General features: G+C 39.8%; 1 protein-coding gene and 1 pseudogene across 5 annotated transcripts in view; both read right to left on the bottom strand.

Annotated features, from left to right (window-relative positions):
- The window catches only part of FAM184A (family with sequence similarity 184 member A), a 119,460-nt gene extending 101,774 nt beyond the window's left edge, over positions 1 to 17,686 (bottom strand). For 3 of the 5 annotated variants that reach the window (XR_003428885.1, XM_027087688.1, XM_027087669.1), the window contains exon 1: positions 17,059 to 17,686. Coding sequence is in view for 4 of the 5 variants with exons in the window: in XM_027087688.1 (XP_026943489.1) it covers positions 17,059 to 17,226 (168 nt within the window). In the remaining variant the exon portion in view is untranslated. The remainder of the gene's footprint in view (positions 1 to 17,058) is intronic. The other 2 variants (XM_027087701.1, XM_027087680.1) reach the window with 2 other exon arrangements.
- Positions 17,687 to 42,610: 24,924 nt separating this feature from the next.
- On the bottom strand, positions 42,611 to 48,401 carry LOC113605937 (histone deacetylase complex subunit SAP18 pseudogene; annotated as a pseudogene).
- Positions 48,402 to 72,089: the final 23,688 nt, after the last annotated feature.

Genomic DNA, 72,089 nt, shown 5'->3' with positions numbered 1-72,089 from the left:
TTAGACATGTGAATGCAGAATGGCTGCAAATTAAATTCCAGTATCCATCCTCACTCCCTGGTTCCTTCACCCATCTCTGTCTCTCTCAGCCAAAGACACAGATTCTCTTCCAACAGAAGCTGGACTTTACATTGTACCTAATACATCATGGGGTCTGGAAGTGATGCGGGCCTTCACCTAGCTGCCTAATGCTGCTTTCTAAAAAGTCAGACAACCGAGGTTCAACTCCTACCTCTTCTAGCAGCAGGGCCCAGGGCAAGTCACTTAAACTCTCTAATGCTCAACTTCCTCATAAAGTCTAATAACCTCACAGGGTATGGTAAGAATTGAATTAAATATCATAAGAAAATAACACGAAATCGTTGCTTAAAAATGGTATTTACTGTTAACCATTCCAAATCATTATTCTTCCCCCATAATGAAAACAGCCTCTTGCTTTATTACTTAGCTTTATCACTCACTCCACCTGCCTCATCAGAGTAACAAACCAGGCTCCCAGTCACTGCCCACTTTAGAATAAATTTAGCCATGGGACTCGCAAATCCTCCTATCCCAACTCTGCCATTATCTTTGGAGATTTCAAAAATGCATGTAGAATCCAGAAGACCAGACTTAAAGTTCTTTGGGATTCCTAACTCTAAGAACCTCACTCACCCATAAACATTCTCAAGACTGTGCCCTGGATCTTGTTATAACTTAGTTCATTTTAGAAATCTTCATATAGCTCCCTCTCATGCTACAACTCCTTGTGTTATCCCTCAACCACTGGCCATTATCTACATTACACACCGATGGTCCTCTCAATTCCTAAATTTTCCTTTATCTATTAGCTCCATCCTAAACCTCACTTGCTTCCCCGTGCAGCACACCAGGGTAGATTAACTGAAGTATTCTCTATCAAAGCTCTTTAAGTCTCTTAAATCCCAGTTCTGCTACACCTCTCAGGCAAAACTCAGACTCTGGATTAATCCTTTAATAACATGCCTTTTCTCCTACATTTGGTGAACAATGGTCCTCTCCACAGTACGGCAGGACTTTGCAGAAAACTGCCCAGCATTCAAACCGATACCAAATATCACGTCTAAATTCCTCCTGGGACAACCACACATCTCACTGATCCTTTCACTTGAATCTGGTTAGCTGTTTTCTCCTCCTTCCCACTGCAGCTATTCTAAATGTTTTCTATTCTGCTTAAGGCCCCAGTCACTCATGATTTTAATAATCACCTATATGAGGGGAGATTACTACACTTCCTCTCATATTTAGTAATCTCTCCTCAACTCCCTCGCAACACCTGCTACAGAGAATCTCACTTGGTGAAGCACTGAAGTCCCACACTAGCAGCCACGAGTCAACTTGAAGCTGGAGCCTCCAGACCCAGTTAAGTCTTCAGAGTGACTGCAACCGCACGAGAAGCCCCGAGCCAGAGCCACCCAGCTAAGTGACACCTGGATTTCTGGACCTCAGAAACTGGGAGATAATAAACGTTTGTTGTCTTAAGACGCTAAATTTGGAGGTAATGTGTTACACAACAATAGATGTCCTTCCTATATTCCTATCTCAGTTGACATCAATCAATATCTATCTAGTTGCTCATTCATTCATTTAACCATTATTTGAGTACTTACTATGTGACGGAGACCTGTTATCCTCAATCTTCCCTACAATAAACTGTCATAAAATCTTTACAAGTTTATCTCCAAAACGTTTCTCCAATCTGCCCCTCATATTTGAGATTTCCCAAATCACCTCTTTCCCTCTCTCACCATAGTCCTAATTCAGGCCCTCACAATTCTCACCAATACTATATTACAATAGACTCCCAATTAGTTTCCTTGATTCTCATCTGTCCCTGTCAAGTGTGATCTATTTCAGACACAGAGAAACAGCACATACACAAGAGTTAAGGTGGCAGGACCAGGAGGAAGTTCTCTCAAGGATTAGATGACTCTGTAGTCTTTGTACACAAGTAACTTAGGCTTGATAGTCTTCATAGTTTTAGTAAAATAGAAAGTAGCTTACCTACTCAATGTGTATACAGAAAGAGGAGAGGATACAACTGTGGACAATTCAGAGACAGCCACATGGCACAGCGCAGCCATACTGAGTTACGTGATGTTGATTAGGTAACACTGGGTTACATGATGCTGTAGAGCAATAGAAGTCCATGCACTGGTTCCCTGTTGCTACTGTGACAATTTATAACAAAGTCAGTGACTTCGAGCAACACAAATTTATTAATCTTATAACTATGAAGGTCAGAAGTCTGAAAAGAGGCTCTTGGGGAGTATCTGTTTCCCTGCTGTTTCCAGCTTCTAGAGGTCACGCATTCCTGGGCTCGTGGTCCCCTTCCATCTTCAGCGCCAGCAATGGCTGTCAAGTCTTTCTCACACCCCATCACTCTCACACTGACTCTCCGGCCTCCCTCTTTTGCTCAGAAGAATCCTTGTGATTATACTGCCCCATCCAAATAACCAAGGATAATCTCCATTTCAAGATCCTCAACTTAATGATACCCGTAAATGTAATGTAACATATTCACAGGTCCCAGGGATTAGGACGGGGACGTCTTGGAGGTGGGGGGAGGATGGCAGTATTCTGCCATGGTCCAGTCCCAGAATCTGCTCTAGTGATGTTCCACAATCCAGAAATACAAACAGAGAAAACAAATAGCAGGTGTGACGCAGGACTGAAGGTTAAAAATATGTAGAGTCCTAAAGAGCAATATTAAAGCGACAGGCTTGGCTTCAGATCAAATTCTTCTTTTTTTCTACAGCAGTTAACTTTGCTAATTCCTTCATGACCACAGAGTAGTCTTATCTGGGCTCCTTTTTCACCAGTATTTTCTGATTATCACCAGGAGATTGGGACAAGAAAGCCTGTACCGATCTGAACATACCTTACAATTAACAACATTGAAAGTGCACATTCTTCTAGGTCATTTAAGGAAGATATATGTCGGAATAGAAACCAGTAAGACTAATTATCTGCCAAAGACATTCTATATTTGAATAAATAGTTTTTAAGAGCTTTCTGTATGTTGCATGAAGTCAACCCAGAAACATCCAACCAATTGTGCTGTAGTCTCAGTGAGTAAAAGATTTCTAGTTATCTTTAGGTGCCTAGACAAAGGCTTTTAACAAAACCAACTCCCACACTGACAGTTTGTGCTGGAAAGAAAGCAACTGTAACTGCAAACATTTTAAGCAAATGATGACTATAAAAAATAAGGCTTTGTTTTACTTAAGTCAACATTATATTTTTAAAGGGTTCACTCCATGCCATGAAATAATTTATACATTTCCTTTTTCTGACCTAGGGCAATATGGTAGATCCAAGTTCAGGTTATGCAGATTACAATTTACATACAAGGAGAGAATCTGATTGTAATTTTATCCCATGCTTATGATTGCAGGGTGGCTGCTAGGTGATTGGCAACTCACACAAAAGATGAGTATTCCCATCCCCACCATCCCTTCCAGCCCTCTCATCTAAGGGTATTTAGGGAAATATTAAGTCAAACTCACACTCACATGAGGGTGTTTAAGGTGTAATAAGAGTCATAGTCATACAGGCCCATGACAACATCTGACAAAGTAGGACTAAGTAAACAGCAGATGCAAAGTTCTACATCCATTTTTAGATAAACTAGATCCTCGTTATTCATGGATTCCATATTTCCAAATTCGGCTACTTGCTAAAATTTACATGGAACCTCAAAATCTAACACAATATGTTAGACAAGCTTTATTCAGGCATGAATGATAGTGCTGTTTGCTGTGAGTACTCTGTTAATGAATCACCAATATGTATTAAATAAAGTGTCATTAAACAGAAATACACGTAAAACAAGGTTATGTATTGATGGCTTGATGAAAATGTGACCACAGGGTGTTAGGATCATAACCCCGTATTTCCCCTATATAACTTCATAGAATATAACTACCTCAAATAATGAGAGTCAAATGTATTTTACTGTCCGTCCAACCTTTACTTTTGATAGCTGTGGTCCCTAATAATGTAGAATATATCCCCATCAGAGGAGAAAATATATACAAAAACAAATACGTTAGAGACAATGTCAGCAGAGGCTGAACCAAATGGGAGAGGCCTGGAGAGTGGGTACAAATCGACATTTATTGACCTCCTCTCCTACACAAATTACCTTATTTCATCTTTACAGTAATTCTATGAAATAAGCTTTGTTATTCTTATTTTACAGATGATGAAGCTGAGGCTCTGAGAAGTTAAAACACTTACTAAAGGTCACAGCCTAGTAAGTGGTGAAACAGAAATTCAAACTGGGGTCTGTCTAACCCACTGAACCGCACCTCTGACCCGTATGGCAGGCACTGCTGCCTTATTGGGCCAGTGGCTCTGGGAACATCATTCTCTGACCCACAACCTAGACACCAAAACCCAAAACATACCCATTAACTCCTGGGACTCAAAAAACCGAAATTTCCCTCATCCCCTTTACCCCTGGTCATTACAAAGGTTTGTAACCAGAGAATGTGTCAACCTTATTCTTTAAATTATTCTTAAAAGCCTTATTAAAGAAGAAGTTGAAAGGTATTAGCATAGTTTCTCTAAGAAAATTATATATATATATTCTACTCAAAACAAACCAAACAGAAAAAGCTGCCAATAATTAAACATTTAAAATTTGTCATATTAAACTAAGCTCTTGATTAAAATGTTCACCTACTTTATTCTGGTCACATTTTCTCAAAAGTCTATAGAAGTTAGATAGCCTCATCCAGCAGAGGGCAGACAGCAGAAGCAAGAAGAAATACAATCCTGCAGCCTGTGGAACAAAACCGACATTCACAGAAAGACAGACAAGATGAAAAGGCAGAGGGCTATGTACCAGAAGAAGGAACAAGATAAAACCCCCCAAAACAACTAAAGAAGTGCAGATAGGCAACCTTCCAGAAGAGAATTAAGAATAATGGTAGTGAAGATGATCCAGGATCTCAGAAAAAAAATGGAGGCAAAGATCGAGAAGATGCAAGAAATGTTTAACAAAGACCTAGAAGAATTATTTAAAGAACAAACAAACAGAGATGAGCAATACAATAACTGAAATGAAAACTACACTAGAAGGAATCAATAGTAGAATAACTGAGGCAGGAGAATGGATAAGTGACCTGGAAGACACAATGGTGGAATTCACTGCTGCGGACCAGAATAAAGAAAAAAGAATGAAAAGAAATGAAGACAGCCTAAGAGACCTCTGGGACAACATTACAGGCAACAACATATGCATTATAGGGGTCCCAGAAGGAGAAGAGAGAGAGAGAAAGGACCTGAGAAAATATTTGAAGAAATTAGACTGAAAAACTTCCCTAACATGGGAAAGGAAATAGCCACCCAAGTCCAGGAAGCACAGAGAGTCCCAGGCAGGATAAATCCAAGGAGAAACACACCGAGACATATAGTAATCAAATTGACAAAAATTAAAGACACAGAAAAATTATTAAAAGCAACAAGGGAAAAATGACAAATAACATACAAGGGAACTCCCATAAGGTTAACAGCCGATTTCTCAGCAGAAACTCTACAAGCTAGAAGGGAGTGGCATGATATACTTAAAGTGATGAAAGGGAAGAACCTACAACCAAGATTACTCTACCCTGCAAGGATCTCACTCAGATTTGATGGAGACATCAAAAGCTTTACAGACGAGCAAAAGCTAAGAGAATTCAGCACCACCAAACCAGCTCTACAACAAATGCTAAAGGAACATCTCTAAGTGGGAGGAAACACAAGAGAAGAAAAGGACCTACAAAAACAACCCAAAACAATTAAGAAAATGGTCACAGGAAATACATATCGACAATTACCTTAAATGTGAATGGATTAAATTCTCTAACCAAAAGACACAGGCTTTATGAATGGATACAAAAACAAGACCCATGTATATGCTGTCTACAAGAGACCCACTTCAGACCTAGGGACACATACAGACTGAAAGTGAGGGGATGGAAAAAGATATTTCATGCAAATGGAAATCAAAAGAAAGCTGGAGTAGCAATTCTCATATCAGACAAAATAGACTTTAAGATAAATAATGTGGGCTTCCCTGGTGGCGCAGTGGTTGGGAGTCCGCCTGCCAATGCAGGGGACACGGGTTCGTGCCCCGGTCCGGGAGAATCCTGCATGCCGCGGAGCGGTTGGGCCTGTGAGCCATGGCCGCTGAGCCTCCACATCCGGTGCATGTGCTCCGCAACGGGAGAGGCCACAGCAGTGAGAGGCCCGTGTACCAAAAAAAAAAAAAAAAAAAAAGATAAAATAAAGAATGTTACAAGAGACAGGGAAGGACACTACATAATGATCAAGGCATCAATCCAAGAAGAAGACATAACAATTATAAATATACACGCACCCAACAAAGGAGCACCTCAATACATAAAGCAACAGCTATAAAAGAGGCTAACAGCTATAAAAGAGGAAATCGACAGTAACACAATACTAGTGGGGGACTTCAACCCCTCACTTACACCAATGGACAGATCATCCAAACAGAAAATTAATAAGGAAACACAAGCTTTAAATGACACAACAGACTAGATAGATTTAATTGATATTTATAGGACATTCCATCCAAAAAACAGCAGATTACACTTTCTTCTCAAGTGCTCACGAAACATTCTCTGGGATAGATCACACCTTGGTTCACAAATCAAGTCCAAGTAAATTTAAGAAAACTGAAATCATATCAAGCATCTTTTCTGACCACAACACTATGAAATCAGTAATGAATTACAGGGGAAAAAAATGTAAAAAACACAAACACATGGAGGCTAAACAATACATTACTAAATAACCAAGAGATCACTGAAGAAATCAAAGAGGAAATCAAAAAATATCTAGAAACAAATAACAATGAAAACACGAGAATCCAAAACCTATGGGATGCCGCAAAAGCAGTTCTAAGAGGGAAGTTTATAGCTCTACAAGCCTACCTCAAGAAACAAGAAAAATCTCAAATAAACAATCTAAACTTACACCTACAGGAACTAGAGAAAGAAGAACAAACAAAACCCAAAGTTAGCAGAAGGAAAGAAATCATAAAAATCAGACCAGAAATAAATGAAATAGAAACAAAGAAAACAATAGCAAAGATCAATAAAACTAAAAGCTGGTTCTTTGAGAAGATAAACAAAATTGATAAACCATTAGCCAGACTCATCAAGCAGAAGAGGGAGAGGACTCAAATCAATAAAATTAGAAATGAAAAAGGAGAAGTTACAACAGACACCGCAGAAATACAGATCATCCTAAGAGACTACTACAAGCAACTCTATGCCAATAAAATGGACAACCTGGAAGAAATGGACAAATTCTTAGAAAGGTATAACTTTCCAAGACTGAACCAGGAAGAAATAGAAAATATGGATAGACCAATCACAGTAATGAAATTGAAACTGTGATTAAAAATCTTCCAACAGGGCTTCCCTGGTGGCACAGTGGTTGAGCGTCCGCCTGCCGATGCAGGGGACACGGGTTCATGCCCCGGTCCGGGAAGATCCCACATGCCACAGAGCAGCTATGCCCGTGAGCCATGGTTGCTAAGCCTGCGCATCCAGAGCCTGTGCTCCACAACGGGAGAGGCCACAACAGTGAGAGGCCCGCGTACTGCAAAAACCAAACCAAACCAAAACAAACAAACAAAAAATCTTCCAACAAACAGAAGTCCAGGACCAGATGGCTTCACAGGTGAATTCTATCAAACATTTAGACTAGAGCTAACAACCATCCTTCTCAAACTCTTCCAAAAAACTGCAGAGGAAGGAACACTCCCATACTCATTCTATGAGGCCACCATCACCCTGATACCAAAACCAGACAAAGACACTACAAAAAAGGAAAATTACAGACCAATATCACTGATAAAAATATAAATACAAAAATCCTCAACAAAATACTAGCAAACAGAATCCAAGAACACATTAAAAGGATCATATACCATGATCAAGTGGGATTTCTCCCAGGGATGCAAGGATTCCTCAATATACGCAAATCAATCAATGTGATACATCATATTAACAAATTGAAGAATAAAAGCCACATGATCATCTCAATCGATGCAGAAAAAGCTTTTGAGAAAATTCAACACCCATTTATGACAAAAACTCTCCAGAAAGTGGGCACAGAGGGAACCTACCTCAACATAATAAAGGCCATATATGACAAACCCACAGCAAACATCATTCTCAATGGTGAAAAACTGAAAGCATTTCCTCTAAGATCAGGAACAAGACAAGGATGTCCACTCTCTCCACTATTATTCAACATAGTTTTGGAAGTCCTAGCCACGGCAATCAGAGAAGAAAAAGAAATAAAAGGAATACAAACTGGAAAAGAAGTAAAACTGTCACTGTTTGCAGATGACATGATACTATACATAGAGAATCCTAAAGATGCCACCAGAAAACTACTAGAGCTAATCAATCAACTTGGTAAAGTTGCAGGATACAAAATTAATGCATAGAAATCTCTTGCATTCCTATATACTAATGATGAAAAATCTGAAAGAAAAATTAAGGAAACACTCCCATTTATGATTGCAACAAAAAGAATAAAATACCTAGGAATAAACCTACCTAGGGAGACAAAAGACCTGTATGCAGAAAACTATAAGACACTGACGAAAGAAATTAAAGATGATACCAAAAGATGGAGAGATATACCATGTTCTTGGATTGGAAGAATCAATATTGTGAAAATGACTATACTACCCATAGCAAACTACAGATTTAGTGCAATCCCTATCAAATTACCAATTGCATTTTTTACAGAACTAGAACAAAAAATCTTAAAATTTGTATAGAGACACAAAAGACCCCGAATAGCCAAAGCAGTCTTGAGGGAAAAAAGCGGAGCTGGAGGAATCAGACCCCCTGACTTCAGACTACACTACAAATCTACAGTAATCAAGACAATATGGTACTGGCACAAAAACAGAAATATAGATCAATGGAACAAGATAGAAAGCCCAGAGATAAACCCACGCACATATGGTCAATTAATCTATGACAAAGGAGGCAAGGATATACAATGAAGAAAAGACAGTCTCTTCAATATGTGGTGCTGGGAAAACTGGACAACTACATGTAAAACAATGAAATTAGAACACTCCCTAACACCATACACAAAAATAAAATCAAAATGGATTCGAGACCTAAATGTAAGACCGGACATTATAAAACTCTTAGAAGAAACTAGGAGGAAACCTCTTTGACATAAATCACAGCAAGATCTTTTTTGATCCACTTCCTAGAGTAATGGAAATAAAAACAAAAATTTTAAAATGAGACCTAATGAAACTTCACAGCTTTTGCACAGCAAAGGACACCATAAATAAGACAAAAAGATAACCCTCAGAATGGGCGAAAATATTTGCAAACGAATCAATGGACAAAGGATTAATCTCCAAAATATATTAACAGCTCATGCAGCTCAATATTAAAAAAACAAACAACCCAATCCAAAAATGGGGAGACGACCTAAACAGACATTTCTCCAAAGAAGACATACAGATGGCCAAGAGGCACATGAAAAGCTGCTCAACATCACTAATTATTAGACAAATGCAAATCAAAACTACAATGAGGTATCACCTCACACCAGTTAGAATGGGCATCATCAGAACATCTACAAACAACAAATGCTGGGAAGGGTGTGGAGAAAAGGGAACCCTCTTGCACTGTTGGTGGGAATGTAAATTGATACAGCCACTATGGAGAACAGTATGGAGGTTCCTTAAAAAACTAAAAATAGAATTACCATATGATCCAGCAATCCCACTACTGGGCATATAACCAGAGAAAACCATAATTCAGAAAGACACATGCACCCCAATGTTCATTGCAGCACTATTTACAATAGTCAGGTCATGGAAGCAACCTAAATGCTCATCGACAGATGAATGGATAAAGAAGATGTGGTACATATATACAATGGAATATTTCTCTGTCATAAAAAGGAATGAAATTGGGTCATTTGCTGAGATGTGGATGGATCTAGAGACTGTCATACAGAGTGACATAAATCAGAAAGAGAAAACCAAATATCGTATATTAACTCATATATGTGGAACCTAGAAAAATGGTACAGATGAACCGGTTTGCAGAGCAGAAACTGAGACACAGAAGTAGAGAAAATACGTATGGACAGCAAGGGGGGAAAGCTGTGGTCGGGTGGGGATGGTGGTGTGATGAATTGGGCGATTGGGATTGACATGTATACACTGATGTGTATAAAGTTGATGACTAATAAGAACGTGCTGTTAAAAAAAAGTCTATAGAAAAAAATGAGAAAAATATATAGGCTAAATATATAGGCTAAAAACGGTACTATAAATTGATAGTATTAATTAATAGTGCCCAGCACAGTACAGTCAACAAAAGTTTACCAACCTTTTAGATCTACATGCTCTATTTTAGTCATATTTAAGTATATCTTCTCTTGTTGCTCTGAGTAGATCATTATATTAAACATACACGAATACACAACTTCCTCTCAAAATTACTTGTATTTTGTCTACATAGTGCTTCACTAGGCAAAAGATATAAGAATAGACAGGGGGCAAGGGGGGAGGAGGGATAAATTGGGAGACTGGGATTGACATATACATAGTACTATATATAAAACTGATAACTAATAAGAACCTACTGAATAGCACAGGGAACTCTACTTGATACTCTGTAATGGCCTATAAAGGAAAAGAATCTAAAAAAGAGTGGCGATATATATATATATATATATATATATGTATAACAGATTCACTTTGCTGTACACCACACCTGAAACTAACACAACACTGTAAGTCAACTATACTCCAATAAAAATTTTAAAAAGAAAAAAAAAAAAATAGAATACTATTTAGTGTTTTGATTATGAAATGTTTTCTGAAAGAAATGAGATTCTGTTAAGACTGTGCTTAAGGAGAAACAGGATGCAAAATGCAAATACCTGTGAACACTCAGACACACATTTAGCAGAATAAACAAAATCTTTCCAACCGGAAAGCCCAATATCTAGAGTATGTAACTATCCAAACTCCGCACTTCATTTTATAAGGAAGAGAGACATGGCAAATAAAAAATGAAAGTAGGGCTTCCCTGGTGGCGCAGTGGTTGAGAGTCCGCCTGCCGATGCAGGGGACATGGGTTCGTGCCCTGGTCTGGGAAGATCCCACATGCCGCGGAGCGGCTGGGCCCGTGAGCCATGGCCGCTGAGCCTGCGCGTCCGGAGCCTGTGCTCCGCAACGGGAGAGGCCACAACAGTGAGAGGCCAGTGTACCGCAAAAAAAAAAGAAAATAACAATTTATTCACAAATAAAGTTTCAGCATTTGGCAAAGGACTGGTATATGTCTGGCCTAATCTGTAAATATACTGATCATCAACAAGGACCTGGGAGTGATAAAGGACTCTACATAATTTATGAATGGTATGACTTGAATGTAAGTATATTATTTTGGAAGGTAGAAAATCATTAATCCCTATGGTTAACTTCTTGTTAACTGAAATAATTCATTATCCAACAATTTTGAATAGGGATTTATCTTTATATTTTACTAAAATTAGCAATTTTATTGATAATTTAAATATTAGTAATGCACTTTATGAACCAACATTTTATTTTCAAACCTTCTTAAACCTCAAAACAGAGATGTACATATAAAGAAATACAGATTAGTAATTTTTAAAAGTCATTAAAATACTATCTCCCTTATAATAAATAAGGTGTTACCGCATAGCTGAGTCTATTATCCGAATCCCAAGTATTATGGTTAATCACTAAGTCTTGTTTTTCCATCCACTATAGGTCCTTTGGTAGTCTCAGCCTCCCTTTATATCTCAAAATGACAGTAATAAAAGATATAGAACAAAAATTTTTCACATATTCAACTTCACCACTTTTTATACATTCTTGTTAAAGTTTTGGTAGGAAAGAAAGATGTAATCATTAATGAAATAAGTTTGAGGCCTACAAATGACAGTACTCACTGCTGTGGTTTAATAGAAAGCTAAAAATAAAAGGTTTATTTTCTAAAATATTTGCTCTGGTCTCAAATGTTAAGTATACCAAACTTAACTGACAATAACTGGTGATCCTCAACCTGCAAAGATTGGTGTTTCCAAAATTCATTTCTATATATTAATTGATTGACAGTCAGAGACTATTTTCCAAAATATTTTAAAGGACCGTTAAGTTATGGAGTTAAAGTAAAAAAAAAAAAAAAAAAAAAAAAGAATTTCTATTATTCACATCAATCCCATTTTCATGGCATAATATTCAAGTTTATTTGCTCACAGATAAAAGAGGTTTTTAATCTCATAACATAAATTGAAAGGGCAGAATAACAGTACTTTACCACTCTTACCCCACCCCCATTACCTCCTATTGTCATTTGGAAGTTAACTGGCTTTACAGACCCAGGTTACTCCATTCTCATCTCAAATTTAAGATACGAAAATTTCAGAAATACTCATAATTTTAAGAAAGCATAGAAATTTACTTATTAATTAAAATAAATAAATTGTTTCAATCAAATTTTGCTGAACCATTATCCTTCATACTACTTTTTTAGAGGTTGACAATTTAGAAGACAGCACAAGATTTTCATAAACAAATAAGACAGAGAGGGGTCAGGGGGAGAAAAATTGGAAAACTTCCAACATACTGCCCTCAGAAATGGGACTTAAGCAACAATCCAATTAAGAAAGCAAGCAGTCAAAAGAAAAATAATTAAAATAACCACATAGTAGTAACTTGGACACCAAGTATGACAGTATCTAAATCAACCTAATTAAAGAATTTTTAAAGTCTGGAACGACTGAAGCTGTTAATAAAAACATGAAAATATTATGACATTTATCTGAGAATATAAAAAAAATAGCTGTTACAAATCTACCAAAGCCACAGTCACAAACTGTACAACCCACATATCCAGAAACTGTGCAGTGTATGGAAGAGGCAGGCGGGTTTCACTCTCATCAGGTCTGTGATTCAAATGGTAAGCAAAACAGTTCCAACATGGGGAAAAAACCCCGTGGCCTCTTAGGAGCTGAGTGGGTAATATTAGTTAGAAGGAAGGCATACACAGCAAAAAGACACCTGCTAGTATGGCTGCCCCTCTCCTAGACCATTCCAGAGACCTGGGTTCGAATCCAAGATCTGCCAGTGACAAGCTATATAGTCTTCAAATGACTTTACACCCTCAACTTCCATACCTGTAAAATGAGAGGGTTAGGCTGGTAAGAATCTATGGCTTCTTCCAGCTCTAAACCTTTTAACTCTAAAGGCAGTCGATTTATAAGTTTTTAGACAACTGATTAATAGCATATCATGCTTTTGTGCCCATTAGTAAAACACAGGAAATTAACTCAAACCACTCAGCTATGACCAAAAGATTACACCTACACCTAAGCTGCTGCATAATAGAATGACAAAGCTGCAATGTAACAAAGAAGGGAAAAAAAGATGCCACGTTTGGCATATGCCAAGCTGAAACAGTCCAAGTCATAACCAAAACTAAATATTATTATGAAACAGTATTTAGGTAATTCAAACAAACCAACTAGTGAGAACTCAGTTGAAGTTAACATAGAGAAAACAGAATTGTTTGAAAATTTCACTGGTTTTGGTATTATATAAACACATTCAGGTTTTGAATATAGTAAAAGCAGAGTTAATGTTAAATGATCAAAAGACTATTTTTGCATATTTGCTAAGAATCTGGCATATAAATTACCTTCCTTTTGAAATGATAAATAATATTTATATTTTAGACAAAATGCTTTATGTTTTTATTTTTGCATCAAAAATAATAAAATAATATATAGCTTTTTGAAGCAGTTTAAGGGGAAGCCAAATATTTAAATATTTAAGAGTAATTTAACTCAGCTGAAATGATCTAGCATTAATCCAGAAGAGTAGCAGATACAACTCCTCAAAAATATTTACTGACTTACTCTACTATATAACAAAATTACGTGGTACATCATTATCTTCAATAAATATTTATTAAGCTTTTAAAACACTACGTGCAAAACATTCATATTAAGGTTACATGAAATATATAGTCTCTACAGCTGAGGAACTTACAGCCAAATTAGAGAAACAAAGTATATTTATAAACACAATAAATAGTGTGCAAATGTGTATTATTAAGTATCAAATAAGAAGTACAGACAATAAATGTTACAGTAATTCAGAGTAAGGCAAACCCAAAAAGGCCCAGGTTGGTCAGGGCAGTTCTTGGGAGGAGACACATAAGTTTGGTATTAAAAGAAGACTTTTAAGAATGGTTTGATGCTAAGCACAGAGAACACAAAGCAACTGTTCCTGCTCTTTGCAACCTTATACCCAATCTTATACTAGTTACATCCGTAAGTGATAACTGGACTAAACTATATCAAAAGTGCAACAACTGGGGCTTCCCTAGTGGCGCAGTGGTTGAGAGTCTGCCTGCCGATGCAGGGGACACGGGTTCGTGCCCCGGTCCAGGAAGATCCCACATGCCGCGGAGCAGCTGGGCCCGTGAGCCATAGCCTCTGAGCCTGTGGGTCCGGAGCCTGTGCTCCGCAACGGGAGAGGCCACAACAGTGAGAGGCCTGCGTACAGCAAAAAAAAAAAAAAAAAAAAAAATGGTACAGCAGGAGTTTTAACTCAAGACAGTGTGTCAGATTCCCAAGCCATGCTAACAATAACATTGAAGAGGTGAGTTCTGCTGACTCATTTCCAAAAGAAATAAAATCTTATTTTAATGGTTACCTTTATAATGTCTAATTTTGAAATACAAGCTATTGCCAAGTTCCAAACATAGTTCTATTAACAAACCTCTACTGGTGTGAATTTATTAATAAACTCTTCATGAGTGAAAACTCTATAAAGCAGATAGCAGTAAAATTTCTATCAGTCAATGTATTACTCATGATATCATTCTTTGGTATTTCCCATAAGTATATGTGACTATAAAATTGACAGTTTCCAAGTTGGTACCTAAAGCAAGCAGGTCTTATTGTATGTTTCAGAAACTGAAGGGTGTTGGCTGAAACACAGCCCTATTATCAGACTGTTCCAGTCTCCTGCATTGTCTTAGTAACAGAGGTTAAGAGACGGGGTGGGATATTTCAGTGTTAATCAGCGGCTCTCCACCTGCCCGTCCCTCCCCTGGGAACATTTGGCAACATAAATTGGCCTGGAGACATGTGTATTGTCACTACTGTGTGTGCATGTGGGGACTACAAGTAGAAGCTGCTAGGTAGCACCAGGGATGGTGCTAAACATCCTATAGTGCACAGGGCAGCCCTGCCCACTCCCAACAAGGAATTATTCAGTCTAAAATGTCAGTAGTGTCGAGGCTGAGAAACTCTAGTGTGAGATTAAATGTCTGAGGCACTTAGCAGAGAGGGTGGCGTGAGTGTTTAGAGACTGTAACTATAAACACTAAATCAGAGTCCAGTAATACTCAGGAAAGATTAGATATAGCACTCAAGCCGTGATGAGAGCGCTGGCAAGAGGGCAGCCTCCTGCTTTGTTAGGTTTGAGGTGGGTAGTGTAAAGAAAGTGATTGCAACTTCTAGTAGTACTCCAACATTTCACAGTTGTGATTTTTTTTTCTGATAAAAGAACAGGAAATTGAAAAAGTATAAGTAAAAAGAAAAGTAGTTTGCTGGAGAAAAAAGAAACTTCATTTGTTAAACTGTACACAGTTCCACTACCAGCTTACTGAGTGTTTCTATGACTTACAGCAGGGCCCTAGAGGGTTACAACCTAAAACAAAAATAATGGATGTTTTGGACACAATATAAGAGAAAATCAGAACAAATAAATATACATGTGCTTCATTCTGGACATCAGTATTCTAAAGACCAAACATGATCTCAGAAAGCCTGGGTTTTAGCTCCCAAATGTGTAAATGCTCTGATGGTATACTACTGTTCCTTCTTGGGCCTTCCTTTCTCTGAATTTGGGGACCCTCAGTCAAAAGAGAAAAAGTAAAAACTGGACACGTAGCAACCTCTGAGACAGTGCTGACATAAAACAAAAACCAAACACCAACAAGCAAAATTGCTTGAAGTTGAAAGAGTCGGACTTCAGAGGTTATCTAGTAGCAAACCCCACAATGCCAGCCTCTCTTCACATACCAACACTCCTAACAAGTGGTTAGCCAACTCCACTTAAACACTAAACTAAGGTCTATCACTTCTACTAGCTTTCAGAAACCACGAATCACTTCTCACGTAATGGGTATTGAAAGATTGCTCCTGAGCTCAAAAGAGAGCAATGTAATTGATCTAAGTTGCTCCTGCTTCACAGATACCAACTGTTTCTCATTATCAACATTTCCTTAAGCAGAAAAAAAAGCTCACCATCCAAAGACGATTCTAAACTACAATTGGCCAAATCTGCGGGCGTATTTGCCCTTTGACAATTATCTTCTGATAGACTGAAACATTTAAGTAAATGCAGACACATGATTCATCTAAAAAGCCTTGTTTGACATTCTGTCAGTATAAGGAATGACTCATTACATCCTGAAAATGGCACGCTAGGTATGTTTTATCCTCCTACATCGCTCAGCAGGATTTATTCTCCCCTTAACTACGTAACCAATGAAAGATACTGATGGAATTCGAAGACTCCGGATCATATTGGGTAAATACGGTACTGTACTTTATACAGTTACAGTAAAGCCTCGTGGAGCCTTGGCAGATGCACGAGAGCAAAACTAAAGTGATTTATTATTGTGCCGTAAAAGAAGTAAATCCTAATTTGTTCTGTGCTGGCTTACCCCAAAAGGGTAGCGGGGGGCAAGTCCCATAAACCCAGCTTTGCTGTCGGGTTTAATTTAGTTTAAATTAACGTCACCGGCGTTGCACCAAAGTTTGAACGGTTACAGGAGGTAAGCCTCTGGCTGTTGCTTCCCCAAAACAGCCCCCTTTCAACTCGCCCCGGGCGCAGGGCGCGCAGCCTCCCAACCGGGCAGGTGGGCCCCGCGCGGCGTCTCCGCAGTGCCCACCCCGCAGCCGCTCCCTTACCTTAGTGAGCTGGGCGATTTTCTTGCTCATTTTCAGGTGCAAGTCCTGGCTGTAGTCCATGCAGTGCCCCGCCTGCTGCGCGGCGGCCGGCGAGGGCGCGAATTTGGCCGCCCCAGCCGCCGAGCCGCCGTAATAGTGCTGCTGCCAGCTCATGCCCGGGGTCGCCATCTTCCCGGCAGACCCCGGCGGGGGCACCGGTGCCCGCGCTCGGGGTGCGGCCCGCCGAGCAACGGCGACGGGGGCGCAGGAGCCGGGGCGGCCGCTTCCGGACCCGACACCCGGTGCCCGCCAGCCGCGGCCGCCCGCGCCACCCCGCCCGCGAACCCCGAGTCACCGCCGTCCAGGGACGGGGCTGCCCCGCCGGCCCGAAGCTGCGGGTGACACCGGCGCGGGGCAGATGCCCAGGGTGCGGCGGCGGCCCCGGGCCCTATCCGCTCTCACCCTCTCTTCAGCTCGCGCCTGGCGAGGGGAGACGTGGGCAGCGTGGCCCCGCAGGTCCCGCTCCCACCCGACACCCAGAGGGACAGCCGCCTAGGGAGGTGCGGAGGGAGGAGGAGACTGGGCGGGCTGCTGCGGGGGGAGGCGGGGACCTGGAGGAAGACGCGGGAGCCGCGGAGCCGCCGTTACCAGGGCTCGCGGAGCGCGCGGGGTGGCGACGTCATTTCCCCGCAGCCAAGCTCCGCCCCGCGCCGCCGCCTGCCCCGCAGCCCGGCTACCGGCGCGGGTTCCGCTTGCGGGGCTCGCAGCCAGTGTCTACCACTGCGGCGGGGAGCCCCGAGCTCCGGCCGGCTCGTGGTAAGCCCCGTGTGCCGCGCGTGCCAGAAAAAACTGGGCCGTGGTCACCTTCGGTGTGTAGAGCGCGTGCCGATTTACCGAGCCTTTCCACGTGCATCATCGCGTGCGCGGGGCCCAAGTGGCTCTTCCCCAAGAAAAGCGGCAAACTCACATCCCGCTCCCTCCCAACAATGGCCTCAGCACCGGAGACGTGCGTAATGAAGTCGCGGGGAATCCGATACCCCCTACCCAGACCCTTCCTTTCAAACTCAAACAAACATGATTGTTAAGAGTGTCTTAGGCTGACCGACTACGTGCCAGGCACTGGTCCCTCATTCAACACCAAGTGTCTATGTGGAGAGAACACATTTCATCAGTCAATTGGTATAGCATTGCACCACTACTTCTTCCCAGTCTAATGGAGCCCCAGACAATTATATATGAAATCTATTTGGCTGCAAGTAAAGGGGAAAACAGAAGCTGAACAAGATGTCCTTAAGGATTTGGAGCTGGGCTAAAATGTGTCATTACTTGTGCATTTTCACCTTACTAAATGTGTTATTTCCTACTAATTTTCTCCTAACATCTCTACTTCTGCAGGTCAAATAATTTTTTTTAACGTACTGTCCTCTGTTGAAGTAAATCAGTCATTTTAGAGCATTGTCTGAATCCTCTCCTGTTATAATATGTAATTTCTCTTTAGCATGCAACTAACCACCATATAAATCTGATATTATTAACAAATCCGATTGGGGGCCATATTAAAGTATTTGTGACAAAATCTGAACCTACAAGATGAAGGTCAAATAGGATCTTGAAATACTTCTGGAACTGTTGGAATTCCAGAAAGGAATTTTGAAATTGGCTACCTCTTTTCCCAGATGCTAAGTACTCAGCCTTCCCTCTAACAGAACTTTCAGAAAATAAGTTGTCTAGTTCCAAGGTCCTGAGTGGAGCAGATGGCCAGAAACAAATACCATGCAAATTTTGCTCCCTTCTTAAACTCTAATGATTAAATGAAATTAAAGAGAATTAGAAGGTGAGTTATTTCATCAAATTCTAGGCATGGAATATTCACAATCATTTTAGAACCCTCGTGTCCTTTATATTCTATGCAGAAGTGTGTGTGCTCCAAATGCTCCTAAGTTTCCCTAAATTTTTATAGCTAACTTTTGCTAGGGCAAAGAAGGTGTTTTTTGTTTTTGTCTCTATGATATAGTGGAAAGAATGTAGGACTGGAAATAAGACCAACATGTAGCCTCAACTGAGTCACCAATCTTGTTCATCCCTCAAGTGCATCCTCTGCAGAGTGTTATCAGCCCCTTCCCGGTCTAACTTGGGAGTTAAAGGTTGCAACTCTGGTCCACTAGTAGTTCACTCTGAACCCCATCACAAGAGTTCCTGCCATTGCTATACAGCATAGCCCAGGAGGAGCCTTTTCCTAAATACTCTGCTCAATAGACACCCAGTGTCATTCCATGAATCAGATAGTTCTACCTGACCACAGTGGGCTAAAACAGGTCATCTGATACAGAATTCTATTTAATTATGAATGATACATAGAAATATAAAGTCTAATATAATACACTCATAATCCCATCACTCAGAATCACACTTTTTAAAAATTCAGTAAAGAAGTTGTGCAATAAGAGAGAAAAGAGGAAAAGCTAGTTAAGCAAGAAATCTTTGTTTAGCACCTGTATCTCCCGTGAGATGGTTTATGCAGAAATATTTCTCAAAAGCCTATTGTGTGCCAGGTGCTGAGGCTGCAGTGATGACTAAGAATCAGTCTCTGTTAGCAGTCTAGTGGGAAAGACAGACAAGTAATAAGGTGCAATACAGTGTGGTAAGTGTTAATTAAAGGAACTCACAAGAGGGGCCCTTAACCCAGCCTTGGAGTGTTGAGAAGGCTTCACACATGTGAAAAGGTCCTGTCTGAATGGACTCCTGAAGGATGAGTTCTTCGGATTACGAGAGATAGTAGATGTGGACTGCTGGCTCTGAGGACAGCAAGGGCAAAGCCCTGGGGATGAGGGACAGCATAACCCATTTAGGGAACAGCAAGTGGTATGATATGGCTGAAGCAAAGGGTTTGATGGGATGTCGAAATATGAGGCAGAGTATGTAGCAAGATTATTCGGGAAGGAGAACTTATTTGCCTTGATAAAGAGGTTGGGACTTTATTCTAAAGGCAATAAAGACCCACTGAAGGGCTTTAAGTAGGTGACTGAAATAATCACATTCACAGTTTAGTAACGTTAACTCTTGTGACTGTGGAAAATGGGTTACATGGGCAACTTTGTAGACATGGAGACTAGTTAGCTGGGAGGCTATTGCACTTACTCAGGTAAGAGAGGATGGACCAGTGACCTAAAATATGGCAGTGAGAATAAAAGAAATGGATGGATCTGAAACAACCATAAGTTAAAATAGAAAGGACACTGGGGCTGAGGAGGAGAGAGTAGTCAGGGGCTCCCCCTGAGACAGGGACTGGAGAAGGAGGAAGAGGTGGGGGAAGGTGATAAGTTCAAGGTAGAACGTGTTATCTTTGAGATGCCTGTGGAACGCCTAAGTGGAGATTTCAGTTGCAATTGAACATAGAATAGGAGAGGTAATAAGAGTAATCACATTTAGCACAGGGAGATCAGCACCATGCTCTGTGACCACCTAGAGGGGTGGGATAGGGAGGGTGGGAGGGAGACGCAAGAGGGAGGAGATATGGGGATATATGTATATGTATAGCTGATTCACTTTGTTATAAAGCAGAAACTAACACACCATTGTAAAACAATTATACTCCAATAAAGATGTTAAAAAAAAAAGACAAAAAAGAGTAATCAAATTTGAATGCAACAAGAGAAGGTAAGCATTGCTTACGCGAGAAGACCAGAAGCCATCGGTATGTGAAAAGAAGCATCTGTCTAGGTGGGTTGTCATCCATGACATGATAGAACTTATCCTTGAGAAGTAGTTGTAATCCATAGATGGAAGCATCAGGCCCAAGGGAATGATACCTGAGAAGTGGGCTTTTAATGCAGAATTTGGGCACAGCAGGAGTAGAGGCTGATGCAGGGGAACAGTCACTGAAAGCAAGTAGAGGAATGAGCTGGAAGTAAAAATAATTGTGAGGATTAGAGCTGGAACAGAACTTCAAGTCTCTTATTTTACACATATTAAAGATTAGAAAGGTTGAGTTGCACAGATTTTAAAAACCAGTTAGAGCTAGATTATGACCTAGATATTTTAAACCCCAGTTCTCTCTGGTTTACCAAACAATAGTTTAAAGCTGTTTATCAGAGAATCTCTGTTCTGGTATTCTTTAACTAGACATTTCTTATGCTAATATTTCCATACACTGATCTTTCAACTATGATTTATATTTGCAATGATGTCGCACAGGCTTGCAAATCCCCTACACACTTTCTGAATTGTTAGAAATGGTGGGAGGAGGGAAGAAGAAAGTGGTAGTGGTCACTGTAAAGACCAATTAATGATGAAGCTAATGAGGCTCATGTGATTCCTTCCAGGATGTGTCCTCGTGAGTGATACCATGATTATAAAATTTAGTAAAAATTTATAAAGATAACATTTTTTGTATTTTTCCATTAAACTTCCCAAATTGTGTATACTTCAGGCTCCAGGAAACCTAGATTAACCCCAGGCAGCAGTACCTAAAGTTAAGAAGTAAAATGAGGACTGGAATGGAATATTTCATACAATGGACTATTACTCAACCATAAAAAGAATGAAATAATGCCATTTGCAGCAACATGGATGGACCTAGAAATTATCATATTATGTGAAGTAAGACAGAGAAAGACAAATATCATATGATATCACTTGTATATGGAATCTAAAATAATGATACAAATGAACTTATTTACGAAACAGAAACAGACTCACAGACATAGAAAACAAATTTATGGTTCCCAAAGGGGATAGTGGGGGGAAGGGGATAAATTAGGAGTTTTCGATTAACATATGCACACTACTATATGTAAAATAGGTAAACAACAAGGACCTACTGTATAGTGCAAGGAACTATCTTCGATATTTTGTAATAACCTATAATGGAAAAGAATCTAAAAATATATATATATATTATTTTTCAGAAGAATTTCGTATGTATTTTATATATATGTATAACTGAATCACTTTGCTGTATACCTGAAACTAACACAACATTGTAAATTAGCTATACTTCAAATTTTTTAAATGGTAAAATTTTTTTAAAAATGAGGATCAAGATGCATACTCAAAACTTAGTGGACCAAAACCCCAGGCAACAAAAGAAAGAACAGGTAAATTGGACTTCATCAAAATTTAAAACTTTTGTGCATGAAAGGACTTCACCAACAGGGTCAAAAGGCAACCCATAGAGAAAATATTTGCAAATTATATATCTGGTAAGGGATTAATATCCAGAACTTATGAAGAACTATAACTCAACAATAACAAAACAACACAACTGTAAAATAGGCAGAGGACTTGAATAGACATTTCTCCAAAGAATATATACAAATGGTCACTAAGCACATGAAAAGATGCTCAAGGGCTTCCCTGGTGGCGCAGTGGTTGAGAGTCCGTCTGCCAATGCAGGGGACACGGGTTCGTGCCCCGGTCCGGGAAGATCCCACATGCTGTGGAGCGGCTGGGCCCATGAGCCATGGCCGCTGAGCCTGCGCGTCCGGAGCCTGTGCTCCGCAACGGGAGAGGCCACAACAGTGAGAGGCCCGCGTACCACGAAAAAAAAATGGTATTAAATATCTACAAAAATGCATGACAAGTGGGGTTGGCCAGGTGATCTCCAAGGAACCTTTTGTTCTCATCTGCATCACATTGTTAAGCCTCTTGGGAACATTCAGTACTTGAATGGGACTTAATCTAAGGTCATGCAACAAGGCTTAGTTGCATAAGGAACTCAGAATCAATAGAGACTGTCTACCAGCAACTGAACTCCAGCGGAATCAATAAACACAGTAGATCTGTGTAAGACGTCACACAAATACAGAAAATATTTTGCGTTAAACATTTTTCAGATGACCACTCTTCTCTTAATGCAAGGCTCCAAGTATAATTGGAAAGAGTATCAGAATCCTGATAGTCCAGCCCTGATTGTGCCACTAAGCTACCTCTTTTTTTTTTCATCTTTAAAGCAAAGACATTGCCCAAATGATCTTGAGGGTTTCTTATATTTCTCACATATTACATGGTGAATTACCTTGTATTTTTAGAACATAATTTTGTTACATTTATTTGGATATACCACAAATCAATCATGTCCCAACCATCACTTTCACCTTTTAACACACCCAAAGCATGGTACACAGTATAATCCTAAATCAGGTTTCGAATCTGTCCAGATAAATCCAGATGGCTACAAGCTGGTAGACAGCACCATAAATGAGTTTGATTGTCATTCATTGATGTCTTGCTATGTGCTTCCTTCTCTTTTTAACCTCTTTGTTATTTTTTTTCCTTCCCCTTGAGCTCAGAAAACTAATCTCTGTCACATCAATCAACTGAAAATAGTATTGAATACCTTCTAAAGGGCACAATCCATAACAAATGTTTAATAACTGTTTGTTTCTGAATTTTAGTTGACTTCATCCACCAAAAATATTATTAGTTTTTCCTTTATTAACAAAGCCAAATTTTTCTATAAACATCATGATCAACCAGCAGCTAACTGGTTTATCAACCTGCTTTGTGTGAGTTTCTCTGAAAGCAGAGACTGAATCAGGTAATTTACCCGGTAGGTGATTGTGGGAGCCAGAGAAATTGACAAAGATAAGAAGGAAAAGCCATTAGAAGATACATTATTGATCTGACTACCACTTTGATCAATTGGGACTCAATCTCACTAAGGACTCTCTGAGGAACCATGTAGAATGCATATCAAAATTTTCCCTGCTGGGACAGAAGGCTGACATATTTATCCACTATATCGCTTCACTCATTGGTTGAGGGTGGCTCTCAGAGGAATTAACTTCCCTGTGTGTCTGGTCATTCAGTATGGGTTTAGCTCCTGGGGCTTTGGAGAGAGCTGTGAGTTAGCAGCAGGCACTTGGGTACCGTGGCCTGTGTAGGAACTGTCCAGCACCTCTGCAGCTGAAATCAAAGGAAGTGGCACAGTACGCCAAAACTATCTGCTGTAGTCTATGACTTGCACCTTTCAGATACATTTTTTGCTGTGTGTAAAGTCCATTCTACCACCAGTTCTTTAAGGTCACGGCCAGCTGCTAATTTTCAAAAGGAGTTAAGGCAAGAGAGTTAGTGTAGCAAGCAGATGTCCCTTGCTGCAACTGGTCCAAAGGCCATAACACATTCATCAGGTTCCTTCTCCACCACCCATTTTACATTCCTTATTACCCTTAGCAAACACTTCTGCTGATATAAGTTATTTGCTTGGTGGGGAGACCCAGGCCTTCAACCTTGAGGAGTTTAAGCTTTGCCCATGTCAGGCTGAGGTTGCTACAATTTTTCATGCAGTGCTATCACCAAGCATGGAAGGATAAGGTGAATCCCAGTGAATGTGTTGCGATCTAGAAAGACTCCTCCTTTTCTCCATTATTTACCAAAAATCCTAGGTGCTCATGATAATTGGATCAATTACCCTACCAGTATAAAAAGTGGCCTTTCTTTAAGTGCTGATCTTCTGGAATAAAGAGCCAAAGTGAACCGGTGGTATAGGTTTTGTGAGACTATAGGTCTTGTGAGACTATAGGTTTTGTGAGACTCTTACTGTGTCCCCTACTAGAAGTGATTTTCTTTCTCCCACCTTTAGCAGTAACCAAGACCTAAAAATGTCATAAAGCCTAGGGACATGGGAATAGGAAGCACAAATTCTGCAAGTATTTCTGTTACTGGGTATGATGGTGAGAGGAGCCATTCCTACTTCCCCTCCTTGGTTCCCAGACTCATGTATTTTAGCTGTTGGTACCCAGCACCCTATATCGGTCATTGGCTAAATGCATATACCACATCCTGTAGGACAACTCTCAACCATGCAGGATGTTGTCCCAAACTAACCTTAGCTTTCAGATAATAATCCTGAAAGATACACTATAAGCAAGGAAGCCAAGCACATATCCAGAATAGGAGATGCTTCCTGTAGGGATGAACTGCTTCCTCCTCTGTGGGGTGGGGGTGGGGAGATCTGATGTAACAAACTCGCCACTAAGTGCTTGTCTGTGTCCTTGAGGATTGATACCCTTCCCAATGCTTAGTACTGGTCTTTGTCGCTGACAAGTCAGAACTTCTGCAGAAGCAGTAGCTATGTCAGTTTGGTGAGAAGCAGCCAATACTATTAGGGCCATGTATAGTCTCTATACCTGCCAACAAGGCTACTATATTCATGGGTTCATCGCACCAGCACTGAGATGTCAAGAAAAGAAGCTGGCTTAACCTAAATGGGAGGAAAGTCCAAAAGGGAGGGGATATCTGTATGCGTATGGCTGATTCATTTTGTTTTGCAGTGGAGGCTAACACAACATTGTAAAGCAACCATACTCCAATAAAATTAATTTAAAAAAAAAGAATAGAGGCTGGCTGACATTTACCTGAGGAGAATCCTGTCTGTGTGGTTTTTAAGAGCCTACTCAGTGAAAGATGCTTTATGATAGACGTTAGTGTGAGCCATACAGCTGTGCATATTTGTTTCTATTCCTTTAGGTACTTACATATGCCTTTTCCTCAAATCTCTTTATACTAAATATTATGATCTTGCTCATTCTAGGCCTCTGACAAATCAGCCTAATAATTCACAACTGCACAAGAGAGCATATATAACCTTAGGTTAGGCTAGTTCTTCCTCCATACACCAAGTGCCTATTCCATGCTCTGAGCACTGTGAGAGTTTCTCTTCATCACTGTCTTTTAGGGCTACCTGTGAATGGGGTATAGTGCAATAGCAGACCATTTGCACCTGTACCAACATATTGAGCCAAGCCATCTTTAAAATAGACTCTGATTTTTTTCTTCCTCTATCACTTGGTCACAGGGAACATCCCACGAAGCCATGGATGTGGACTGATAGAGACTCACTGATGCAACAGAGGATAGTGACATGAGAATCTGACTACCTGTTTATAAAATTTACTTGTGCCTCCTGGACTTTCTCAGGCCCCATCCTGTATGTACAATTTCTATCATATGATGAATTGCTGCTGTGCAAGCTCACCTTGTAACTTAGATGTTTTGACATTTCCCGTTGCAGTCACTTGATGTCACATGGTCATGTTTTCAGTCTGTACTAGGACCCTGGAATATAACAGAAACTGTTTTTCAAACACTGGGTGGTTCCCTGTAGCAATAGTCATGTCTTGACTCAGATTCTCAGATCTCTGAGTTGCCACTCTTTTGTTAAGTATCTCTAGCACCACTGAATCTGTAGGGTCACGTAGTCCTAGATACAAGGAAGCTTGTACCACTGCCTGAAGCTGCCGTAGAGTCTTCTCTTGCTTTGGACCCTACTTGTAATTGGAAAATTTCTGAGTCACTCAATAAATGGTTTGGAACAGTATACCCCATGTGGTATCTGCTGCCTCCAAAATTAAGGACCAAATTTGTGCTGTACCTCTTTCTAAATGTTAGGAATACGAAGTTCAATAACTAAGTATATCCATCCTAGTTATGCACTCGGAAATTGGGAGAGTAACCATAAGATGGCCTGCAAGCCTACTGGAGATGCCTTGTACCAGGACTCCATTTATCCCCTGACCTCCTTAAGCTCCCACTTTACTGACGGGGCCATGTTGGCATTTAGGTTCCCTGTTATCAGTGTCACCTTAAATTCTGTATCTAACAGCCCTTGAAAGGTTTGGGTAAAAGGTCATAGGCTTTTTTAGGGGAAGAACTGAAGAGTTAATGTATATATTTATAATGGAGTTTCAGGGTCTTTCCTCAAGAGGGATCAGGCTTCCCCCTCAGGCAGTGGGTCTGGGTCTGAGAACTATCTCAGATATGGAAACTCAACAAAGGATTATGATTTTCTATTATGGTTGCTGATCTTCACCTGCTACTCACCTGCTTTTAATTTTTTCTGAATATGAAAGTCAAGTAATACTTTTGCAGGCTGACTATCTATCTTATCCCTAGGAACATAAAGGTCTATTAGCAATTACTCCAAATCCCTGGGTCCAGGCACCCTGGTTACCCTTCTAATCTTATTGCCTATTATAGTAATTATGCCTTTGATGTTTAAGTACAGCTACTTGCCCTTTAATATCATGGAATTTTTTCAATCCCATTGACTCTAGGGAACCCAATTCTGTGGCAGCCTTTTATTCCATGAACCCTGGTTCATAGACAACAATGACACTGAGATTTTAAAAAATGCTAGTGCATTTCTTATTGCCCTAGTGAAGGGAGTATTCTGGGAAACATAGTCAAAGAGTGGGTCTCACATAAAAAGCTCATTCTAATATGCTACCTCCTTGAGCCTTCTGACCTGTTCCTCTATACTCTGATGGCAGTTCTGGCATCTCTAAGTCATTGTCTTGTCCAAGCTTCCAAGCACCATCTTAGCAGTGTGTTGGGACAAGCTCCAGGGACAATTGAAAGGATGTTAAATCCTGTGTCATGTTATATTTTCCAATAAACTCTCCCCTATTGACCCTTATATCCCACTCACTATTCAATTTAACACTTTTTAATCTATTCCCATAGATCTTTCCCTCATTCCTGTCAGTACATACTAACCAGATACTGTAATTCTTTCATGGTTATTTCTTCCCATAGCAGAGACTGTACCTCCCTCTTACCATATTCTAGGTCCTGACTCACATTATCAATCTGAAAGCAAGTGGAGGAGTCAGTGGAGGGGATCCCAAGGAGGACGGCATCATCTTGTACGTCCTTCCTCTCAGGGAGATGTTTATCCTCTTGAGGCAAGGGGAGACTGCTGTCCTCTAGCCATTGGGAGGAGACTGGCTTCTACAGCCTCCATGACTCAAGAGCATCCAGGGTTTAAGGTCCTCACTGATGCCTACATTCCAGGTGTTGGGGTCCCGGTCTTTCTCTCTCAAAGCTGTCACTTGAGCAGGGAGACCCTCATGTTCATTCTCCTTTGCCATTGTGTCACTCTTAATATTAAATTCGGAACCTGGCTTTCAGCACAGCCTGCCCTTTTGCCACAGGATCTCCTTACTGTCTGTCACGGAGGACTCTGATTTTCACAGAATGCCATGAGTTGATAGTTGGCTGGACTGAACTTATCTCTCTTTTCCTTTAAATCATTCTTCAAGGCTTCTAAGGCAGTTTACAAGAGCCATCCAATTTCACTCCATGTGTAAATACCATTGCCCCTTTTCATGCCAGTATTAGAGATACTGGATAAGCAAATCTCCCTCTTCTTCTACATCCTATCCCCCACAGTTGAGAGTTTGGTATTTATGCCAGAGGTATGGACATTACAAATACCACCAGCAATGGAGTTTTTGTTTCCATCTAATTGGTGAATAAACCATTTTCAGAATACTATCCTGAGGTCTGCTTTCTAGGGTTATATCTGGTATTACTGTCTTAGCTTGGGGGTCCCTCAAAAGCGAGCCTGAAGTAAGGACTTGAGTTTAGGTAATTAATTTTCTGGATGACTCCAGAAAATAGGAGGGAAGTGAGTAAGCTTATTGAGAGAAGGAAGATGAAAAAGTCAGTGAATGGGAGAAAATATTTACTAATCATATATCTGATAAGGGGTTAATATCCAAAATATATTTTTAAAAAAAGCTCATACAACTCAAAAGTTTAAAAAAAAAGCAAAAACAAACCAATTCAATTTAAAAAGTGGGCAGAGGATCTGAATAGATGTTTTTACAAATAAGACATGCAGGTGGCAAACAGCAACATGAAAAGTTGCTCAACATCACTAATCATCAGGGAAATGCAAATCAAAACCACAGTGAGATATCACCTTACACCTCTTAGGATGGCTATTTTCAGAAAAACAAGAGATAACAAATGTTGTCCAGGATGTGGAGAAAAGGGAACTCTTGTGCATTGTTAGTGGGAATGTAAACTGGTGTAGTCACTGTGGAAAACAGTATGGCATTTCCTCAAAAATTTAAAAATAGAACTACCATATGATCCAGCAATTCCACTTCTGGGTATTTATCCAAAGAAAACAAAAATACTAACTCGAAAAGATATATGCACCCTATGTTCACTGCAGCGTTATTTACGCTAGCCAAGACATGGAAACAACCTAAGTGTCCATCAAATGATGACCAGATAAAGAAAATGTGACATAGTACTATTCAGCCACAAAAAAAGAATGAAATCTTGCTATTTGTAACAACATGGATGGATCTCGAGGGCATTATGCTAAGTAAAATAAGTCAGACATAGGAAGACAAATACCATATGATCTCACTTAGATTCTAAAAAAATAAAATAAAATAACCAAGCCAATAGATACAAAGAACAGATTGGTGATTGCCAGAGGGGAGGGGTAGGGGTGGGCAAAATGGGTGAAGGTGGTGAAAAGGTACAAACTTCCAGTTATAGAATAAATAAGTCATGGAGATGTAATATACAGCTTGGTGACTACATTTAATAATACTATTTGCATTACACGTTTTAAAGTTGCCGAGAGAAATAAAATAGAAGAAACTATTGATCCATGATACAACATGAATGCATCACAAAATAATTATGCTGAGTGAAAGAAGCCAAAAAGAGTGTGTACTACATGACTCCATTCACATAAAGTTCTAGGAAATGCAAAGTAATATGTAGGGACAGAAGATAGATCAGTGGTAGCCTGGGGAGGAGATGGGGTTGTGAAGGGGAGAAGCAGGAGGAGGGAGGGGATTATAAATGAGCAAGACATAGCTTTTAGGAATGACAGATATGTTCATTATCTTGACTGAGGTGATGGTTTCATAGGTACATAACTATAGCAAAACATCAGATTCTATACTTTAAATGTGTGCAATATATTTTTGGTCAATTATAACCCAAAGAAATTAAAAAAAGAAAAAGAGCAGTACTTCTTTTTAATCATATACAATTCTCAATTAATTTTGTTTATTACTTCCAACCAGTGCGCCTGGTCAATCTAACCATCAGCTTGCATGCCCCTTCTGAGCTAGACTGAGTGTTTTTAACAAATGAAATCGGCTTCTCAAGTCCATGTTTCTCCAAGATCTCTGACACACAATAAGTGAAAGAAGAATTTTTGTCTTGCTACCAAACCAAAAACCTCTAAGAATCTTAAACATACAAGTAGCACTTAGGTGTTAAGTATTTTTTTAAAAAGGCACATAGAATGACCCAATTTTACATATTATATTAATTCTCAGTAGAAAAATCTAATAATTATATATCAAATCTTATTTCCCCTACTGACTTCTATTATAATATACTTGGAATAAGTTAACATATTTTTTAAAAAGCATAGCATATTCTTTATCTCAAAGTCTTTTTTACAGTTTTCCTGTACTCATCAAGTCAGTAAAATAAGCCAAATCTATCATTTCATACCCAGCTTTAACTCTTAACAACCCTAGTGAGTATTTTGTTATAGGTAAGGGTGTTAGAAAAGCAATAAGAAAAGAATTTGAGTTGGAGAACTATAGAAACCTCATAAAGGTCAATCTCCCTGAAGAATCTATTCTATAAACATATATGTCCCAAGTTTTCTTGGCCTCATATGAATCTTCTTGAGCTATCCCATTCCATAATCATCAGTATTGTATATATACCTGGTATATCTCACCAAATCTCACATTTATGAATTAACTACTACTGGGCTTAAAGAAAGCCTGGATAGATTTCAATAACTCTTCATAAGGATAAGTTTCGCGAGTCATGTCACCTGACTTTATGTACACTTAAACATTCATCAACTATTAATTGCTATGAGGTGGAACAGGAGTAAAAAGTTATTATTTTAAAAGGTCAGTAAATTAAACTGAAAAGTGAAAGACCTGGGTATCATCCAGAAACCTACAGGGTGTTACTGTTTCCTTGAGGTATGAAGAGCCAAATGCAACTATTAGGACAACCCATGGTATACCCGAGAACATATGGTGAAATAAATGATGTTTACTATGATACAGTAATTTTTGATGAAATAAATTATGTTTATTACACTGTAAAAAAAAAGAACTTTTCTAAGAGAGTAATTCTCAACAGTTCTCATCACAAGAAAAATATTTGTAACTATGCATGGTGACAGACATTAACTAGGCTTATTGTGGTGATCATGTTGCAATATATACAAATAGTGTACCATGTTGCACACCTGAAAGTAATATGATGTTGTATGTCAATTATACCTCAGTAAAAAGAAAGAAAGAAAGGGAGGAAGGGAGGGAGGGAGGGAGGAAGTAAGGGAAAGGGAAAGAAAGAGGGAAAGAAAGAAAGGAAGGAAGGAGGGAGGGAGGGAAGGAAGGAAGAGAGGAAGGGGAAAGAAATAAAGGAAGGAAGGGAAGAAAGAAAGAAAGAAAAAGAAAGAAAGAAAGAAAGAAAGAAAGGAAAAGAAAGACTGGATAAAGTCAGTGAAAGCTATGCTATTGAGCTAACTACTACCACTGAGGAGAACAGAGCTCAAGTTTCTGAGGATCCTCTGAAGAACCTTGTGGAATACACCTCAGAATTATTCCTCCAATGAATGGGAGGCTGAAGCATTTATCCCCTGGCTTCCATGCCCCGTTGTTTGAAGCATACCTGGGGGCATTTCTTCCTTACATTTTGAGCTTTTCCTGCACACTGTATAAGCTCCCACTGCTTCAGAGAAAGACTTGGAAAAGAAAGCCAGAGAGATGAAGAGGGCACTTGGGATGGGACTCTGTCAGCACGCATCGGAAAATCCACTACTCCTGCAGCGAAAATCAAAGGTGGGCTGAGTGGACATAGCGCAGGTTACTAAGAGCATTTGCTTCATCACCAAAGCCAGTTCCACACACCAGTAAGTGGTCTCCTAGTCTCCTTGAATTAATATTCCAGTTTTATAAGCCGCATCCATTCTTACCAGAATAACCTCTGTCTACTCAAAGTCACTGAGTGAGAGAAGAAACAATCTATGTACATTTTATAAAGTTAGTGCTGAGGTCAGGAAAGATCCTTGCTCCTAGGAGTTGTGTGATGGTGTGACTTCCTGTCAGGTGTCTGTGTGTGTGTGTGTTAACCTGTGTTAAGATATTGGGGGCAGAGCGTTAAGCAGATTATCAGTTGTCCAATCTCTTGCTCCAGGCTCAAAACTCCAGTGTCCAGGAGATAGAATTTTGCTTCACTTTTCATGACAGTCTCTGGGAGGGCCTCTCCCAGAGAAGATATTAAAATATCTAGATGAGAAATAATACAGGTTTTTGTACTGTTTGGTGAACTTCTGGTCCACATTCCATCGTTCCAGAGAACGGGAAGAATAGGAAGAAAGAAAAGGGTAGTGTTTAAGAGTATCATTAGCATCGTGTCTGAATCGTGGCTGACATTCAATGTGGGAGAGACAGCACTTTGGGTAGATGTTTGGATACATATTTGTCTCCCTCTGCCCCCCACACTTGCTCCTCTCAGGTCCTGGCCTGTCCTTGGCATTGGTAGATATGGGCTGGTCTCCAGGCAGCCCAGCCAAGTTCATAGCTTAGACACAAAGCAGTAGATTTGGGCACATACTACTCAAAGCTCCCTCTCTTTTCTCATTTGAAGAGTTGATGTGTCACCCTAGGGGGATGAGAAACGGAGTTAAAAAGAAGGAATGAAGGGAGTACGGAGTAGGGGCCAGAAGAGACAATAATGAGAAGAGTCCAGATTTAGAGAAATTATATTTAAAGGAGTATTTGGGTCAGAACAATGATGACATTATCTTCCATCCTTTCCATCCAGCGGTTCACACTGTTCTCTCACACCTCTGCCTCATGACTGCTTTTATTTACAACTTGAAAAGTGCTACTTCCTTTTTCAAAAAGGCTTATTCACTTAAGTAAAAGAGCTTAGCTTTCAATTCTTCACCACTTTTCCTCTTTCTTCTTCCTGTCCTACTCTCCAGTTTCTCAGGCTACCTTTATAAAAAGAGCAATTAAAAGCAAAGACTGGAGCTTCCCTGGTGGCGCAGTGGTTGAGAGTCTGCCTGCCGATGCAGGGGACACGGGTTCGTGCCCGGAGCGGCTGGGCCCGTGAGCCATGGCCGCTGAGCCTGCGCGTCTGGAGCCTGTGCTCCGCAACGGGAGAGGCCACAACAATAAGAGGCCCGCGAACCGCCAAAAAAAAGCGAAGACTGAAACAATTTGAGAGCCATCACAACGAACGCCTGTAAAACAAGTTTCACATGTTGACACTGAATTTAGAAAATGGAAAACTGAGATGTCTTCCCTTGAGTTTCATCCAAAAGCAGATTCTGCATTAAGGATTTGGGTACAAGGAGTTTATTTGGGGAGTGATCACGGAAGCAGGGTGAGAGAGGGGGGAAGTGAGACAGAAAATGGAAGGAGACAGGGCAAGATGGTGCATTGTTACTGCAAAGGTTACTGGGGTGAGCAACTGGCCTTCACTACCACTGTGGACTCTCTGGGAGGCTGTGTAAAACACAGTTGAAGTAGTTCCAACAAAGGACAAGGAAGTGGGAGTATTTTCCCATCAATATCCACTCATTAATGGTTGAAGATGTGCTCCTGGGACTTTAACTCCATAGGAGCCCTCAGGCAGAGAAATACTTAAGGTAAGGAGTCGCTGGAGGTAAGCAAATTGTCTACCCAAACACAGCTGACCTCTGGGGTGAGCTGAGGGGATGTGAGCAGGGCATTGATGTCAGAGTTGCCTATTTTTGTTTTTTGATGGAGTCTTTAGGATTTTCTATACATGAAACCATGTCATCTGCAAAAAGAGACAATTTTATTTATTCTTCATTTCTGATTTGGATACTTTTATTTCTTTTTTTGCCTGATTGCTCTGGCTAGGACTTTCAGTATTTTTTTAAAAAAATTTAATTTAATTTGATTTTGATTCTCTCTTTTTTAAAAAAAAATAATTAATTTATTTTTGGCTGCTTTGGGTCTTCGTTGTTGCACGCAGGCTTTCTCTAGTTGCAGAGAGGGGGGGCTACTCTTCGTTGCGGTGTGCGGGCTTCTCATTGTGGTGACTTCTCTTGTTGTGGAGCATGAGCTCTAGGCGCCTGGGCTTCAGTAGCTGTGGCTCGTAGGCTCTAGAGAACAGGCTCAGTAGTCGTGGCTCACGGGCTTAGTTGCTCCACGGCATGTGGGATCTTCCTGGACCAGGGCTCGAACCCAGGTCTCCTGCATTGACAGGCAGATTCTTAACCATTACTCCACCAGGGAAGCCCGGACTTTCAGTATTATGTTGAATAGGAGTGGTGAGATTAGGTAACCTTGTCTTGTTCATAACCTTAGAGAAAAAGCTTCCAACCTTTCACCATTTGATATGATGTTAGCTGGGGGCGTGAGGATAGTTAGTTTTAGAAGATTAATTTGAATTTTCAAATATTCTAGATACCATAGCAAGAGAAATGAAGAAAGTATTGGCTTTCAGGACGTGGAATCTATGATGGGACTTAAACCTCTTGAGGGCAAGGATGATGTCTCAGATTTGTATTCCCAGAGTTCAGCATAGTGCCTAATAAATAAGGGGTTGTCAAATAATCTAAAAAACTAGGAGGACTTCCCTGGTGGAGAACTTCCCTGCGCTCCCAGTGTCTGGGGCCCAAGTTCCATCCCTGGTCAGGGAACTAGATCCTGCATGCCACAACTAAGAGCCCACATGCCGCAACGAAGATCCTGCATGCGGCAGCAAAGATCCCACATTCCACAACTGAGACCCGGCATAGCCAAATAAATAAATATTTTTTAAAAAATTAAAAAACTGGGAAAATTTAGTTACCCACAGAGAGTATCCAAATGGTATCACACAGAGAGTATTCCTACAAAGATTCCAAGAATAGAATCTTAACTGTTCAAAGTTTCAAGATGCTAAAACTCACCAGGACTTTCATTATTTCATTTTTTAACAGTGCATGCTTTCAAAATTTTAAATTCCATTTTATTCACTTGTAAAAAGTATATAGGTCTCCACTCAAGTGTAGAGTGCACACTTCTTCCAAAAGAGTACTATGGAAAGAAGGGAAAAGAATAACTTTAGAGTGTAGAAACTGACAAACCCTACCTTAGCCAGATGATCAAGGTGAATATCAACTGTGATACGTCATTTTGATAGCATGTACCATTGATACAATGTGATGAAGTGGCACTTTAGCTCTGTGATTCTCCTCCCTAAAACTCATAAGCCCAGGATAATTACGAGACAAATGTAAGGCAAATCTCAGTAGAGAGATATTCTACAAAATACTCACAAGTACTCCTCGAAACTGTCAAGGTCATAAAAAACAAGGGAAGTCTGAGAAACTGTCACAGCCAATAAGAGCCTAAGGAGACATATCTATTAAACGTAACATGGTATCCTGAATGAAATCCTGGAACAGACTACAGACATTAGGTAAAAACTAAGGAAAACTGAATAAACTATGGACTTTAGTTAATAGTAATGTACCATACATTAATGTTAATAACAGAGGAAACTGGACATGGAATATTGGGAACTCTCCGTACTATCTTCACAATTTTCATGTAAATCTAAAATAGTTCAAAAAAATTATTTTAAAAATATATGGGCTACAAATAGTCAAAACAGAAATATTAGCTTTCTAGTTTCCTGTTTTTCCGATAATTTCCATCTCATACAAAGCTGTTTTTGCCCTTCCAGTAATAGACATACACACAGAAGCATATTCACATCACAGAAATTAATAATAATCTGTAGTTTGACAGTAAATATCAAGTACATTTATTGCCAAGATACATAGTAAGTTAGTTGGTAAACATTAATTTTAATTAACTATGTGTAACTAACCTAAAGGCATCAATCATGAACAGCCAAGTGTCAGTAAGTTACCAATTCTATGATTAAAGAAACTGTACCACTATCCAAGGTGAGAGAATTGTCTTGGATTTTTGGCATGTTTTCTGTAAACTGTCATTTGTGAATTGGATAGTACCAGGAAGAGAAATGCTATTTAAAAAATCAAACTGACTTATTTTTAAAAAGAACTTATTATATAATAATAGCTACTGTTGTATAGCTATTACTCAGAATGTTACCTTTTGTCTTCTCGTCTGTTTTCTTATGATTTTGGAAAATAGGAAGCCAAGTACTGACAATACCATTAGGTTGTTTTTACTAGTTCAACTCTTATAATTAGAGGTCATATGAAATATTCAGAGTAAACTCAATATATTTACATAATTGCTTGGCTCTTACTAGCTTTAGAACTAATTAACTGGATGAACTTTGGTAAATTACTTAATCTTTTTGTGTCTCAGTTTTCTCATCTCTAAGAATGATGGCTAGTAATTATCTCATATGACACAAAGTTGTCATGACGATAAGTAAAGTAATAAGGCATGAAAATTATATGGTAGGTAAGTTATTTTTCAGAGTACTAAAAGTTCTTTGTAAATAAAAACATTCACTGAAAAAAATCTCAGAAGTTATGGTGAATGGGAAAGATTCTGTAAGAGGAAAGATTAGTAACTGGGAGTAACTTTTTCCAAAAATGGGGAAAAAGCCCATTTATATTTATTATACTAATTTATCCAGGTTACTCACTTTATGGAATGTTTCTGTAGGCCATATATTCCTTTCCCAGCTCTCAAGGGAATATAAAAATTTGGGGTTAGATCTTTTATCCTAAACTTGTAAGAAAAGATAATTAATAGGGACTTCCCTGGTGGAACGGTTGTTAAGAATCCGCCTGCCAATGCAGGGGACCCAGGTTCACTCCCTGGTCCAGGAGGATCCTACATGCCGTGGAGCAACTAAGCCCGTGAGCCATAACTACTGAGCCTGTGCTCTAGAGCCCACGAGCCACAACTACTGAGCCCATGTGCTTAGATTCCGTGCTCCACAACGAGAAGCCACTGCAATGAGAATCCTGCACACTGCAACGAAGAGTAGCCCCTGCTTGCCACAACTAGAGAAAGCCCGTGCACAGCAACGAGGACCCAACACAGCCATAAATAAATAAATAAATAAAAATTTAAGATAATTAATATAAATAATTAATTGAAAATACCACTTAACATATAGTAAACATTAAATGTATAAACTGCATATGAAAAATACCGCATGATCTTAATTTGCTAAAGCCTGTAACTTCTCTCATAGATACTCATGTTCATACTACTTTCCTAGGTTGTCATGGTTTATTAATATTAACCCGAATGTGAACTCAAGGTTTCTGAAGCAGAGAAGATTAATATTTGCTTACAGCAAATAACTGTGCCTGTTCTCTTTTGTCCTAATTCTTAACCATAGAGCAACATGACAAGAGGTAGATCTAGCATCATCCCACACATATCAGCGTTTGTAATATGGTTAAACACCCTGAAAATATAAATCTGGGCGTTTATGTAGAAAAGGACTGCTGTCTCTCCTCCTATCGTGAAAGATGGGGACAAAAACCTTTTTTCCTTGAGAAGGATCCTAGGTTCTTGCTCTTACCCTTTGAAATATAAATAAATCTCTCCAGGGGAAGATAAGACTAGCATCTCCAGGGGGGGATTTTATAGCTTCCCCAAAAGTGTTGGGCTGAAATGTGAAATGTAGCATTCCACCACTGCAGGCTACAAGGATAAATTTGATGGGCATATTTTTAAAAGGATGTCATAGATGGAATTTCTGTATTAAGAAGGATGATGGAGTAGAGAATCTCCAAACTTTTCTTCTTTTGAGTTTGTGATATAAATTAAGAAGGCATTGATTTTTTTCCTGCTATTAATAGTCTGAGGAAATTTAAGACAATTCATTAGGTAGCAACATTCTTTACAAATATAAACTGAATTGGAATAAAAGGTCAGTCAGGCCAGGTTCTCCAGAGACCAGAATCAGGAGTTCTGGGAATAAGGTCCAGATCTATGTTTTAATGAGCTCTCCATATAATTCTGTGTATTCTAAAGTTTGAGAAGCACTAACGATGATATGATGATGATGATGGTAATTTTTCATGCAGAGTTTTTGCATGATTGCCATAACATTCCTTTTCCTCTTATTTGTGGTTGATATAGGTAGCTCATCTAGACCTTTTGATGCCTTGATACAGGATGGGTGAATTCCCCTTGACACCCTTACTAAATAGTTACTTTTGTCGAATGAGGATGTAGAAGTGGGAGGAACTGGAGAGCTTGCCTAGAGCAGAGTAGAACCATAGCCAGGGACCTAGTGTCTCTTCTTTCTTCTGAAACACTGTTAAATGCTCTATATCCCACCCAGGTTGAGAATTTTTTCTTGAATTTTTTTTAGGATTCTCTATCTACCTTTTCAAATTGTATACTTCTCTTCAAATTGCAGAAACTAGCTGGCTTCCCAGCCCCTCACCATGGATTGGAAATGACATTGCCCTCTGGAGGTTGGGTTGACTTCTATTTTGGAAGGAATCAACCAGGCTTCGATGGATGGATGGTTTGATGGAGAGTGAAGAGAGCCGCTGATCAGTACAAGCTGAGACTCAGTACAAGCTTGGGCACCTTGGGATGCTGCTAGGCTTTCCAACCATCCAGTGCCTGAGTGGAGCTGGAAATGCTAGAACCAACAATCTCTGTTCTCTAGGAAATAGGATTGCTTTCTCCTACTCAGCTTCAAAACTTTTTCTTCCTAGCTTTTGAGGGCACCTATGAGTTGACCCAATACCACAAATCTATATCTATTTCTCACATATTTTCCCAAACAAGCTTTCCTCTGCATCCCACAAAGAAGTTGATTGTGTCCATACCTCCTTGCCTTTCTATTTGGAAAGTTCTTTTTTTTTTTAAACTTCTCCCTTCCTGATTTCTCCCTTTTCCCATCTCCTCCATAAGATCTTTCTCGAATATCCTTGGTCTTATATTCTCTGTCTTATATTCTCAATCTCTATAGCACTTATCCTCTGAACCATATGATTTAGCCATTAACTACATGTTGTGCCCCATTATTTGCTCTAGTGTTAATGTGTCTTAGATTGTTTATTCTCCAAATTAAATTATAAGTGTCATGAGACTTTTCACATCTCTCACTTTACAAATACAAAAGCCTGCTCTTAGTAGAGAAAAGAAATTAAGGTCATAGATTTAGAACTGGTTTTAGCACTTGAGCCTCTGCCCCTCCTCCTATTTAGTTCTATTCTACCAGGTGCTCTGATTCTGGAATATTTTCTCTAAACTCTCTTATCTTACTTTTTTTTTTTTGCGGTACGTGGGCCTCTCACTGTTGTGGCCTCTCCCGTTGCGGAGCACAGGCTCCGGACGCGCAGGCTCAGCGGCCATGGCCCACAGGCCCAGCCGCTCCGCGGCATGTGGGATCTTCCCGGACCGGGGCACGAACCCGTGTCCCCTTCATCGGCAGGCGGACTCTCAACCATTGCGCCACCAGGGAAGCCCTATCTTACATTTTTAAAAATTAATTTTTTATTGGAGTATAGTTGACTTAGCTTACTTTTAATTAATTAATTTATATTTATTTATGTATTCTATTTTTTGGAACCAAGCAAAGAAACCATTTTATTTTCAACTAGTGGGAGAATAACCTGGAATTACAGGTGAGCCCCCATTGCAGGAGTTCACACTGTTATGAAAAGTTGGCTTACAAAGTCCTTTAACGAGTTCCTGTCTTCTTGATCTGCACAGTACATCAGTATCTTCTCCACAGACAGGAAGGTAATCATGGCTCCTCTTCTCCAAAAAATTAGGTTTAAGTTAATTGTATGACTTAAGGAGCTCAAGCCTATCTAGTATGAATGAATAAAGAGTCTAAGGGTTTGGGGCAAACTTCAGTGGAGAAGAGGCCCTAGATCGGGGTTCCAGGCTTGCATCTGTCACCTGTTGACTGCACCAGGGACTCCAATCCTACAATCATTAGATTTTAAAGGGCTGCTTCTGTATGTACAAATCAAATTACTGCAATTTTACTTTGGTAGTACATTTTTTCAAATTTTGGAATATACATTTTCAAAATGTTCTACTGCAATAGACTAAAGGTAATCGGCCTTATCACATACTGCACACTGTTTATAAACTTCAAAATGAGACGGTAACAGTGCCGTGAAAGAGACGGCACCCGTTCTGACTGAACTCTATGGCTAACTTTGTTTCTTACTTGTCAGGCACTATTCCAAGCCCTTTGCAAACATTTAATTAGTCTTCACAATCCTATGGGCTGTTACCTCCATTTTACAAATTTTAAACAAACAGAAAAAAACAGGTCCAAGTAACTTGTCCAAGGTTGTTATTAGTGTAACCAGGATTTAAATGTTCAGCCCAACTGCTTATAACCACTATGCATACTGCCTCTCCAATCAGACACGAGTCAGCCCCAGCACTGAACAGGGCATGTGAACATCCCCTGCTTAACTTGACCTCATCCCTGACCTTCTCCCTTGATCTTAAGATTCTTCTTTCATTCCTCCCTGAATTTTCAGATCTTCAAGGTAAACCTTTCCATCCTTATCCTAAGTTCTAACCCTTGCTCCTCTATACTACTTCCTGCCCTCAGAATGCCCCATTCTCCCTCTTTTTAAAACATAAAAAGGCCTCACTGTGGCACGCATTCTCCTTTTCTCTAAATTGCCGTCACACCTTGATTCAGGCAGGCCGCTCCCTTCAAACACAGACAGCTTCTTCAACTTGCCTCAGCTCAGACTGTTCCAAAACGCCTCAGCTGCTCTGCCCTGCACCTTCCCAAAGGTCTCCTTCGCAATTCCATACAACCTTCTGGGCGACAACTCCTGCTCTATTTAATACAATCTCATGGCTTTCTTGTTCTGCCCCATTTGGGCTTAAACATACCAACTCCACTACTTAGCATAAACCCCCAATACTAAATTAAACCCTGAACCCATGCCCCATTAACTTTCACACTCCAGGTGATTGCAGCATATGTTTAACAATATAGGTATTTTTTTCTTTTTTTACATCTTTATTGGAGTATAATTGCTTTACAATGGTGTGTCAGTTTCTGCTTTATAACAAAGTGAAACAGTTATACATATACATATGTTCCCATATCTCCTCCCTCTTGTGTCTCCCTCCCTCCCACCCTCCCCATCCCACTCCTCTAGGTGGTCACAAAGCACCGAACTGATCTCCCTGTGCTACGCGGCTGCTTCCCACTAGCTATCTATTTTACGTTTGGTAGTGTATGCATGTCCATGCCACTCTCTCACCCCGTCACAGCTCACCCCTCCGCCTCACCATATCCCCACGTCCATTCTCTAGTAGGTCTGTGTCTTTATTCCCATTTTACCCCTAGGTTCTTCATGACATTTTTTTTTTCTTAGATTCCATATATATGTGTTAGCATAAGGTATTTGTCTTTCTCTTTCTGACTTACTTCACTCTGTATGACAGACTCTAGATCCATCCACCTCATTACAAATAACTCAATTTCGTTTCTTTTTATGGCTGAGTAATATTCCATTGTATATATGTGCCACATCTTCTTTATCCATTCATCTGATGATGGACACTTAGGTTGTTTCCACCTCTGGGCTATTGTAAATAGAGCTGCAATGAACATTTTGGTACATGACTCTTTTTGAATTATGGTTTTCTCAGGGTATATGCCCAGTAGTGGGATTGCTGGGTCATATGGTAGCTCTATTTGTACTTTTTTAAGGAACCTCCATACTGTTCTCCATAGTGGCTCTACCAATTCACAATCCCACCAGCAGTGCAAGAGTGTTCCCTTTTCTCCACACCCTCTCCAGCATTTATTGTTTCTAGATTTTTTGATGATGGCCATTCTGACCGGTGGGAGATGATATCTCATTGTAGTTTTGATTTGCATTTCTCTGATGATTAATGATGTTGAGCATTCTTTCATGTGTTTGTTGGCAATCTGTATATTTTCTTTGGAGAAATGTCTATTTAGGTCTTCTGCCCATTTTTTGATTGGGTTATTTGGTTTTTTGTTATTGAGCTGCATGAGCTGCTTATAAATTTTGGAGATTAATCCTTTATCTGCTGCTTCATTTGCAAATATTTTCTCCCATTCTGAGGGTTGTCTTTTGGTCTTGTTTATGGTTTCCTTTGCTGTGCAAAAGCTTTGAAGTTTCATTAGGTCCCATTTGTTTGTTTTTGTTTTTATTTCTATTTCTCTAGGAGGTGGGTCAAAAAGGATCTTGCTGTGATTTATGTCATAGAGTGTTCTGCCTATGTTTTCCTCTAAGAGTTTGATAGTTTCTGGCCTTACATTTAGGTCTTTAATCCATTTTGAGCTTATTTTTGTGTATGGTGTTAGAGAGTGTTCTAATCTCATACTTTTACATGTAGCTGTCCAGTTTTCCCAGCACCACTTATTGAAGAGGCTGTCTTTTCTCCACTGTACATTCCTGCCTCCTTTATCAAAGATAAGGTGACCATACGTGCATGGGTTTATCTCTGGGCTTTCTATCCTGTTCCATTGATCTATATTTCTGTTTTTGTGCCAGTACCATACTGTCTTGATTACTGTAGCTTTGTAGTATAGTCTGAAGTCAGGGAGCCTGATTCCTCCAGCTCCGTTTTTAACAATATAGTTTTACATGGAATACTAAGAGCATTTTTCATATTTTACAGAACTTGAAACATATGGACTTTCTATTAATATTCATACCATAGCAAAGACAAATCGAACTCCTAAATAGATGCATTACAATTTGTTTAGAGTTTAAAGGCTTAATGGCAACAAGGGAGTAGGAAAAAGTGAAAGTTTATTTTATATAACTGAATGGAAAATAAATTCAAGAGATAGAAAATAAAATTTAATATGGCCTCATGAGCCCTGAAGGAGGTGGTGCCTGATTTGGAGGAGTGATTGCTATGTCCAGATAGTCCCCTATTTGGAACTTCTGCAACTGCAGCGTCATGGGGTCGTCATCAGTCCCCTTCTCCCAGACATGGTGCTGCCAACTCCTTTACTCAATAGCCAGGCCTTTTAGGATCCATAAAAACAATTGCAAAACTGAGGTGTGTGCACTTCTTTCTGGCTTCTGGGTAGACTTCTTTTACTAACCTAGTCAATTCTTTCAAGGTTGCATCCATCCAAGTGTATATCTGCAGCTTGCAGGACGGCACGTTTCCAAGGGAGAACTTGTGCATGCGGTGGTGGCGGCCGTAGTTGTGGTGAAGACACGCAGCAACAGCGGGCAGGTCTTCTCCCGATCGATGGGCTTCTCGGGCTCCTTCTTAATTTCCTCCTGGGTAACACACGATTCCACCACCATCTTCCTCCTGCGGCCCCTATCTTACTTTTTAAATGACTCCTTCTCTTTCTCTCTCTTGGATGTTGATGAATGTTCATTTCACAGGATGAATATATTAGTTATGTACAGAGACCACCAAATGTTCTCATAAAATATAACAGGATATGGATGGGAACTACATTATCTTGACCTTGTGACATCTCACAAATGAGTTATTATAGCCTGTGGTAAAATCTGATAAATTAAACTCTTTAATGAATAGGGACTCTTCATGATGATCTTTATGAGAAATATTAATTAACTCAACTCTACTTTTATTATTTAAAAAGTCATTCTCTCCTACTATTTCCACTCCTAAATGCTACTCCTTCATTTATCTAAAGGCCTACTAACTCATTACTTTTAATGTTGCACAATGTCTGCCTTAGTTAATTTTTCCTAGAGGCACATCTGATTAAAATGTAATTCTGCACTATATTTTAGGCACCCTTTCTCAATTGAAAAAAACAAGTATATTTATTATTTCTGTCTCTAAACACACCTTTAATTCATCTACCCATCTCAGAATGTCTATCTATCTGACTAAGGGATTGGGTCTGCTTCACCACCATAAACCTGACTATGGTTATTGAAGCAAATAGGGGAATATTTTTCTCACATAACAGGAAATAGGAAGTCCTACTGGAAAGTAAGTAATCCAGCTAGACGTGGGTAGCCCAGGGGTGGTGAGCACCTCACCTGGGTCATCTTCTCCAGGCCCCTTTTTCTACTTTGCAATGTTGAACATGTGCCTTTTGTTTTCTTGACAGTCTCATGGTTACAATAGAGCTGCCCCACATTCTGTTTCCCATCCAAGTTTTAGGTAGGAAGCAAACAAATCAAACAAACAAAAATAAAAACAACAAAGAGAACAACAACAACAAAAAACAACAGGAAGGAGGAAGAGCCTCTATCAGGAGAATAAAACTTTTGGTCTGCAGCAGAGGAGCTTACATGTCAAGGACAGAACTGTGTCATGTGATCTCTGGTTGCAGTGGAGGTAAGGAACTGTAGTTTTTTTTAGTTGGGTACACTGCCAGCCTAATGAAAAATTGGGGGTTTTATTATTAGGGAAGATGGTGAGAAGGATATTGGGTAAAGGACTAGCAGTGTCTTATCACAAAAAAGCCAGAGGCAAATCACTCAAACGATTAAACCTACTTTTAAAGTTCCAAGACATGGCAAAGAGATTATAATGTGTGCTTGGTTGGCTGAGACATTTCAGGCAAGATTGTCGAAAACTTTGAGCCGAATGTCAAGCCCTCAGATACTGCTTCCACTGATTCATTAGTCTTTTTATATTACTCAGTTAAAATAAGCTTCATTAGTTGAACCCAAATAAATGCTTCAAGAGTTCCTTATATTGAACGTAGGAGACCTAAGGAAAAATATTCATTCTACTCTGTTTGAAGGGCCAAAAATAAACACAGGAAAGAACAGCTAGGCTTTTGTCAAGCGTTATGCCTAGTTTACTGATATTTGCTGCCACCTGCAGTTTAAACTTGATACTCACTCTGGTCGTTACCTGTAACTGGAGCATGTTGACCCAGGAAGTGAAAAGAAAGAAGAAAATTGCACGAAGGGTATCTTTGTCACTGCTGCGGCCATATGCTTACTCAAAATTGAATTTCTTATTTGCACACCATGTTCACAGCAGCATTATGTACAACAGCCACGAGGTAGCAGCAACCCAGGTGTCCACTGATGGACGATTGGATTAACAAAATGTGGTATATACACATCATAGAATATTGTTTAGCATTAAAAAAGAAGGAAATTTTGACACATGCTACAACATGATGAGTGTCTCTGAAGACATTTTGCTAAATTAAATAAGCCAGTCACAAAAGGACAAATACTGTATGATTCCACTTATCTGAGGTTCCTAGAGACAAAAAGTCCAAGGGTGGTTGTCAGAGGATGGGGGAATGGGGAGCTAGTGTTTAATTTGTGCAGATTTTCATTTGGAGGAAGATTATAAAGTTCTGGAGATGGAAGGTGTTGATGGTTGCACAATGATGTGAATGTACTTAATGCCACAGAACCATACACTTAAAAATGGTTGAAATGGTAAATTTTATGTTATGTATATTTTACCACATTAAAAACAATTTTTAAAATATGGAATTTCCAGGGAAGCTGATTCTGTAGAATACAGAACTGCACATACTCTAATTTATGTTACCATGTAGTAACAAATTGATACTAAGTCTTTTGGGTTTCTTCTGGTCCTGAAAAAGTAGGTCCCTTGCCTGTTGATGAAGAGACTGTCAAGTTCTAATCGCTATGCTAATTGTTTTGGCCGTGTCAGGGATGCAGCAATTTAATGTATTGGCTTGGCCAAAAAGTTCGTTCCTGAACGAACTTTTTGGCCAAACCAATACTACGAAAAAGTATGTATCAGATTCAACTTCAGGGAAGAAGGCAAATAAGGGTAACTTGGGCAATTCATATATCTCTGAAAAAGCAATCTATTGGTATATGGAGCTGAATATTTTCATTACAAGAATTAGTTTTGGGGGACTTCCCTGGTGGTGCAGTGGTTAAGAATCCGTCTGTCAATGCAGGGGACACGGGTTCAATCCCTGGTCCGGGAAGATCCAACATGCTGCGGAGCAACTAAGCCCATGCGCCACAGCTACTGAGCCTGCACTCTAGAGCCCATGAGCCACTACTACTGAGCCTGCGTGCCACAGCTACTGAAGCCTGCATGCCAAAACCTGTGTCCCGCAACAAGAGAAGCCACTGCAATTAGAAACTCATGTACCACAACGAAGAGTAGCCCCTGCTCTCCACAACTAGAGAAAGCTCGTGGGCAGCAAAGAAGATACCCAACACAGCCAAAAATAAATAAATTTTTTAAAAAAAGAATTATTTTTTGGATGTTAAACAGCTGTTGAAAATTTTTAAAAAATCATTTCTATAGTTTTTTGGTAGTTTTAGAACGTAACAAAATAATACGACTATGCCTATATTATTTTAACTGTTAAAAACTATATAATCCCTGAATTTTATTTATTCTGGAAAGAAAGCAGGTGGGGACTGGGTTTCTGAATGGTCATATTTCAAATTGAACATGTCATATGTAATGGCTTCCACCCAGGTTATGTTTAAATCATTAAAAAAACTTTTAATGTAATATTTTTAGTTTTCTGGTCATTGAAAGTTTAATGGGCTCTACATAAAGCAGTCTCCTTATTTTTTTCCTCTTTCAGCTTATATTGGGTTTCCCTTCAAACGCTTGTGATTCAGATCGCCAGAAGCTGTTACCCCTTATACCCATGAAGAGTGGCCCACCAGACAGCTGTCACTCTAAAAAGAAACTGAATTTTATTCTTTTAGGAATAAAATTAGGAAATTGTCTGCTGCCCTTTTACATTACTTGAGATGGTCACACTATTTTTTTTTAAAGGAAACACATGTAGAAAAGATAAAAACTGAATTGAGAAAGATATTTGAAATATCAGAAAAAATGAAAAAAGACGCAGAATCCAGGGCATCCATGGAAGATTTATGTGTGTGGGACAGAGGAAGAATGACTTTTGCAAAGAACAGCAACAAAATTACTAACTGCCATAAAAGACCACTTAAAATACGTGTTGCCTTATTCGCAATGCTGAGTGGAGCTGTTTGGGATAAAAGAGGTGGAAGTTTTATTTCTTGTCTATCTTGGCAGAGGGGAGCATAACTGACTGACAGTCCCGCTGCTGTCCCTTCTGGGTCCACATGTCCCCAGGGTTACTCCAGCCCATAACTTCGCCTGGCAGACGTACAGTTCCTGTGGATGGGGCCCTGCCCTCATGGGCAGCTTTGGCTAGTGGATTCCACACCAGCCTGGGCAAAGTTTCTTAGAAGTGGGCTGCAGTCTGAGGCTCCTACACAATTCTTATTCTTTCCTACCTCCTTTCACAGGTGTCAGACCTGCATTGCTGTCTGAAGCCTTTCCCTTTCTACTCCTGCTTTATCCCCATTATCCTTTAGAAGCACTTCCCCTAATAAATCTCTTGCACATCTAATCTGTCTTTGCATCAGCTTCTCAGAAGTCCCAGTTTACACACCAAGAAACACACCAATTTACCAAGCTAAGTATTCAGGACAGTAGTGCTTGAATCCACCCTTCCTCTGATAGAATAGCAGACCCAGTCAGCAGGCCTCGCTTTCCTAGTCACCCCAGGCAGCCTCAAAGCCCCACTCCCCACATCACTCATTTCCAGCTCATTTCACTCAACACTTTCCTTTTAAACATTTGCACTGTATTCTTTGAAATTCTAGAACTGTGATCAACAAACTGTCACATATGTCCAAGCTGCTATAAATTCTCCCAGATCTCTGAATTCTCAACATCCTTCCCCTTCACTGCTGTCATGAGACCTGGTTGCATCCTGAGGTCTCTGATTCTCCTGCAGCCTTCTTGAGCTCCCATTAGGCTCAGTGCCAGGATATGGGATAAGCACCCTCCTCATTCCCAGTCACACTTCGGAAACCATTTCTCTTCCTTTCTTTCCACCCCCGCCCCAATCACAGTCCTTTGGAGCTCACGTCATATAGCTCTACCGTGTTGCTATCATCTCTTATTCACTGAAGACTTTAGTTTCCAGCTCAGTATTTCTCTCCACCTAGGGCTGTCAGATTCAGCAAATAAAAATACAGGACACCCATTAAATCTGATTTTCTGACAAACAACACACAATTTTTTATCTGGCAACTCTCTCTCCTCCCTTACTTCCCTCATCAGTTTCAGTGTTTCAATATCCATGTGGATAATTCTGCTAACACTGGCCTCTGGTTACCAGCCTCCTAACCTCTAATGATCTTTCCTTCTACTACACGTTAACAGTCACTTCTATGGTCACACTCAGAAACTTGACCTCCACCAAATCTCAGTTTAAAACATGCACTTTCTGACATTTGCCTTCTAGTGTTCTAGCTTACACACTCTAGAAGAGGAACAGGATTTGGCAAACTATGACCCACAGCCCACATTCAGCCCAAAGACAGCTTGTGAGATAAGAATAGTTTTTACATTTTTAAAGAGTAGTAAACTTAAAAAACAAAAAAGAATATGTGACAGAGACTGGGAGTGAATCACAAGGCTTAAAATATTTACTACCTAGTACTCTATAGAGTTTGCTGATCTTGTTCTAGAACCTTCTCTGTATTGAGACCACTGATTTCACTTCTTTCTCAGTCCTCTCCTGGCTTTCTTTCCTCTTTGTCCAGCTTAGGTTTCCTGCCTTTCTCCGTCTATCACTGTCACTTACCCCTAACTTAACCAAGTTGAACCCAACTTCACTCTTTGTGCTTGTACCCCAGCAGCTGAGGTTTGCTTGAGAAAAAAATCAGAAAACCAGGCTGAGGAGAACTGTATGATCATAAACCTCATAGGAATATTCAACATGCCCAGTAATTGTACCACTTTTTCCTCATAAATGGACTTTCTTACACTGTAAGGTCACCACCTCATAGCTGCTTCTCTCTTGTCAATGCTCCTCTAGATGTTGCCCTGTTGCTTTCTACCAAAACATCTCAAAATTGTTATCTACACTCACTACAAAATGATTCTTGAATTTTGTCCACAAATCTATTTCTCCTCATCTTAGTCAGAATTCACAAGAAAACAGAGCCCGTTTAATGGGCAAGGTGTAATGCTAATGGTATGAGATGACAGAAAGGAAAGCGAGGCAGGGGGCCATGGGAAGCCATACAAGGTAATGTCCTACTGCCCTGGCCACCGTGAGAAGCTTGACCATGTGGACTTTTTCTTTGGGCAAACCGGTTGGAGAATGCCATCACTGGGAGAGGGGTAATTATCTGACCACTCCCTCCTTTTCCTATTTCCCACTGTCAAAGTGATAGGAGCAGACAGAGACCCATGTGTGTGGCTGGTTAGTCAACTTCAGGGCAGGATAGTGTCAACCCACAGTGTGGCTGAGGCAGGACACAATATCAGAAGGTTCAGGAGACAGGTAAGGCTGAGGGGACCTAAGAAGGTATGTGAGATATGCCCATGTCTCAGTCAGTTCTGGTTGCTGTTACAGAATACCATAGACTGGTGATTTAAACGACAACCATATTTTTCTCACAGTCTTGAGGCTGGGAATTCCAAGATCAAGGGACAGGTAGATCTGGTGTCTGGTGACAACACTTTTTCTGGTTTGCAGATGGCCATCTTCCTCTTGTGTCCTAACATGGTGAACAGAGGGAGAGGAATCATACTCTCATGTTTCTTCTGAGAAGGGCACTAATCCTGTTTATAGGTCTCCACCCTCATGCCCTAAGCACCTCCCAAAGGCCCTACTTCCTAATACCATCACATTGGGTATTAGACTTCAACATACGAATTTTGGGGGAACAGAAACATTCAGTCCATAGCAGCACAATACACTCTCTTAGTTTCCCTTTTTCAGTAGATCCATAACTCATCCAACACACTTTTTCCCAGCCAGAAACCTTAGACTTTTTCTTGATTCTCTCCATTCTTTTACTAAGCTCCTTCAATAAAGGGGCAAGTACTGTCAGCTTTGTCTTCAAAAGGTACACTGAATCATTTTCCATCTCCCTTGACAGCACATCAAGTATGCTCCAGCAGTAACCTCCCAACTTCTTTTTTTGTTTTATAATCCACTCACCAATAGCAACCAAACTTATCTTTTAAAAAGTAAATCAGATAACATCAGTCACCTACTTAAGACTCTCAATGGCTTCAATTTCACTTGGAGTATAATCCAAATACCTCACCATGTGTCATGATTCTAAAACTATTTATCGAGCCTATACTATATGGTAAATATGGTTTTTAAACACGTGGGGTACAAAAGTAAACACCACAGGAAATAATTCCTGCCTCATGAAATGTATATTCTGGTGACAGGAGAACATTAATAAGCAATAAGTTTAATACTAGGTTCAAATAAATGCAATGGTATAGATAAAAAGTAGAGTAGGGTAGGGGGGGTTGGGAATGCTGGGGAAGTGAGTGGCAACTCCAGATTTGGTCATTATGTTGGGAAGAAGGTGACAATTTAATAGTGAGTTAAAAGAGGTGGATAGTTTGCTGTGCAGAAATCTAGGGTGAAAGCATCTAGGAAGTTCAAATGCTCTAAGGCAGAAATGTGTTTGTGTTTTCAAGACCCAGCAAGGAGGCCAGTACAGGGAGAGCCTAGTGGAGAAAAGGGAACTCTCCTACACTATTGGTGGGAATGTAAATTGGTGCAGCCACTATGGAGAACAGCAGGGAGGTTCCTTAAAAAACTAAAAATAGGGGCTTCCCTAGTGGCACAGTGCTTGAGAGTCCGCCTGCCGATGCAGGGGACACGGGCTCATGCCCCAGTCTGGGAAGATCCCACATGCCGCGGAGCGGCTAGGCCCATGAGCCATGGCCACTGAGCCTGCGTGTCCGGAGCCTGTGCTCCGCAACGGGAGAGGCCACAACTGTGAGAGGCCCATGTACCGCAAAAAAAAAAAAAAAGAGTTATGTTGGAAGGGCAGATTTAGGAATTTTTTTTACTTTCTTTTTTTACTTTTATATTTTTACATTGAAAAGCCCTCAGACCCCTGTAAAGAACCTGTATGTAGAAGAGAAGCATTATGAACAGTATCCTTTGCTGTACTTTGTGTTCAGCTGTCTAAGAATCATATGTTGCATGTGGATATTTGGTTTCCCCAACACCATTTACTGAAGAGACTATCCTTTCCTCATTCTTGGTTCCTTTGTTGAAAATTAGTTTATTTCTGGGATTTCAATTCTATTCCATTGGTTTCTGTGTTTATGCCAATACTATACTGTTTTGATTACTATAGCTTTGTAATATAGTTTGAAATCAGGAAGTGTGATACCTCCAGCTTTGTTCTTCTTTCTCAAGATTGCTTTGGCTATTTAGGGTCTTTTGTGGTTCCATATGAATTTTAGGATTGTTTCCATTTCTGTGAAAAATGCCATAGGGATTTTGATAGAGATTGCATTGAATCTATAGATCACTTTGGGTAGTATCAACATTTTAACAATATTAATTTTTCCAACCCATGAACACAGAATATCTTTCCATTTATTTGTGTGTTCAGTTTTTTGCCCAATGCTTTATGGTTTTCAGTGTACAGAGCTTTCACCTCCTTGGTTAAATTTATTCCTAAATATTTTATTCTTTTTGATTCTATTATAAATGGGATTGTTTTCTTAACTTCTCTTTCTGGTAGTTTGTTTTGTATAGAACTGCAACTGATTTTTGTATATTGATTTTGTATCCTGTAAATTTACTGAATTCATTTATTAGTTCTAACAGTTTTTGGTGTTGTTGCTACTTAAAAAAAAAAAGCTTTATTGAGATATAACATTCATACCCTAGAATCCACCCTTTTAAAGTGTACAGTTCAGTGGTTTTTGGTATATACACAGAGCTGTGTAAGCATCACCACTATCTAATTCCAGAATGTTTCATCTTCATAAGAAGAAACCCTATACCCATTAATTGTCACTCCCTATTCCCTTGCTTGTCCCAGCCCCTGGCAACCATTAACCTACTTTCTATCTCTATGGATTTGCCTATGCTGGACATTTCATAGAAATGGAATCATATATTGTGTGGCCTTCTGTGTCCGGCTTTTTTTGCTTAACATATTGTTTCGCTCAAAATAGGTTTCATGCATATTTTAGCCTGTATCAGTACTTCATTAGTTTTTATAGTCAAATAATACTCCACTGTATGAACATACAACACTTTGTTTATCCATTCAACAGTTGATGGACATTTGAGTTGTTTCCACTTTTTGGCTACTGAGCTACTATTAACATTAGTGTTCAAGTGTGTGAAAATGTTTTCAATTCTCTTGGGTATATGCCTAGTAGTGGAATTGCTTTGTCATATGGTAACTCTATGTTTAACATTTTTAAGAACTTCCAAACAGTTTTTTTTAAAGTGGCCACACTATTTTATAATCCCAGCAAGGAGGATACAAATTTCTCCAAGTTTGTCTTTACCAACTCTTGTTATATATATATATATTTTAATAGCCATCCCAGTGGTATCTCAATGTGGAGTTGTTGCTATTTGAGTGGAGAAATGTGTTACATTTTTAATGGAGAATTATTTTTTTAAAAACAGAAGCTTAACTATATAAGCAGTGTGTAAGTTTCAATTGTTAATTTTAAATAGTCCCTGAAATTGCTTGATGCAGAATTTACAAAACTTAGTGATGTTAGAAAATCTGGAGTGGCATCTACACTTTATTGAATGTTTTTGCTGCACCAACTTTCTAGTGCAGACCTCTAAGATAGTTGCTCTTAGTTGAGTGATTATTTGATAGTTAAGTGTAAATTAACTCATCGGCTGTATCACTTACACCTGGCTTCATGCTAAATCGATTAGAAAGCTAAGTGGAGCGAGAATAAGGCAAAGTGATTTCTCAAAAAGGCATGAAGCTCTGAAATGTCGATGAGACTGAACAGTGGTATACTCTGCTTTGCTAATAAATGGATGCAGTCCCTAACAAAAGTTGGCTCTATTTATTACCCTTTTTTAAGTAGACTATTTGTCACAATTTAGTGCAACTTTTTTTCTTTGCAAGTTAATTAATGGACCATCCTCGAGTAGGACTACTGCTCTTCTGTGTAGGGTTGTGGATCTTTACAGAAGCACCAGATGGTCAGCCCTCCCTGTACAGGAAAATCCAGCCTCAGTGGTCAAAGAGAAGTGGGAAGAGGTCTCCGAAGGGCATGTCCTGCATAGAGAGGGCTTCTAGGGGAATTCAGGTATTGCTGGTCTAACAGGAACTAGCTCCTTTGTTAAACCTCTGCTATTTATGTTGACAAGTTGATTGCTGTTCATGCTATTTGCAGTATGTATAGCTATTTTGGTCACATAATGTTTGGTGAGACAGATAGATATTTAGGAAATAAATCAAGGTGGTTATATTTTAAAACAGTAGAGAAATATATCTGGAGACATTTGTTTCCTCCCTATTCTATTTTTAATTCTGTCTGTCTGAGTCACCCATTTTTTGTGGGGTTACATTACAGTTGTAATATGCAGGTGCAGATAGATTTTCAGACACAAACATTTACAAAGAACACCCCCAAAGCATATTCACTATCAATTACTATTTATGGAACCCCATGTTACTGATAAGTAAAACTGGCCTTTAAAATTTTCATTTTATTATGAGGTAGCACCTCACACTGGTCAGAATGGCCACCATCAAAAAATCTACAAACAATAAATGCTGGAGAGGGTGTGGAGAAAAGGGAACCCTCTTGCACTGTTGGTGGGAATGTAAACTGATACAGCCACTATGGAGAATAGTATGGAGGGTCCTTAAAAAGCTAAAAATAGAACTACTATACGACCCAGCAATCCCAGTACTGGGCATATACCCAGAGAAAACCATAATTCAAAATGACACATGTACCCCAATGTTCACTGCAGCACTATTTACAATAGCCAGGACATGGAAACAACCTAAATGCCCATCAACAGACGAATGGATAAAGAAGATGTGGTACATATATACAATGGAATATTACTGAGCCATAAAAAGGAACGACATTGGGTCATTTGTGGAGATGTGGATGGACCTAGAGTCTGTCATACAGAGTGTAAGTCAGAAAGAGAAAAACAAATACCGTATGCTAACACATATATGTGGAATCTAGAAAAATGGTACAGATGAACTTATTTCCAGGGCAGGAATAGAGATGCACACGTAGAGAACGGACATGTGGACACAAGGGAGGAAGGGGAGGATGGGATGAATTGGGAGATTAGGATTGACATATATACACTACCATGAGTAAAATAGATAGCTAGTGGGAACCTGCTGTACAGCACAGGGAGCTCAACTCGGTGCTCTGTGATGACCTAGACGGGTGGGATGTGGGGTGGGGGGGAGGGAGGTCCAAGAGGGAGGGGATATGTGTATACATATAGCTGTTTCACTTCATTGTACAGCGGAAACTAACACAACATTGTAAAGAAATTATACTCCAAAAAAAAAGATGTTATTGGCTATTCATAGCCTTAGCTAATCAGTGTTTATGGAGTTAAAGATGACGTCAAAGAAATTTTTTAATTCAAAAGATTCTTTTCTTTTTCATTTGGTTTAATTACCTGGCCCATAAACAACTGAAATTCTGGCAGGGTTTCTATAACTCCAGTTCTTAGCCACTGCCTTAAAGACTTTTTATACATGTATATTAATGATGCAAGAGCTTTACAGTATCAAAGTTCATCTTATAAGTTCAACATCTTTTATTAATTGGCAACATTTTATGTAATTTTTAGAATTAAGTTATGTTGAAACTTATGATAGCATCTCTTGAATTCTTAAATCAAGGCAAAAATGATTATAACTAGTTCATTGGCTTTAACTTTATGTCAGTAATTGTAACCATAATAAAAAAAATCTACATTTATTTATGAAGCTTTACCTGGGGTTGTGAAAAAAGCTTCTCATACTCTATTAAAAAGAAGATAGTTTATATGCTATTAAAATGAGTCATGCTGAAATCATTGCTTACAAAGGGTCCATCTAAGTGATAATGGGTACGAAAAGTAGGTTACGCTCTGGTAGTAGAGGTCTTTTTTCCATCTGGAGAATCTAATGATACTTGAAAAGATGTTAAGTCATGAACAAACTAATAGCCTAATTAGAACATCAAATAAACCGTGACCCTAATGGCTTATTTTATTTTGCACCTTTAAAGTACTTTTGGTAACAATTACTAATCTGTATATTCCAAACAGATACAACCTCAGAACCTCTAGAGCACTGTAGTTTTTTCAGCTTTTTGAGGGTTATGTATCTGAGGAAAGTGATGAACCCTTTGGCCCAGGAGAATGCATATGTTCACACCTAATTTTACATAAAAATTCCTGGGATCCATAGATCTCTAGAAACCCTGTTCTGTTAGTCTCAGAGAAAACATTAATTGTAATTAAGTTAATTTTACTAATGCTTTGAAAGGTATTATTTATAAATTACTCTTTATAAACATTGTTGTAGCTTGATATTCAGAAATTTTAATTCATATCCAGGCGATAACATTTATTAATATTTTCTTAGGATAAGCTTTCAGAAAATTTGCATGTAAGTCTGCTCTCAGACTTGAGCCAGCTTTATTAATCAATCAATCAACCAGCAAATGTATGGTTAACAATTACTCTGTGGCCATCTTTAAGAAGTAGAATAACATGGAATATGATTGCCTTTTTCTTCAGGTTTATTCCCTTACATTCTAGTTATAAACCTAGATGGACACACCGGTTTGCTCATCAGTGTTGGAGATTTTGCATTTTCTGGCATATAAATTACATGTCTACAACTTTGCACCCACAACTGGCAAACTACTTTTGAATTCCCAAGGAGTTGGGTCTAATTCCACAGGGTGTCCATAGGTTAATATTCTGTGAGGAGGAGATTTTCAGAGCCTTGCTCATAGCATGCACCTCAGGGAAGTAGCAAAAGCAAGCCAGCAAGTAGGAGATTTTTCCCAGTAGCGTGCCAGCCAGGGGGAAGTTTCACAGTGGACGTTAGGATGCTACCTTGAAGAAAGAGTTTCTGAGTAGTTAGTGTATCATTCAGGGTCCCAAGAAGAAACGGATGGCACACTCAAATTAGGATAATTTGAGAAGGGTCCATTTACAGAGAGATAATTACAAAAATGCGGGTGAGGTAGGGAAATTATTACAATAGTGCAGGAACCTGGGGCCACTAACTGGGACTGTCACCACCCCTAGGTCTGAGCGGCCGTGACAAGGAAGAGGTTACTAGAAGCTGGAAGGGAAAGAGTGATGGAAAGCAGGTCACCTCTGTCCAGGGACACACCAGCCCAGGGTGGCCTCCCTGGGAGGGAGCCAAGGATATAAGTATCTCTGTGTCACTCTCCTCCCACCTCTGATCTCTTTTAGCAAGAACCAATAAAAACCCCTCTGGTCAGCCCCCTGGGGCAGAGAGCGATAACAGATAATGGGGGAGAGTGGCTCTTAGGGCAAAGGGAATGTTCTTCCAGACAGTCCTCAACTTGGAAGCTAGACGTTTGAAATCCCACCTTTTTCAATCATGGATGGCATTTAAAAAATTATGGCAAAATACCACAGGGGCAGAAAATTTTTCCGTTGTTTCCTTTTTCTCTGAACCTCTCCCTGCTTCTTCCTCCCATGAAGCTATTAAAACCGGCCCCTTTAAAAATCAGACCCTCTGAGGATATAAAGGCTAAATCCCTAATTTCTTATGTTCCCTGGACTAAACCTGAACTATGAAGCCATGTTCAAAGATTTTCCCAAAGTAACTGAGGATCCCCATGGATTTGCAGAGGAATTTAATATAGTCATTTAAGCTTATCAACCTGGTTTTTCTGATTTACATCAGCTAGTTCATATGCTTGTACGTGAAGGCCAGGCCCAACCGTGAATGAAAACTGCTAACTGGGGTGATCCTGAGAAGTCTTTAGAATTACATCCTGGAGACAAAGAAATTCCTGCTGCTTTATTATATGATCAGGCATGGGGAATTGCTAGGTGACTCCATTTGGCAATTCCTTGGGCTTTCCCAAAACCAGTTGATTGGAATAAAATTCAGTCTTTTACTGAGAACCCCAGTGGGCCCATGCATGATTATTATAGCCAGCTCCATACTGAAAACTCTGGTCTGTTTGTGAATGTTGAATCTGCTCGGGAAGACTTTATGTTCATTGACAGGCTGAATGGAGATCTTTTTCTTCTAGTTAAAAGGACCAGGATGGAATGGGAAACTATGTCTAGTCCAGATTTAGTTAATTTAGTAAATGAGCTCACCTGCACCCTAGGTGATCGGACCAAAAGGAAGACCACTAAAGTCCTTAAGTTTCAACTCCAACAAATGGAGGCCCCTAAACAAAAACAAAACCCTCTTAGGTCTCCGCCATTATTGCAAAAATCCAGGACACTGGAAGAAGGACTGTTAGAAGCTCAAATGCTCCAGGTACCTTCAGACTTTTCAATGCCCTCCTGACCCCCAATGATGGGACTCTGAGGAACTGTAGGGGTTTTTCCCAGTCCTTTCCCAGTCCTTCTTAGTCAACTTGGAGAACTTGGGAATGAATCTTTCTCTGTCTTTACTGACACTGGAGCTATACTCTTGGTGCTCAACCCCACTGTTATTAAAGCCTCTGCCTCAGAGTACTAAAATGGTTCAAATAGTAGGGGTATTACATAAACTTCAACAAGTTCCTGTTTCTAAGCCCATCCCCTTTGGTTTAGACCCGCTAAGAGATACTTACCCTTTTCTCCTTAGTTCCTCCACCTCTATTTATTTATTGGGGAGGGATTTCTTAGAAGTATATCATGCTGGAATATCTTTCTCCCGAAATGGGGAAATAATCCTAGAACTTGATAGCAGCAAGCAAAAATAGCCAACTAGGCAAAGCAAATGACCCTCCAACATCCTCTATTTCCTCCGCCTCTGATGACACTAGAGCTAATTTTAGGGACACTAATAATTTGTCCCTGTTGGACCAGTCACCACCTTCCTTATTGGCAAAATCCTTAACTGATATTTGTAGAGTGCACCTTCTATTGAGGTCCAAATAGATCCCTCAAAGCTTCTCCCCAGAATTAAACAATACCTTATAAATAAAGAGGCCCTGCAGGGCATTAGGCTGATAGTGGAAGACTGTAAGGTCCAGGGCTTCCTTATTCCCTTCACTAGTCCCTGCCACACTCCTATTTTACCTGTAAAGAAACCTGGTGGCTAAGGCTGGAGATTTGTCCAAGACCTCTGAACCGTGAACAGTATTGTTATCCCTCATCAACATTTTGTTCTCAGCCCCCTTACTTTATAAGCCTTCATCCCCACTGGAAGCACATCTGATTGGTTTACGTAGCTCCTTCTTCAGCATCCCTGTGCATAAAGCTAGTCAATATTTCTTTGCCTTTACTTGGGAAGGAAAACAGTACACCTGGAAGTGACGTCCCGGGGTTTTACCAAAAGCCCTTCTTACTCTTCACCTTAAAAGCTTATTTAAGAGAATATAAAAGATAATATAAAATTTCCTGCAGCCTCTAGTTTATTACACTATGCAGTTAACTTGCTTCTCTGCTCCCCTTCCCAGGTCTCCTTACAGGAAAACAACATCCACCTGTTAAAGCTTTTAGCTGCTAAGGGACATGAAGTTTCCAAGGAGACATTGCAGTTTGTTCAAACCCAAGTCTGTTGCTTGGGGCACCTGATCTCAGAACAAGGCCTGCACCTAGATCCGGATAGGCTTTGTGGCATCCTGAACTTCCCAAAACTCAAAACCTCACACCTACTATGAGGTTTTCTTGGGTTGGCTGGCTATTGTCAGACCTGGATTCTGAATTTTATCTCATGGCCTTGCTGTTCTATGCCTTACTATAAAGAACACCAGACCTGACCCTATTACTTGGAAGGATCAGAATGACCTAATTTTAATACCTGAAAGGAAAGTTTGATAAATGCTCCCTGCCCTTGGATACCCCAATTATCAACTTCCCTTTTTCCTCTTCATATATGAGAGGGAGGGAAGTGCTCTTGGAGTACTTACCCCAAAACGTGGAGATGACGATTGCCCCAAAGGGTATCACCCTGTGGCACAAGGATCCCCCACTTGCCTCAAAGCTATTCCTGTCACTCTGTCCCTTTAGTTAAGGCCAATGAGGAAATAATCACTGGCTCCTCTCTAACCATTTTTGTACCCCATGCTGTAGACGTTCTTCCAAATTCTCATCACACTCAACAACTTTTGGCCAGTTGTCTCACCTCCTATGAAGTCTTCTTGCTAACTGCTCCTCTCTTATAATTCTTTCACTCTGTAATAACTTTGACCCTGTCACAATTCTTGCCTTCTCTACTGATATTCCTCATGATTGTTCAACTCAACCACCTTTTGACCCCTTGCAATGATTTATAGGAAACTTCCCTAACCATTCTTGAGTTTTCATGGTTTACCCATGGTTTTTATTTAAAGGATTAAAATGGTTAACATTGTACTGGATATGCAGTTGCAACTCCATTTGAAGCCATCGAGGTGGCACCTTTGCCTTTGGCTACCTCGGCCCAATGAACTGAATTATACTCTCTCACTCGGACTGGTACTCTAGCCACAGGCAAAACTACAAACATTTATACTGATAGTCAGCATGCCTTAGGGGTAGCCCATGACTTTGGAATGCTATGGAAACAGTGAGGTTTCTTTACCTCTAATGGGGATAAAATTAAAAATGGCTCTTATGTACAAAATTTATTAGATGCCTTACTCCTACCAGCCACTTTGGCTATTACTAAGGTCCCTGGGCATTCCAAACTTAACTCCCTGGAGACTAAAGGAAACTACCTCACTGGTATTTCCACCAAGAACACTGCTCTCAAAGAAGTCAACAACCAACCTTTGTCATGGTCTGGAGGGATGCTCCCCCAAATGATGATCTAGAAAAACTGATTACAGGTGCCCAAAACTTGACCCCAGAAAAGGAAAAACAATATTGGAAATCTAATAACTGTTGTTTCAGAAGAGAGAACTTTGATATAGGCCAAATATCAATCCAGTCCTGCCACAGACTCTAAAATTCCCACTACTGACTACTGCATGTACATTAAACCATTGGTCTGCAGACAAAATAATAAAGTCTATGAATCAATACTGGTAGGGAAATATTAATAAGACTGCAAGGAGCGCCAACTTTGTTTGCCTTACCTGTTCAAAGTATAATCCAGGGAAACCAGTCTGCACTGCTTCCAGACTCTATAACTCACTCAGAGAACTGTTCAAGGTTTGGCAAGTGGAATTTATTCAGCCTCCCTTGTCTCATGGATATAAATATGTTTTAGTCATGGTTTGTATGTTTTCCCACTGGTTTGAGGCCTTTGCATATAGACAAGCTACTGCCTCTTCAGTGGCGAAAATATTATTGGAAAAAATTATCCCTACCTGGGGAACCCCTCTTGAGCTCCATAGCAACTGGGGAATTCATTTTACTGGTCAAGTACTACAGCAAGTCTGTGCTGTTTGGACAGTCCTATAGCATTTTCACTGTGCTTATCACCCTCAGTCTTCAGGACTAGTTGAACAAACTAACAGCATCATCAAAACCCAATTGGCAAAATTTGTGGAAACCCTTCAAATACCTTGGTCAAAAGCATTGCTTTTAAGTCTCAGATCTACTCCTTTGAAATTCATAAACTCTCACCCTTTCAAATAATTGCTGGCTGCCCCCATGCATCTATCTTTCACCTCTTTTGATCATCAACAAATAAAAGGAGATACACTTCAGTGTTGAAAAGGTCTAATTACATCCATTGAAAATAACCATGCTCTAGTAGAGCAGTCTTTTCACAGAGCACTCCCAGGAGATGAAGACCTCAAACACCACACTTTGCAGCCTGAAGATGCTGTCTCTTAGAAAAGACATCTCCAGAAAGACTCTCTTCAACCCCATTGGAAAGGCCCCTATCAGGTACTATTAACAAATCCTTGTGCCACCAAACTCCAAGGAGTAAACTCTTGGATTCTTGTGTCATATCTAAAGAAAGCATCAAGCCCTGACTGCACCTGTATACCAGGTGGTGACCTGGAAATAAAGATTTCCAGGAATTGAAGCAGATGATAGCTGAAGGAGATAGCTTTCCCAAGATGACTAGGCCAGGCCTGTATACTTTTTTTTGCTGTTGCTTCTTACCTTATTTTCTCCCTCTCTTTCTTGGAAAGACAATGCTCTTATCCATATTTTCCAATCTATTGCAAAAGTGGAAAACCTTTCTGACCACTGGACCTGTCACAGGAAACTCCAATCCGTTCATGATGTTGGAGACCCCTTGTTCTCACCTGTAACCAATTTCTCTTTAATCCCAAATGTCACAACTGATTATACACACAAACCTATGTATGTTACCTAGTGGGTTAGGCTGTTACAACCAGGTGTTTTCCCATACCTTGTTTCAACATTTCCCCAGTCATAACTGTACTTGCTCAACTAACACCTCCATCTTTGCCAATTGTATGACCTTTGCTCCTAACATTCTTTTCCTTATCTAAATATGATTTGTCTCCCTGCACCCAAGGGAAATACAAATAGGCTAACTCCTCTCTGCCAGGCTTTCTGGAAAGAGTTTTTAAAGGATGAGACAGTACCTCCCAGAATGTCATCCCAATTCCTCTGATCACTGGCTTGAAAAGGTCAATCAAGAAATTCCAGCTGATGGATCTGTCAATAACTAGACCTTAGATGGAGTTCTCTGCACTCCACCTGGTTTCATTTTTGTCTGTGGTGGATGGCATTTACATGGCCATTTAGACAACTGGTGAATTGGAGGTCAAAGCTTATTGGGACATTTAATTGTCCCTGTTAACATCCATAACAAACAGAAGCTTCCCATTGGTCCACCCCATTAAGCCTCTATGGCTGCCTTAAATGAGAACTTCCAGGAGTCATATATGACTCTGGGTTTGCCTCTGTAGAGTGAGTCTGCCTCCCTTGTGTCAGAGTAAATGCAAGAGATCAGAAGTAAATGCATGATCAAAAGTCTCTCCCTAACATTAGAAGAGCTAGCCAATTCTACAGCCAAAGCATTAGCAGCACAACAATGATCATTTGATTCATTGGCTAAAGGGGTTTTGGACAATTACATAACGCTTGATTACGTACTTGCTGAACAAGGATAAATGCCTCTGTAGAGGTAGAAACTCAATTACACAAGATCAAGGGACAAGCATATTGGTTACAACAAATTTCACTTGACTCTCCACGGTCCTTTCACTTGTTCAGTTGGCCACCTTCAAGTCTAGGGTCCTGATTTAGGAACATCATACAAATTGGATTTGTCATATTACATTCAAAAAATTTTGCTTTGCATAATTATTTTTAAATTTTGTACCTATTGCATGTCAAACCCTTGTAGAAATGACATACCCAATAAGATAATGCTAGCTCAACACTTTGAGATGATCTCCAATGCTTATGACCTTAATAAGACAGAGTTTAGATGGGAAATTCCTGAGAGTTCTCCTTCCTACCCTTCCTTGTTACTCAAGTGTGGCCTCAATGGTTTCCAGTCTGTACACTTTACCTCCGATGTGGGACATGACAGCCAGGAAAGGTCCTTCCTGGCATCTAGGGATAAAACGACTAAATACAGAAAACCTGATTTTTGATAAGTGATGTTTTTGAGGAAAGAGCTTGATCGTAAGGGGAAAATGTGAAAATGAATAAAGGAAAACCTTACTCAAAATGGAGTAGAGAAGCCCTGAAGGTGGAGCTCTCACACACATAACACTCATACCACTTACTTTACATACCCCAGCAGGAAGAAGGATGATTTTCTCCTTGCCCAGCAACGGCCCAGCCAATGAGAAACTGCTGTAACTCAACCAATGAGACTGCCTGAACTCTCACTCTCCTCCAATACACTTTCATTCGGAAACAACCTCTCCCAGTTCCTCCTTTCCTCTATAAAAGAATGCTCCTCCCCTTTTTTCTATGGACTTACTTACAGCTCACAGTAGTTTGCATGTCCTGAATTGCAGTTCTTCTGCTATTCCCAAATAAACTTGATTTTGCTGGCTAAACTGCTTACCTTTTTATTTTAAATGTTGACATTACATCCGATTGCTTCCCCTACCAGACCAGGGCAAGGACTCTGTTTTTCCATCTCTACCTTTTCTATACCTCTAACACTTAGCACAATGCATGGAATATAGTAAATGATAAGTAACATTTTTGTTGTTGTTGAAGAAAAGAAAAACGTGATATAAATTAATTTTAAGGTAGTCATGGAAGGAAACCAGAATAGGTCACCACCAAATATGCCTCTTTGACATAAAAATTATTTTGAGCTGAAGGCAATTAAGATGCAGCAAATGCAGAAGAAGTTTCCTCTTTTTCCTAAAAACAGGATATAAATTCTCCTTCTACTGGAGACAGAACCTTATCAGCCCAGAGAAGGCACCAGAGGAATCTGTAAACAAAACTTACTGCATTATATCTCTCTCCCATATATTTACCTTCCTACAGTTTGCTATCCTTGGAAGCCTAAAACTGCTTAACTTTTTCCTGTTATTTCTCTACAAATGTATTGTTCTTTGTTGAATATGCTATGGAAGCCGCAATTCTGAGCCACCGCTTTGAGCTGCTTTTGATTTAGGTTTCTCCTGTGTGATATGTGCTGCATGTGTTAATAAAGTGTTTTTGTCTTGTTAATCTATCTTACTGTTAAAGAGTCCCAGCTGAAAACCAAAGTCAGGTAGAGGTAGTTTTGTCTCCCTACACCATTGGTGAGGTGGACCAGGTAATAGCAGCTGGTATTTGACTGCTGATTCCATACCAATCCCGGTTCTAAGCACCTAACATAATGTAAATCTCATTTAATCTTTATAACAATTCTATGAGATAAGTACTACTTCCATTTTATGGTTTAAGAAACTGAGGTGCAGATAAGCCATGTGACTTGTTCAGATTCACACGGCTAGTAAGGAAAGTAGCCCATATCTGAATCTAGGTGTCTTGTATCAGAGCCTGTGCACATAAGTGCCACAACATATTGCCGCACAGAATTTTCCTCAGTGTGATCTTTTGCTGTTTCAGTGTAGAGAGGATACTAGTTTTCTTTTGCTGCATAACAAGTTGCCATTAACTTAAAGCCTTAAAAGAACAATCACTTATTAGCTCACAGTTCTATAGATCAGAAGTCTGGGCATGCCATGGCTAGGTTCTCTGCTCAGCACCTCCCAACACTGAAATTAAGTGTCGGCCAGGGCTGTGATTCTCATGTGAGGCTTGCAGTCATCTTCCAAACTTATTCAGGTTGTTGGCAGAATATAGTTCCTTGTGGTTGCAGGTCTGAGGTTCCAACTTCTGCTGGTGGCATTGCTCTTAGCTCCCAGGGGCTACCTACTGTTCCCTGCCACGTGGTTCCTCCATTGTCAAAGTCAGCATTGGAGACTCTCCTTTGCATCACATCTCCCTCATGTTTGACTCTCTTTCCAGGAAGAGTCCAATCTCTTTAATGATTTATCTGATTAGGTCAAGCTCACTAAGGATAACCTCCCTATCTGAAAGTCACTTATTCGGGACCTAAGTCACACATGCAAAATCCATTCACAGTAGCACCTAGGCTAGGGTTTCACTGAATAATTGGGAAAAGGTATGTGCACACTGGTGATAGTGGAGTACTATGGAATTCTGCCTACCACGGTTAGGGACGGGGTTGGGTGGGGGTAACAGTGGGAGGACAGAATCTAGGAACTGACAAGGGAAACTGGTAGTTCAGACTGTTCTCTGCTCTTTAGAAAAATATCTAAGCTCATGCTGGCTATGAGAGGGCATGTTCTGGGTATCTAGCAATGCCATTGAACTTCACAGAAGAGGACTTAGCCCAGGAATTAGGAAACCTGACCCTGCCACTAAGTAGCCATGTGATCTTGGCCAGATCATTTAACTTCTGCAGGTCTAGAACTTAGGGGGTTGAACAGATCAGGAATTTCCAAGCAGGCAGGAAAGCAAGAGTGAGGCAGCTGCCCTGAAGTCACCTGGGGGGGGGGGGCTCTTTCAAACCAAGTATGTCCCCTTCTTTCCCAAGATGTTGTCACAGTTCTGAGAGGTGGAAGGGAAAGTTTGACAAGGAAGGGTGATGAGCATGTGCAGTGTGGAATTGTTCCTTAAGTCATTCCCTCATCCATCCATTCATTCCACAAATATTCATTTAAGACCACCTACTTTGTGCCAAACACACAGGGAGGAAGTGAGAGAGAATAAAGCAGACAGGCTCTCTGCTTACTCTCCAGTCAGGGACACAGAGGCAAGTGAGTGCAAGATGGTGAATGTTACTGAGAGGGGAACCACAGGGTGCTAAGGGTTTGAGAGCAGGGATCCTTTGTGAGGAACTGATGCTTAAGGAGTAGGCATTAGCTAAGAGAAGAGGGTGGAAAAACCACAAAGCAGGGAAGGTGGGGACTGTTTCAGGCAAGGAAAGAGCATTTATGAAGGATGGAAGCTTAAATGACTAAGGTACATTTAAGGACCTATAATTAGACCACTATGACCTGAATTGGTACATGTCCAGCTGGTACATAGCCAGCTGTACAAATCACGCTAATGAGTTTGAATTTTGTTGCTAAGCGCAATGGGAAGACATTGAAAGGTTTTAGGCAAGAGTGACTTGAAGAGATTGGCATTTAAAAAGTAGCAACTGGGCTATAGTTTGAAAAATATAGTGAAGAGGGTGGCTGTAGCAGAGTCAGGGAGGTGACTGCAGTTGGCTAGGGCCAGGATGGTGCCCATGGGCACGGAGAGAAGAAGGCAGATTTGAAAGAGATGCAGAGCGGTTGGTTGGATTTGAGGGATGATTTGTATATAACACCAGTTACAGGAGTTATAGGATTAAATGTGACTGCATGTATTTTAACTCACAGTTGCCCCTTTATACTACTCAAGATGTGTCTTCTCCATTCACAAGATCTTTAGGTTGCAACAAGACAGCAGATCTTCTGTATCCTTTTGGGATACTTATTCCATTGGTTTGGAATATTCCACTGGGAATAAGTTTTTAAGCAAGATATAGAAGATCTGGATTCCAATGCCTTATTTCCTTATCTGCTCAACGAGGAGGTTGAATTGCAAACCTCAGAGACTGATTCTAGGGCTGACCCTCCTGACCCCAGGTGAGCTAATCAGAGGCACTGGGCTCACTCTGGTTTACCCCCAGGCTGGCCCAAGCTGCTGGCTGCAGTAATAGCGGAATTGGCAGTACCCTGAGCAAAGTGCACATATGGATCAAGGGCCACCCCAAAGGAAGAACTTTTGTACTCCTCCAGTTCCAGGAGTAATGCAAAGGTAGTAGCCAGAGAGAGGCATGCCTGTAAATTTGGCTTCATAGCCTGATACCTCTGAAAGTTGTCCAACATGTCACATGGCAGGGTTATGTACCTTGAGCGCATGCGGGTATTTGATCACAGTCAATTTCCTTTTAATTTCTCATTTCTCAGTGGAAGAATATGCATTGAGTACAATGAATGTCATGAATTCAACATAAAGTGTACTGCATTTTATAAACTTCATCTTGCTCTGTCCTCAGAGATTCCAATCAGCAGTGGAGCTCTGTGCCTGGGCGGAGATGCCTGAATGCAATCTGCTGGGGATGGCAATGGGAAAGTTATGTCTGTGGCTTGCCTACCCCCAGGATCCCCCCAGCAAAACCAGACATGAAGCAGATATGATGGAGATTTTCTACGCTTTTAGGACCCAGACTCATGTCACTGGATATATATCGCCTTTTTGTAAATGCATCTCATAATTTGTCTTTATGTGCATTTTAATCTAATTTCACTCGTACAATTGCTTAGATGAATTGTAGAAAATGCATTTTATTTTAATCCACTAGAGGGCGCCAGAGGCATTTAGACATTGGCGCAAACGAGATTTACCTAAGGTTCTTAGTATACTTATTACAGAAATTTCCTGAACACACTGAACTTCATGGGGCAGGAACACACTGAACTTCATGTAGCATACACAGCAGGGTGTAGGAACAAAGGCTCACAAGGATTTAAATATTAAAAAACTATATAGAAATTAAACACTTAGAGATTGTCCATATTTAGAATACGGGTCATATATTTTCCCAGTTAAATAATTTCAACTGTTAAATAAATCTATGTGACTTACATAGAGTCAGAGGACGATCTGAGAACTACCATTAGAGTGAGACTTCCAAGCTCCAGAAATGAGATTTTAGGGAACCCCCAACTCAGGGAAGAGTATGTTGTTTCTGAAATAAGCATTTCATGAAATACTGCCAGATTCCTGTGCACCTTACCCAGGGAATAGAAATAAATGCCTTAGATTCGATGGCCATCAGACCCAGATGTCTCCACAGTATCCAATACAACCTGGCACACTGGCCCAAAGACACAAGCAGCTTCAAAAATTGAAGAAAGAAAAGAGTGCGCATGGATCCTCATGGAGAGAATTTAATAAACTCTGTCCCCATAAATAGCAGTTTAAAATAAAATGAAAGTGCTTGGATTGATTTATAGGAAAGTGTGTTAGAAAACCCAAATGGTATGAAGAAAATTAGCAGTCTAGCCCCTTTAGATGCTGCTGGCCCTGTGGAAATTTACAAATTTATTTGTTTAAATCAACATCGTATAGCCAGAATCTTTGTGATAAGAGCCAGTCGTTATAACAGGTCTCTGAAACCTAATTTGAATATCAGATAAAAACTCAGAACAATGCTCTATCCCACCCCACCAAGGTCCACCCTAACTGGGTATTTGCTATAATCTCAGGGTCAGAATTGTATTTCCTGATGCTGATGTATTTCCTAAACCAAAGGTGAAAGGGCATGCCTCCTTTTGGCTCAATCTAAAAACAAAGATTCTAAGCACAGCCAAATTTGAAATATTTTTCCTTAAAGATTGTTCTGGATGAATTAAATAAAACAATAATTTTAAAGAGTTCCAAGGCCCAAATAGCCCAATGGACCCTGATAAGTGTGGAAACAAGATTCTTCCCTTTACACTTCTGCCTGAGAAATCTGGGCAGGTTGGCTGCAATCTCAGAGTTCTTCATTATTCTTTCTTCAAAGGTTTGTTTCCTCTGTAAGGAGGGCCCTCATATACTTTTATAACCTAATCTACTCAATCATAAAATATAACCCTTTATTATGTTTTATGCTGTAGATGTATTTCAAAACAGAAAGACAGTAGAGGAGTGGGAGATGAGGTGGGGGAGTTAAAGAGGAATAAATTTACTCCTATAATTTATTCTCAGACTAGTATTTGGAAAGGAGGTTATGAGATGGAGAACAATTCAGTAATTTACACTTTGCTCTTCTGAGTAAATCATGCAAATGAATAAAATTCCATTTCTAGCTAACCTGATTATATATCCTTCCCTACATAATCATGTCCTATTTTGAGAATAAAATTTTAAAGTTTTTTTCCCTATAAGAATATTCTTTTTTTTCTGTTTTAAAATAACAAATGCCAAGTTCCCTATGGATTTTAATGATATTGAACATCAGACTGTCATTTTTCTCATAATAAAGAATACATTTACAATGTTATTCAGTCCCTAATGACTGCAGAATGAATTTCAGTCCCCTGTCTGCCCCTACCTGCTAAATATTTTTCTCTTATCAGCCTTTGGTTGCAAATGCAATACAATTTATAGTAAGTTAGTTGGCTGCAAACCCTGGTAATTCCTACTAGGCTGGCTTGGCTAGAGGACAAGAACTCTTGTCTGAGGTTCTGATACAGCTTCAACGTCACGAGATCATTAAAATTGTCAGCTGGTCTGCAGCAGCTGCCTATGTCCCAGGTTCAACAACGTGCACATACCAAACCTATATTTTTGAAGAGAAAGGTAATTCTAATTGTAAATGCCACTTTTCATTCATTTGCAAATTTCTTATTTACTCAATCTCTGATTTTTTTTTAAACATGTTAACCACTTTCTGTTCCTGCCTTACCTATCCCACCCCTGAGAGACATATTTAATGGATTACAGCCCTTTCTTCCTCGGAATGGGGATATAGTCCTGTAATCCAGCACAGTGATCCCTAGTTCCTACAATTATTGGAAGTTGGCACTTGAGGTGAAATCTATTTACTACCTTGGCTTTAAGTTATACCTTTCGGAAACATTAGGTTCCAATTAGCTTTTCCCTTGGTAGTAAGGAGCTTAGAGGATGGGTTGAACTGGGACCCAGATGCTCACATAATGCTCCCTTCATTTTAATCAACACTTAGTATTGAAAATATCAGGGGACAAAAAGCCAAACCGGGCAGTAAAGACAGACTTTGTTCATAAATATTACTGGCCTGAGACTTCTGAGTTGAGAAACTGGGTGACATAAATCTTGTTTGATTGTGTTTGTTTATGCTCAGTTGTGGATATTTTTGTGTGACCAATGAGTGATAATCTCATCAGAGGTTTGAGAATTAGTAAATTCTCAGGAGGGAACCTGTGTTCAGAGAAGAAATCTCGGCAAGTATTTGGCACATAAGTAAACCCTAATTGGTTGCTGCCAACTGCATTCTACAGCTCAGTTCCTCTACAGGCTTTTTCACATGAGTTTTAATTTATTCTGACTGTTTTACTAATTTTTTCTGAATTATCTTAATTGATTAAAAAATGTCAGAAAGATAATGTGGTAGATTAGCTATCCAGCATAACTTTCCTATTTGAAACAGTCAAATCTTAGATAGTTTTTTAAAGTCTCCTTTCCTTCCCACCTGCATTGGTAAACTGACATTGAAAGTAAGAAAACCAAAAACCTCCCAAACAGAAGAGAAAAGAAGAATTCTGGAAGGTAAGCAAGTTCAAACCAACCATCACTCTGAGGTTTCTGACAAACCTTGGAGACCTTGAGATCTGTTTGATCAATGCAGGGAGTAGCGGGGCAGGAGGTGAAACCTAGGGCCTCCTCCAAGTGAAAAAACTGATGCTAGACATTCACATACAGCTGAGACCCCAAAGAGCTACACCCTCAGTCTCAGGGTGAATAAGAAGTGAAACCCCCTGCCTTGAAGGGGAAAGTGAGAAAACCTGTCTGTCTTGACCTCAGCACCAAGGGAAGGGCAAGGAACAACTCTGTAGAGAATTCGTAACTCTATGCTGATCTCAAGGGGCTGTGCGTTCTGAATTCATCCTACCCATGTGGCCACAAAAAGCCTTATGTGTAGAATGTAATTTGAAGTGGTTTCAGGTTTGTGGTGCCCCTGGATGACTGGTAGAAGCAAACACAAATCCCGTCTGGAGAGACTCAGGCTACAAAGAAAAATGGAAAGTTGCCATGAAATGATCCTCATTAGAGGAAACTCTGAAGTTGCCATGTACTTTGAGGAGAAGGAAGGTCTGAGATGCAAGAAGGAATGGGGAGCAAAAATATTGCTAAATATGCGGATAGCTATAAACATATACTGTCTAAAACAATAATAATGTTTTATTTGTGGGGAAAAAATAAGGTAAACCAAAAGACTAGATAGCAATAAGCTTGTAAGGTGTAGAGAGGAAAGGAGTTAAGTTTTTTAAGGTTCATATGTTATTCAGGAGGGGAATAAAGATATTAACTATAGTTTTTTAGGTGCGTGTATTAAAATAGCTTGGACTGCCATTAAAAGGCTAGGAATAGTATAACTCTCAAAGACATAGAGAAGAAAGAATGAGATGGGAAAAGCATAATTTTAATCAGTCTAAAAGAAAGCAAGAAAGCTAGGAAAAAAAAACCCAGAAAGTTAAGACAAAGAGAAAGTACATGATACAGTGCTAGAAATAAATCCAAATATATAAATAATCACAACAACTCTCTAGTTAAAGACAAGTTTCGTCAAAATAAATAAAATCCTCTGTATGTTCTCTATAACAGATATACATAAACATAAAAACACAGAAAGATTGAAAGTCAAATGACTGAAAAGATATTCAGGCAACACCTAAATGAAAACTGGTATAGTGGAATTGCTACTGGACAAAATATAATTAAAGGTTAAATACGAAGTTACTTTACGATGGAAAAAGTTAAATTCATCAGGATGATATAACAAGTCAAAACTTGTATGCACTTAATGAAGTCTGAAAATATATAAACCAAATACAGAACTGCAAACATAAATTGATAAATCTGCAAGCATGGGGGAGATATTAAATATCCCTCATAGTAAAGAAATATCTCTCACAGTAAATTACAGATAAGGCAGACAAAATATCTGTAGGGATAAAGACGACTTAAAGAGCAAAATCAACAAACTTAATCTCCCAAGTTGGAGTATGCACATTTTTTTGAAACACAGATGAAACATTATGAAAACTGACACTGTGAAACTTGACATTAAGCTTCCACAGGCACTTCGTATAAAGCCTCAAGTCAAAGGACTGGTATCATATAGATCGCTCCTCTAACACAATGCAACTAAATTAGAGATCATTAAACAAACATAACTAAGAAAATCCTATACATTTAGCTATTCAAAAAACCACACATGTCTAAGGGTCAAAGAAACGAGTCAGAGAAAATTAGAAAATCTTAATCTGAACAATAAACATACTCCCCATCCAATTTTTGGGGATTCAGATAAAGTGGTACTTAGGGAAAATTTATATTAGAAAGAATAAAGGCTCAAAATTAATAAGCAAAATATCTAACTTAAGAAGTTAGAGAGAGGAGAATTAACACAAAGAAAGTAAAAGAAAAGACGTAATGCAATTTGATCAGAAAATAATGAAACAGAAAACAAAAATACAATAGAGTAACATAGTCCCAAACTGATTTTTCAAAAAACTAAAAAAAGAACAAACCTCTGGGAAAATTAAGGAAAACAGGGAGAGTATTCTCAAATAAACGTCATAAAAAAAAGAGTGATATGACTAAAGATGTCAAAGTCACACACACACAAAAGTCAGTTGTGGGCTTCCCTCGTGGCGCAGTGGTTGAGAGTCCGCTTGCCGATGCAGGGGACACGGGTTCGTGCCCCGGTCCGGGAAGATCCCACATGCCACGGAGCAGCTGGGCCCGTGAGCCATGGCCGCTGAGCCTGCGCATCCGGGGCCTGTGCCCCGCAACGGGAGACGCCACAACAGTGAGAGGCCCGCGTACCGCAAAAAAACCCCACAAAAAACAGAAGTCAATTATTTTACAATCTAGATGAATACATTCTTATGAAAATACAACTTGTTAAATCTCAAGAAGAAATAGAGAACCTGAATAGTCTTATAACCATTAAAGAAATGAAATAGTTAAAAATTTTTGCACAAAGAAATTTTGATCTTCAGATAATTCCAGTCTTACACAAACCCTTTCAGAGAGTAGAAATGGAGGGAAATACTCCCCAACTTATTTTATGAAGTCAACATTACCTTGATGTCAAGTCTAGACAAAGACATTACAAGCAAATCCAAAACCCAGAACACCCTGAAATAGGCCAATCTCAATCATGACCACAGATACAAATTCTGAACAAAATTTATATTAGCAAATTGAAAATGCATAAAAAGACAGTACATTATGATCAAATTGCCTTC

This window comes from Aethalodelphis obliquidens, unplaced genomic scaffold (genome assembly GCF_003676395.1).
Source record: "Aethalodelphis obliquidens isolate GAN/ISIS:26980383/991018 unplaced genomic scaffold, ASM367639v1 scaffold3, whole genome shotgun sequence".
Lineage (NCBI taxonomy): Eukaryota > Metazoa > Chordata > Mammalia > Artiodactyla > Delphinidae > Aethalodelphis > Aethalodelphis obliquidens.
The sequence above is the reverse complement of the archived record's forward strand: the minus strand, read 5'-3'. Positions and strand labels throughout refer to the sequence as shown.